This window comes from Macrotis lagotis, chromosome 1 (genome assembly GCF_037893015.1).
Source record: "Macrotis lagotis isolate mMagLag1 chromosome 1, bilby.v1.9.chrom.fasta, whole genome shotgun sequence".
Lineage (NCBI taxonomy): Eukaryota > Metazoa > Chordata > Mammalia > Peramelemorphia > Peramelidae > Macrotis > Macrotis lagotis.
In genome coordinates, this window is record NC_133658.1 from 392,476,198 (window position 1) to 392,548,286 (window position 72,089).

At 36.2% G+C, this 72,089-nt stretch overlaps 2 protein-coding genes across 2 annotated transcripts in view; both read left to right on the forward strand.

The window, feature by feature from the left end:
- Positions 1 to 8,615: 8,615 nt before the first annotated feature.
- On the forward strand, positions 8,616 to 46,830 carry LOC141518298 (hepatitis A virus cellular receptor 2 homolog). Its single transcript, XM_074230186.1, has 7 exons — positions 8,616 to 8,788; positions 9,516 to 9,857; positions 21,461 to 21,528; positions 25,991 to 26,041; positions 29,766 to 29,892; positions 38,124 to 38,160; positions 44,999 to 46,830. The coding sequence occupies exons 1-7, from the start codon at positions 8,746 to 8,748 to the stop codon at positions 45,090 to 45,092; spliced, it is 762 nt and encodes a 253-aa protein (XP_074086287.1). The 5' UTR covers positions 8,616 to 8,745; the 3' UTR covers positions 45,093 to 46,830.
- An 11,883-nt stretch (positions 46,831 to 58,713) lies between these two features.
- LOC141502350 (uncharacterized) overlaps positions 58,714 to 72,089 on the forward strand; it is a 22,238-nt gene continuing 8,862 nt past the window's right edge. Inside the window, exons 1-3 of the mRNA XM_074207068.1 lie at positions 58,714 to 58,800; positions 63,335 to 63,676; positions 71,291 to 71,480. Coding sequence (XP_074063169.1) covers positions 58,752 to 58,800; positions 63,335 to 63,676; positions 71,291 to 71,480 — 581 coding nt within the window. The 5' untranslated portion in view covers positions 58,714 to 58,751. The remainder of the gene's footprint in view (positions 58,801 to 63,334; positions 63,677 to 71,290; positions 71,481 to 72,089) is intronic.

Here is a 72,089-nt window from a genome sequence, read left to right on the forward strand (position 1 = left end):
TTTCTAGCTAGTTTAAGAGAAATTTTAACAAATGAGTATGTTAATTTAATTCTGTTTTGTTCCTCCTTCAGACCAAGCCTCTAGAGGACAAACTCTGGAGGTTAATACCATGTTTGAATTAATTATTTTTTAGGGCCAAATTCACAGGGGTCATCAATATGAATAGGTATTTACAAGACATGCACATATTAGACAAAAGATGATATTGAATGGGAAGACAGTATCAGTTGAGGAAACCCGGAAAGGTCTCCTAAGGAAGGTGGTACCTGAACTAATTCTTTTTTTTTTTTTAGACTTTTTGCAAGGCAAATGGGGTTAAGTGGCTTGCCCAAGGCCATACATCTAGGTAATTATTAAGTGTCTGAGACTGGATTTGAACCCAGGTACTCCTGACTCCAAGGCCGGTGCTTTATCCACTACGCCACCTAGCTGCCCCTTAGAATTCATTTTTACAAGATTTTGAGTTCCACATTTTTTTCCGCCTTTCCCTTCCCTTTCCTCTTCTAAAAATGGTAGACAGTTTGATATAGTTTATACATGTACTATCATGTAAAACATTTCCATGTTACTCTCAGTTATGGAAGAAGAAACAGATAAAAAAATAATCATGAGGAAGAATAAAATAGTTAAAAAAATATGCTTTGGTCTGCATTCTGAATCCATCAGTTCTTTATCTGGAGATAGACAGCATTTTCCTCCATCAGTCCTTTGTACTTATCTTGGACTGTTTTGTTGCTGAGAAGAGCCCAGGCATTCACAGTAGATCATTACAAATGTCTCTGATACTCTGTACATTATTTTCCTGATTCTGCTCATTTCACTTTGCATTAGTTTGTACAAGTCTTTCCAGTCTTTTCTGAAATCTGCCTGTCATTATTCCATTACATTTGTATTCCACAGCTTGTTTAGCCTAATTGATGGATATCTCCTCATTTTCAATATTTTGCCAAGAGTATCTATAAATATGTTTTGCACAATAGCTCCTTTTCCCTTATTTTAATGATCTTGTTGGGATGCAGACCTATTAGTGGTCGTATGCCCTTTGAGCATAGTTCCCAATTGCTTTTCAGAATGGCTAGATCAGTTCATAATTCCACCTGTAACTATGCAATAGGGCCCCAATTTTCCAACACCCTGTCCAACATTTACAGTTTTCCTTTTTTTTTGTCATATTAGCCAATCTGATAGATGTGAGCTGGTACCTCAGAGTTGTTTTAATTTGCATTTCTCTAATCAAAAGTAATTTGGAGCACTTCTTCATATGCTTATGGATAATTTTGACTTCTTCATCTGAAAACTTCCTGTTCATATCCTTTGACCACTTATTATTTGGGGGGGGGATTGCTAGTGTTGTTATAATTTTGACTTTGTACTCTTTATACTTGAGAAATGAGACCTTTTACAGAGATAAAGTTTGTTCCTCAGTTTTCTACTTTCTTAGTTGCATTGGTTTTATATATGCAAAAGCATTTTAATATAATCAACTTTATCTATTTTATAGTTCTTAAATTGTATAATTTCATATTATCTCTTGTTTGGTCATGAATCTTTCCACTCATCATGGAGATAGACTATTCCTTGCTCTTCTAATTTGCTTATGATGTTACCCTTACACATTCACCCATTTGACTTGGTACTTGGTGTGAGATATTAATCTATACCTATTATAAGTCCTACTGTTTCCCAGTTTCCTCAGAAGTTTTTGACAAATAATAAGTTCTTTTCCCAAAAACTGGGGTCTTTGGATTTATCAAACACTAAGTTACAGTGGTCATTTACTACAGTGTCTTGTGTACCTAATCCAGGGACTTGTGGTGAGGGGGCAGTAGGTGAGGCAGAATTGAATCTCACCTCTGATTGTGAAAGGTTGAACACATAACACCTGCCACCCCCTCGCCCCACATTCCTGAGATCTGTTCCACCCCTCTCTTTCTTATCCAGTACCAGATAGTTTTGGAGATTACTGCTTCCTAATATAGGTTGAGATCAGGTATTGCTAGGTCACTTTCCTTTGTAATTTTTTTCTTTAATTCCCTTGATATTATTATTTTTATTTAATTTATTAATTTATTTTGAATTTTACAATTTTCCCCTAATTTCACTTTCCTCACTCCACCCTCCACAGAAGGTAATCTGTTAGTCTTTACATTATTTCCATGATATACACTGATCTAAGTTGAATATGATGAGAGAGAAAGCATATACTTAAGAAAAAAAATAAAGTATAAGAGATAGCAAAATTACATAATAAAATAGTGGTTTTTTTCTTTGGTCTTTGTGCAAACTCCACAATTATTTCTCTGGATACAGATGGTATTCCCCATTGCAGATACCCCAAAATAATCTGGGCACATCGCTTAACCCCATTGTTTTGCAAAAAGCCAAAAAAAAATTAGCAGACTTGGGGCGGCTAGGTGGTGTAGTGGATAAAGCACCAGCCCTGGAGTCAGGAGTACCTGGGTTCAAATCTGGTCTCAGACACTTAATGATTACATAGCTGTATGTCCTTGGGCAAGCCACTTAACCCCATTTGCCTTGCAAAAAAAATCTAAAAAAAAATGAGCAGACTTTTCAGAAAAACTTTAATGAGTTACATGAACTAATGCTGAGTGAAATTAGTAGAACTAGGAAACACTTTAAAAGTATCAACTATGATAAGACTTTAACTCTTCTCAGCAACACAGCTATCAAAGAGAATTCTAAAAGACCTGCAATGAAAAATGTCATCCATATTTAGAGAAAGAATTACAAAATCTGAATGCAGATCAAAGTATACTATTTTCACTTTAAAAAATTTTTTTTCCCCTCTTGTTGGTTTTTGCCTTTTGTTTTAATTCTTCTTTCACAGTGTGACTAATATGGAAATATGTATAATATAACTATCCATGTATAGCTTAGATCAGATTACTTAATATCCTAGGGTGAGGGGAGGGAAGGTGAAAGGGAGAAAATGATAAAAATGAATGTTGAAAATTATCTTTACACATAATTGGAAAAAATAAATGTTTTTTTAAAAAGAAAAATGAGATTGTATAACCTGGACAAGAGAAGACTGGGGTGGGAGAGAGGAGGAAGGGTGATTGCTATCTTCTATCAATTGATAGACTGTTTTGTGGAAGAGGAAGTTAGATATGTGTTGTTTGGCTCTAGAGCTCAGAATTAGGAATAGGTAGAAGTTATATAGAGGTAATTTTAGTCAAGACATCAGAAACAAACAAAGAAATGCTTAACAGTTAGAACTTGGGAAATGTGGGTAAGGTTAAAATACATACATACATACATACACACACAAATATATACACACATGCTCTTTGAAAACTTTGCTATCTCAGATATTTAATAGCTATGAGGCTTTGTGACTTTGGGCAAGTCACTTAACCTTATTTTCTTCATTTGTAAAATGCGCATGTTGAACTAGATGCCCTCTGATCTGAGGTCTCTTTCAGCTCTACATCTAAGTACTTATGTTCCTATAAACAAATGAAATGGATTCTCTCAGAAGACAGTTCCTTCTCCTCACTTTCTTCCACCATTGAGCCCTTCAAAGCAGAACTTGGATGACCACTTGTAGGAAGTGTTAAAGTGAGAATTCCTCTTCTGATACAAACTTTCTGTGAGCCAGACAATATATGAAATGTTGGGGATAAAAAGACAAGGGAAAAAACCCCAATCAAAATACTACTTTAAGGAACTCACATTTCAGGAACTCACATTTCAATAGGATAATTTATGGGGGAGACATTATACAAGCATCTATGTATCTAAGATATTTACAGTGTAATTGGGAGATAAGCTTAAAGAAAAGGTATGTGGAGTGAGAAAATGGTGAATGGCTTCTTGCAGGAGATGGTAGGGAAGGAAACCAAGAAAGTCAGAAAGCCACGAAGAGGACAGAGAATTTTCCAAGCAACAAATGGAGAGTTAGTGAAAAGACAGGCAGGGAGACTGAGTTTGATGTTCCAGGAACGGGAAGGTCAGTGTTGCTGAATACCATCATGATCCAGTAGGTGGAAAGAAACAAAGTGTAAGAAGATTGGAATGACAGGAAAGGCCCAGGCTGTGGGGGGACTTTAAAAGTCAGAGAATTGGTTAGAATAGAGGTTTTTTTTCATCCCTGAAATGTTGATTCCATGATATATTCTGCAAATGTGTTAAGGGAAGATGAATGCATGTCAGAGGAAAAGCTGAACATGTAGTAAGAAATGGAGAGGAAGACCACATGTGAAAATTGAGTCTTGGTGGTGGAGTACAAATAATGATTTTTATTTCAGCATCATTTCCTCTGTTTTAAAACCAAAACTGACTTTGCAAGTGGGCAGTGAGCTAGACAGAGTTGCAAATAACAAAGTACCCTCAGATGACATTGGTCTAATGGAGAGCAGGTTGAGATGTGAGGATATGGTTCATTTTAGCTGAATCAGTGAGGTCTACCCTCAAAGAAGGTTTACCATATTATTTCCTTTCTAAGTTGTTCCCAGTTGCCTGGGCAAGTCTACCTTTCTCTCTTTCTCTTTTCATCTAGGTACATATACATATGTACTTATAGATACATAAAATATATTTATATCTACTAAGACTGTAAATTTATTATACTTGTACCACATGCAAATACATGTGCATATTACATGTATATATGATCATATATGTGCCAAGATGATTCATAATACAATATATCATCTACATATTATGTTGCTATGAACATATGAATATATACACATTTTATATATGTACATCTATATATTTATATGGTATTATCAGTTTATTATCAATTATATACAATAAATTTGAAATTTCATGTGCAATTATTTTTTATTATATTATTATAGGAATGCTTATTTTATTCCATAAATAAAAAACAAATAAATAAATAAATAAATGAAAAAACACAAAAAGATTCCAGTGGGTTCCCTATCATTTCTTAGATCAAATATAAAATTTTGTGATATTCAAAATCATTTCACAATCTGAAAACGGTTGTACCACAAGTTATGCTGTCAAGAGTGCCATTCCAAGTCAATATATATATATGTATATACATTTTATATATATATATATATATATATATATATATATATATATATATATATATATATAAACCAGAGAATTTATAGACTCCTTTTTCCTTATCTTTGATATTCAGTCAGAAATTAAGTCTTATCAATTCTTTTTCTACAACTGATATCTTCTTTCTACTTGTACAGTCAGTTCTCTATCACAGAATTCTGGAGTTGGCAGAGTCTTCAGTAGACACTGATTCCAACCCAAACTAAAAAATAATCTCCACTGTAGTATACCTGAGAGGTGATCATCTGTCATCTGCCTGAAGACCTTGCAGGAAGAAAACCCACTTTCTCCCAAGGCAATTCATTATACTTTTGGAGAATTCAAATTCTTAGGAAGTTTTTCCTTGATATCAGGTCTAAATCTGCCTCTTTATATCTCCTACCCATTTAAACACAATACTTGGGATGTGGTATAACTTAAAGTATTTAGTCCCCTCTCTTTGTGGGTTTTTTTTTTTTTGGCAAAGATACTGGAGTATTTTGCCATTTCCTTTGCCAGCTCATTTTAGAGACAAGGAACTGAGGCAAATAGGGTTAAATGACTTACCCAGGGTCAAATAGTTCATAGTATCCATGGCAAGATTTGAACTCAGGAAGATAGATCTTCCTCATTCCAAGTCCAGTGCTCTATTCACTGTGTTACCTAGCTACCCTAACTAAAGCGTAAGAGGACAGTTATTTCCCTATTCCTAAAAATTCTATTTCTCTGATTACAATCTAAGATTACATGTACTTTTGGGACTTTATTTCATACTACTGACTAACTCTGAGTTTACTATAAAACTCTCAGAATTCTTCATTCAAACTATTAACTGATAATACCTCTTTTGTTCTGTATTTGTGAAAATGATAGGGTTTTTTTGGTACCAACTATAAGATTTTATATTTATCTCTATTCAGTTTCATCTTTTATATATTCAACCCAATGTTTTTGCCTATCAAGACTTTCATGTACTCTTTTTATTCATCATATTAGCTTTCCCTCCCAACTTTATGTCATTACCATATTTGATCAAGATGCCATCTCTGCCTTTATTTAATCATTGATAAAAAGTTAAAATGGCATAGAACTGAGTATAGATTACCAGAGTATTCCTCTGGAGATTTTCTGCTAAGTTGACTTGAACTATGAATCTTTGAATTTAGTCATTCATCTAATTCCTTACCATCTAATTATATTATTTTCCACCCAAGAAAGTGTGGAATACTTTATTAAATACTTTACTAAATTCTAGTAAACTCTTTCTATAGCATTCCCCCTGAACTACTAGTCAAAAGATTGACAGATTGCAGCTCATGGACCAAATCCAACGTGTTGCCTATTTTTTCCAAGGCTAAGAATGTTTTGTCTTGTTTTTACATTTTCAAAATCAATAAATTTATTTTAAAATGTAATAACCATTTTTACCTCAAGTATCACAGATCTGTACTCATCCAGTGAACCTGTCCAAAAAAGGAATAAGATTTTTCCAATACAACCAGTTGTTTTTAAAAATTTTGACCATTGGTAATCTTTGCTTCATTTTCAAGATTTCCATTATCATTCTCTTTAGTGATCTGTTCTAGAATTCTCCTAGGAACTGAGCAAAGTCAAGTTCACTGGTTTATAGTTTGCACACCATGTTCTTTTTTCCATTTTTGAATTTGAAGAGGAAAAAATGAAATTATTTGAAGAGACAGATGCAGATGCACAGGGGATACTAGAGAGTTAATCAAGCCTCTTTCCTTCCCCTCATCTTTCACATTCAGTCAGATGCTAAGTCCTGATATCTTCTTTCTATTTGTACAATCAGTTCCCTGTCACAAAAATCACAGAATTCTGGAATTGTAAGAGTCTTCAGTCTTCTTGATTCCAACCCAAACTCAAAAAGAATTTCCACTGTAATATACCTGAGAAGTGATCATGGCATCCTATTTATCCTACCTCTGGACCTTTGAAAATCTGCTTTCCCAAAGTCTATCAGAAGAACATCATTGTTATTTTATTCTTTTAACCTGGAGTAAAAAGAGACATTCTTTGTCACTTTATCATCTAGGAGGTGATCAGTCTTCCCTTAAAAATAGATAGCAGTCACAAGGTTGAACTATAAATATTTTGATGTCTAAGCAAATCCCTGAAACATATCTCTGGTTCTCCCTGGTGATTAAAGATATTGAACCTTGTTTTTTTTTTTTTAATTGTTTGTTGGTGTTGATGTCATTGATCTTTCTAATTTTTTAAAACATCCATTGCTAACCCGATGGCCATTCCCAACTTCCATTCCTTTGTCTCAATAGCAAGTTCTTTAAATTCCTGCTTTCAAAGAGCTTATTATATAATAGAAGTGATATATAAATACAACAGTAATGCAGCTAATGAGTCTGAGAGAAATGTTCTATGAGTTTGTGATGCTAATAAATGCTAATAAACACTTGTGGAATGAATACAGGAAAGATGGAATAGATTTAAGGGGGAAACCAGGAAAGACTTAATAAAAGAAGGAATATTTACTTTCTACCTTGCTTCAACAGGAGGAGATAAAGAAAGACAGCATTCCAAAACCAAGAAATAGAGGAATCAAAGGCAAAGGCATAGTGGTGGGGGAGGCACAGGGCATTTGAGGGAATTTTCAGTAATCTAGTTTGTATGGAATAAATAGGAAAGTTAGGTGGAAAAGCTGAGGTCAAGTTGTGAAAAGCTTGTAGGTCAAACTAAGAAGTTTGGACTTTTAAATATAGGCAGTGAGAAACCACAGTAGTATTTTTTTTCTTTCTCTTTCTTTTCTTTTCTCTTCTTTCCTTCCTTTTTCTCTCTCTCTTTTTCTTTCTCCCTTTCACACTTTCTTTTGCCTTCCTTCCTCTCTCTCTGTCTGTCTTCTTTCTCTCTCTCTCTCTCTCTCTCTCTCTCTCTCTCTCTCTCTCCTTCCTTCCTTCCTTCCTTCCTCCCTCCTTCCCTGTTTTTCTCTCTTTTCTTCCTTCCTTTCAGTCTGTAGAGTTATGTGATTAGACTTGTGCATTAGGCATATTGATGTTGTTCAGAAGAGTCTGAGGTAAGGAGATCTGGAAGCTGACTATTGGAATAATACAAGTGAATAATAATGAGGACCTGAATTAGTAGGAATGGAAAAGAGAGATCTGAGACAGAACCAGTTAAGACTGGGGAAATGATGGGGAATTAGAATGGTGGGCAAAAAGTGGGAAAGAAATAAGAAAAAGAAGTCAATAATGTTTTTGTTTTAGGTTTTTTTTTTTTGCATGGCAAATGAGGTTAAGTGGCTTGCCCAAGGCCACACAGCTAGGTAATTATTAAGTGTCTAAGGTCGGATTATAACTCAGGTACTCCTGACTCCAGGTCCTGTACTCTATCCACTGTGCCATCTAGCTGCCCCCAAAAGAAGTCAATAATGACCAAAATCAGAAGTTCAATTTTTCTCTTTGCTGTTCCTGTGTGAAACTGTTGCCTTTATAAGTGTGTATAGCATGAGATGCAATGGAGAACATGAGTAACAATTTCTGAGGTTTCCTTTTCATCATCAGCTCTCATTTCAGGCTTCTAACTCAGAGGTGATGCCATGTCAAGCTAACAGGCTCCTGAGGAGGGAATTAAGTGTCTTTCATATGATTCTCTGGGAATGGACAACAGATGAGGAAGTGAAAGTGAAACACTAAATCTACTTATCCATTAGTAATTTCAATTGGTGCCATGTTCCATAACTTCATTTTTGTCCTTCTGTTATGGCCAACAGGTAAGTAAATGATTAAAATTATTCTTCATGAGGAGGGCACTATCTCTAAGGGCATGGCAGAAGCAGACGGGATGTTCTGGAATTGTGAATGCTATTTTTAAAAAGCATTCTGAATTAGCTTGCAGAGGGATGCTTTATTATACCTAATCCATTAAGATCTTTTTGTGGAGATCTCCAGTAGTCTAGCTACAATTAAGAGAGATCACTTAGTCATTTTTCTAGGTGTTGAGTATTCTATTTTCTAGTTTTTGTTTTCATGGTCCCTTTTCTTTGGAGATATTATAAGGTTTTACCACGGCAGATTGTTGTTGTTATTTAGTGGTTTAGTAGTGACCAATTCATTGTGATTTTATGTCCATTGTGTTCTCTTGACAATGATACCAGAGTGATTTTCCATTTCATTCTTCAGGGTGGCCCCTTGCTTTCAAATGAGGAACTGAGTCAAATAGAGTTTAAATGATTTGCCCAAGTCACACAGTTAGTAAGTGTCCAAGGTTATATTTGGATTCAGATCTTCCTGACTTCAGGTCTGGTGCTTTATTCCCTATATCACCTAACTGCTCTTACCATTGCAGCTAGCCGACCTTAAAACAGATGAGCAATATTCTCACTTCAGCCAACCACTTGAAGAATTATTTTTTTTACATTCTTTGCTTTAATAAAACTTGCTCACCTCTTCTTCTCTTGCCTTAAACTCTTTCTCTTCCCCTCCCCCCATTTCTACCAGCAGCATCCTCAGGAGATATCTACATAGCAATGGTGGGTCAAACTGTCCTTTTACCATGTTTTTATGTAATGGAACCAAGAAATAAACCTGTGCCCATATGCTGGGGCAAAGGGAGCTGTCCTCTGTATGATTGCAATGAAAAATTTCTCAGCACTAATGGAAGGAAAGTGACACAGCAGAAGATAAAGAGATACCAGTTAAAGGGTGATCTTGTCCAGGGGAATGTGGCCCTCACAATTGAGAATGTGAAAGAAGCAGACAGTGGAATTTATTGCTGTAGGATACAATTTCCAGGTCTGTTTAATGATAAAAAAACAACCCTACAGTTAGTGGTCAAACCAGGTAAGTGAGTTTTTTTCTCCTTTATAAAATTCTTATGGGAAAATCCAAGGGTATAATAAGAGACTTTCAAAACTTCACAGCCTCAAGAAGCATTAGAAATGGAAGGACTTTTAGAGGTTCTAATTCAATTAATATCCATATGAAAAACCATACAACTCATATTTGATAAGTCACCCAGTTGTTCCTTGAAATCCTCCAGGAGTAGTGGTGTGGTGTGGTGGTAGTGGTGGTGGTGGTGGTGTTGGTGGTGGTAGTGGTGGTGGGGCAGCAACCCTTCCTAAAGCAGCTCATTCTACTTACCAATAGTGCTTTAATAGTAAGGAAGATTTTCTTTTTCCTTTTCATTGACCTTAAATTTACTTCTTTGCAACTAAAGAGCAGTTCAATAGCAATGAGCATTTATTGAGTTCCTACTGCTTAGTTAGGCTAAATATTAGGGACTTAAAGAAAGCTCCCTGCCCTCCAGGAGCTTACAATTAATGAGAGGAGATAACATGCCTACAACCATGTATATATAAGATATATATAATGAATGGGAGAAACAACACTAGTGCTATATATGGGGTGAAGAGGGAAGGATGACTAGGAAGGAGACCAGAAAAGCTATTTGTTAAATGTTTGGATACCTCAGAAACCAGTAAGCCTTATCAATCAAGAATTAATTTGTTGTTTTGTTGTGACATAGAAAATGCTAATGTAGATTAAATTTAAATGAGTATTGCTCATACATTTTCACCCCCACCCACTGAGGCCATTGTTAGACACTTTTCATGGAAAGCTCTCCAGTATGCAGAAAGTGATATTTATGCTGAGCCACCAGTCAAAAACTTTTCCCTAAACTCTGTACTTTCCCTGAACTGTGAGTTTTCATGATCATCAACTTTAAAGGATCTAAGGTAGAATTTTTTTAGTTTTTTTTTTTTATTTGCAATGTAATGGAGTTATGGCTTGCCCAAGACTGCACAGCTAGGTAATTGTTAGGTGTCTGAGGGCGGATTTGAACTCAGGTACTCTAGGACTGGTGCTCTATCCATTGTACCACCTAGCTGCCCCGATAGAATGTTTTTGATAGATATTAGAACAGGTTAGATCCTGACTAGTTTGAGATAAAGATGACCATCAGAATTACCCCCATGAGTGGTCTTATTTTAGTTATATTAAAAAAGAGTAGTCTGAGCAAATTGTGGTATATGAATGTGATGAATTATAGAAAAATATCGCAAAACTGAATGATGAAGAATGAAATAAACAGAACCAAGAGAGCACTGCTTATTGTAGCAGTATTAGTGGGTTTTTTTTTTTTTTTTTAGGTTTTTGCAAGGCAAATGGGGTTAAGTGGCTTGCCCAAGGCCACACAGCTAGGTAATTATTAAGTGTCTGAGACCGAATTTGAACCCAGGGACTCCTGACTCCAGGGCTGGTGCTTTATCCACTACTTCACCTAGCCGCCACCTAGCTACCCCCTAGTATTAGTGTTTTAAGAAAGACTTTGGGAACAGCTAAGTAGCACAGTGGATAGAACACTAGCAATGGAGTCAGGAAGACCTGAGTTCAAATTCGACCTCAGACATTTAATACTTACTAGCTGTGTGACCTTGGGCAAGTCACTTAGCCCCATTGCCTTGCAACCCCTCCCCATGACTTTGAGTGAATAAGTCATTTTGACTTTCATAAATACTCAAATTAACTCTAAAGGACATATTGAAGAAAGACCCTCTTTGCAACCAAAAACTGATAAATAGATATCTAGAATAATTTTACAAATAGATCTGTGTGTGTGTGTGTGTGTGTGTGTGTGTGTGTAGCCATATCTGGGATGGGGAGAGAGGGAAGGGGAAAAAAAAGAAATTTAAATGATAAATCTATTCTAAATTTAAAAGGATAGCAAGTTGTAAATAATATATTTACAGTTTCACGTGTCATCTTTTTTTGTTATGCTCTATTATGGAAGCTTGTTTTATTCCATAAATAACAATTTTAAAAGAGGCAGTAGGATAATAAAGAAACCAATCGGTAAGTAGTCAATGATAAGGACTAGCAATTAAATTCTACTTACTGAAATCTCTAATTGAGTAAATTGTGGAGTTTATATCATAAGTAAGATTCCAGAAAATTTTGGATAGAATTAGAAGCACCTCTTTTTTACCTAATTCTCTCTAACATGACTCTCTCTCTCTCTCTCATTTCCTAGGCCTATATCTTTGCACCTTTGCTGTCAATCACCCTCTTCTTAATACTTCATTCTCTCTAGGTTTTCTTCACACTGCTCTCTCTTAGTTTATCTGTTTTTCTAACTTCTCTTTCTCTATGTTCTTTGCTCCATTATTATTCAGATCTTACTTGAGAATGAGAGGGATCTTTCAAAGCTCTGTCCTGGGCACTTCTCCAGCTATACTATTTTGTTTAATGATCTCATTAGTCTATTCTTTGCTTTAATAAAAAGAGCTGCTGAAAATATTTTTACATATGGGTCCTTTTCTTTTTTCTTTGATGTCTTTTGGTATAGGTCTACTACTGGTATCTCTAGGTCTAATAGAACTATAATCTAGTAAATTTGGGGATATGTTTCTAAATTGCTTTTCAGAATGACTGTGCCAATTCAAAACTCCATTAATAGCACATTAATATTTTCTTTTCTTAAAATTTTCTTTATTAAAGACAATGGGGTTAAGTGATTTGCCCAAGGTCACAAAGCTAGGTCATTATTAAGTGTCTGGTGCTGGATTTAAACTCAGATCCTCCTGACTCCAGGGCCAGTGCTCTATCCACTGCACCACCTAGCTGCCCCCATTAATACTTTCTTTAACCCTTCCAATTTTTATTTACTTTTATTTACTGTCAATCTGAGGGGTAAGGATTTTAACTCCAGGACTACTTTAATCAATATTTCCCTGTGTATTCAGGATTTAGAGCAGTTTTCATATGAATATGGATAACTTCAATTTCCTTCTAAAACTTTGATGATTTTTATCCGTGGGGATGCCTCTTAGTTTTATAAATTTAAATCAGTTCTTTTTGCAACCTGGAAATGAGGTGCATAGTTTAGGGAAAGTATAGAGTTTGGAAGGAAATTTTTGGCTGATATCTGAGCTGAGAGTGCTTTTGATGGAAAAAAGAGAGAGGATGTTGGAGAAGACAAAGGAATTGTATCTTCCTGTTGGATGTGAGATGAGAACTGAGGCAGCATTTGATGGGAGAAGGGATTAACCCAGTGACAAAAATAAATCCAAGTCAGTTTCCTCAAGTTACCAGTTAGAGGAGGAATGCTTCTGATGTTTCAGGTGACAACAGTTCCTTATTAATAAAGCAAGAAATTTTCCATTCTGTTTTAAAGTAGTGGTGGAATGGAGTGGTGGGAAATGGGAAATATTGAGGAAGAATTTAAGTCCTGGATGGTATTTTCACTAGAATCTGCTATGTCCTGAGCACTCAGCTGAATCAGAGACCAAATTCCATAGGATCTTGGGTTTTAGAGTGAGAAAGGGTCTTAGAGAGATCAACTAATCTAACACTTCATTTTACATTAGAAACTGGAAATTCAGAGAAGATAAATTACTTACCTGAGATCATAGAACAACGATTTAGAATTGGAAGTGACCTTAGAGACTGAGCCTAACATTCTCATTTTTTTAAAGGTTTTTTTCCAAGGCAATGGGGTTAAGTAGCTTGCCCCAGGCCACACAGTTAGGTAATTATTAAGTGTCTGAGGTCGAATTTGAACTCAGGTACTCCTGACTCCAGGGCCAGCTCTATCCACTGCACCACCTAGCTGCCCCTCATTTTTTTAAGTTAAGGAAATAGAGGTCCATTAAAGTTTAAGTGACCTTGCTCAGGGTCACACACCTAGTAAATATGTGAAGTAGAATTTTAACTCAGCTCTTCCTGGTTCCAAGTGCAGTGCCCTTACCATTATACAACTGTTTCTTACATAAGCATTATGTGGCAGAGGGGTGAACTAGGTAGTTCAGCAGATAGAAATAGTCTTGGACACTTAACTAGTTGTGTGCCTTAGGTCTTCATCCATAAAATGAACTAGAGAAGAAAATGGCAAACCATTCTAGTATCTTTGCCAAGAAAAGTCAAAAAGAATTGTACACTCCTGAAGTGAATCAACAACAAGAAGTGGCAGAAAATAACTTGATTGTCCACTCCATCTCTGCTTTTTAATTATTTATTTTTTTCTATGGTTGGTTCCCACTATTCCTTAAGGAAATATCATTTATGTGTGTGCCCACATATATATACACACACAGGCACACACATATATTTGACACTTTAGAATTTTTAAAATACTTTTAAAGCCACTATATCATGTGATCCTCTCTAGAATTCTGTAAAGTAAAAAAAATTATATTCTTTTATTTTTTTCAACTTTATGGATAAGCAACTGAAAAACCTCTAACTTATATAAGGTCATCTGATTACAAAGTGACAAAGCAAAACCTGGAATCAGTTAGAAGTGATCTAGGAATCATAAATTTTAGAGGCATCTAGTCTAAGCCCCACATTTCATTGTTGAGGAAAAAATCACACCAAGAGAGATTATTTAACTTACTCATGGTTACATGGTTAGCAATCAGAACTGTGCTAGAGCTAACTTGAACCAGAGCTGATTGTTAAATGTTCAAGCGTGAGCATTTATACCTCAGAAATTGGCAAAGACATGATTTATCACTTTGATGACTGTCTAAATTTAAGAAAGAGATGGAGAAAATTTTGATAAAAAATTAAATTTTATATTCCCTGAAGAGATGATGAAAAAGGGTAAAAACATCACTTGTACAAAAATATTCATAGCAGTCCTGTCTGTGGTGGAAAAGAATTGGAAATCAAGTAAATGTCATTCAATTGGGGAATGGCTTAGGAAAATTGTAATACTTGTATGTCATGGAACACTATTGTTCTATTCCCATGCCAGGAGGAATGGGAATTCAGGGAAGCCTGGAGGAATTTGCATGAACTGATGCTGAGTGAGATGAGCAGAACCAGAAAAACATTGTACACCCTAACAGCAACATGGGGGTGATGATCAACCTTGATGAACTCGCTCATTCCATCAGTTCAACAATCAGGGACAACTTGGGGCTGTCTGCAATGGAGAATATCATCTGTATCCAGAGAAAGAACCAAGGAGTTTGAACAAAGACCAAGGACTATTACCTTTAATTTAGGAAAAAAAAACTAGGGGTGGCTAGGTGGTACAGTGGATAGAGTACCAGCCCTGGAATCAGGAGTACCTGAGTTTAAATCTAGCCTCAGACACTTAATAATTACCTATCTGTTTGGCCTTGGGCAAGCCACTTAACCCCATTTGTCTTGAAAAAAAAAAACCCAAAACCTGATATCTTATTGTCTGCTCTTGCTATCTCATACTTTATGTTTCTTCCTTTAAGGATATGATTTTTCTTTCATCACATTCAATTTGAATCAATATATATCATGGAAACAATGTAAAGACTGGCAAATTGCCTTCTGTGGGGGATGGGGGAAGGGAAGTAAGACTAGGGTAAAAATTGTAAAATTCAAAATGAATAAAATCTTTATAATTCAAAAAAATTAAATTTTAAAGTATATCAAGTATACATTTTTTAAAACTAGAGAACCATTTGTTAAATATTTATATTTAACACTGGTAGTAAGTGGTAGGGGCTGCAAGCCAAGAAGAACTGAGTTCAGATACTGACTCAGACACTTACTAGACCTTAGGCAAGTCATTTAACCCTGTTTGCCTCAGTTTCCTTATCTGTAAATGAGTCAAAGAAGGAAATAGCAAACTACTCCAGTATCTTTGCCAAGAAAAGGACAGTTTTGATATATTATAGCCCATGAGGCCACAAACAATTTGATGTGGCTGAACAACAATAGAAATAAATAGTAGAACCAGTATTTGAACCTATTTGACTTTATGTCCTATAGCCTGCTGCACCATACTGCCTCCCTTAGAGATCATCTAGTGGAATCTCATCCTTTACATGAGACAACTGGAGAACAAACACACTGGTTTACATGTACAGGATGATTAACATTTATACAATATTGCCCCTTTATAAAGTATTATCTAACAGTCACATAGAACATCTGGTATACACCCTTTCCTTGTTTTCATCTTCAGAGAATGTCAGAGATAGGGGAGACATTACACACCATCTAATCTACCACTTCCTTTCACAGATGATGAAGCTAAAACCCAAGGATGGTTTATATGACTTGTGCTAGTTAATAGCTGAGTTAGGACTAAGAGTTTAGGCTTACAGAATTTTAGATTTGGCAGACACCTTAAAGGTTATTGAATCTGTCCAGTAATTTTAAAATTGGGGAAAATAAGTTCAGTCCCAGGAAAATTAAACTATTTGTCTTAAGTCACACAGATCACTATTCTTTCCATTATATTATACTGATCTCATGTAGCTCTTGAGTTGTAAGATATTCTAAGTGTATAGGAAGAGAACCATATACAGTTATCTTTTCCACGTCAGGAGAGTAGGAGTCCAGTACTCAATTGATTTAGAAAAATCTGCATACACTTCATACCAGAGAGGTCTGAATGTTTTCTTTTTCTTTTACTTTACAATAAAATTTGGGTTGATATTATACAATACTAGACATATTTTATGCATTTCTGACTTTCTAAACTTTGTCTGTATTGTTTTCTGGCCTTTATGTACTCTCTATGGGCTTTTACAAAACTTACCCCAAATTCCCATTTAATTTCTTATGCCAATAGGCAATAAGAAAACCACAATGGGGAAAGATGAAATGTGGAAGGGATAATGACATCATGCATGTTATGAGGTGAAATCTAATATTTCTTGTGGCAGCTATGTAGTGTAAATGCTAGAACATTGCTCTTGGAATCAGGAGGAATCATTTTACTGAGCTCATTTCTGACCTCTGACACTGGCTGTGTGACTTTGGTCAAGTCACTTACCCCTGCTGCCTCACCCTCTAGTATCTCTGACAAGAATAGGCAGACCCCAAATAGGGTAATGAACATTTGGACATGCCTGAACAACATTAAAAAAAATATTCCTTCAATCCTTGAATTCCATTTTCCTACCATACTAAATGAATCACTCATATCATTTCAGGTCTCTGCCATTCATAATTGTTTGAGCTTGAATCTTAGCTCTTTCTTTACTATCTCAAAATGGTGGGAAAGCTGTATAATCCTCAGATCTCAGTTTCTTCATTCAATGAAGGGTTTAGACAGGATGATCTCTATGGTTGATTTCAACTCAAAGTTATTGAACCATTTTGGGAACAGAACATGATTTGATCTGCTGTGGGTAATAGCAGGTAAATTCTGACAGAAATGTTATACTATTTCCTTTCATGACAAAATGATTTAATGAAAGAAAAATAAATAATCACAGAACAGTAAAAAATTGGTTATAAAGTAAATGTCAATTTTAGTGTTGGCTTCTTCCCTCCAGAGTGAAAAATTCTCTGTTTAAGATTCCTGTTGACTTAACAATACTATCATGTGTTTTTCTTACTTCAAATTCCCTTTACAATGACAAGATAACTGAAGTTTGTTTAGATGTGAGATAAGCCTAAGTAAGATAACCTCCTCCTTGCTGTTGGGGAAATAATGTCCCATTCTGTGAAGAATTTTAGGCTCTCAGAGGATTAAAGGCATACTTTACTAAATCTGCATTTAAAGAGAGAACTCAAACCACTTTATAAACATGAAAGACCTTTGAACTTTGCAGGAAGAGACCTAAAGAGGGTCTGAGTCTCAGACTCTAGGCCAGAAAAATTGGGACAAGCCTTTACTTCCTCATTGTTGATTACTTTTTTTTTTAAAACTTCCACCATGGTTTGTTCTGTTGTCTTGAGGTTCCAGTAATTCATGAAGAGAGATTTCCTGAAGAAATGGGTTTTGAATTCAGTTTTTAAATGAAGTAATATTTAATTAGAAGATAAAACACATCAATTCAATTAAACAAGCATTTATCAGATGCCAAGTGCTTGTCAAGGACTGTGGTAGGTGGTGGGAATAACAAGAGAAATCAGAAGTCCTGTCTTCAAGAAACCCTCATTTTATTGGGCAGTGAGGAGGGAAGAGAGGGATGTGTATATAAGTAATTACCAAATATGCAGAGTGATTTCGAATGAAGATATAAGTCTAATATGGAGTACATTAAATAGAGGTTTCACAGGGCACAATGGAAGAGTAAGAAAAAATGATGGGGATATAGGGAGGATAGGTTTAACATGAATGGCTATTAGAAAGCAGATGATTAAGTTACGCAGGAGAAAAAGCACTGGACATGGAATCAGGAAGACTCAACTTTTTAATATTAAATCCAGCCTTAGTCACTTATTAGCTGAATGACCTTGGACAAATTGAGTAACCATGTTGCCTCAGTTTCTTCATCTGTATAATGAATTGGAGAAGGAAATGGCAAATCACTGCAATATCTTTAAGAAAACCTCAAATGTGTCCTTAATAGTTGAAACAATAATATTGATTTGATTATCAGTCCCAGGAAAAGATGGAAAGAAGGTAGAGTGGAGAGAGAGAGAGAAAGAGAGAGAGAGAGAGAGAGAGAGAGAGAGAGAGAGAGAGAATTAGTTCAGAGGTCCATTCTCTAGTCTTGTCTTTTTTAGTTTAGAGATAGAGGGGGTTTCTGAGGGTGTCTCTACTCCCAACACCCTCTTTTCACAAATGAGAAAACAGAAATTCAGAATAGTGACATGACAAAGACAAAGTTAGAATTCAAATCCAGGTCCTCTGTCTCTAAATCTGGCCCCTTTGAACTATATCTTTAATTCCTGGTTGTGGAGGGTGAGACTTGTTCAAGGTTCGCACTTTGAGTCAGGTCAACTCTGTTCCATGATGGGCCATTTTTGAACAAGAAATCATGACTTGTCCTGCTTTCTTCATATTAAGAAAATGGCTGGCATTAAGTGCTCAAAGGAAGTTAATTTTGGTGACTTTCCAGATTTAATAGCTGTATGAGAAAGGGCAATTTGGAACTATATTTTTCTTCCCTCAGTTTCCTTCTCCATAAAGTTGGACAATGGTTAGTTTATCTCTAAGTTCTCTCCTAGTTTTGACATTAAATAGATGTAGGAGTTTAATTGGGATGTTTGTACTTTTATTGTATTTTTGCAGTGCTGCTAAATTCTTTCTAGATAGAAACCTGATGATATCAAAATTGACTCTGAAGGAGTAGCTCTGTATTTGACACATTCAGTCTTTTCAGTCATATTTGACTCTTTGTGATCACATTTGGGGTTTTCTTTGCAAATATGCTAGAGTGGTTTACTATTTCCTTCTCCAATTCATTCCTATAGTTAAGGAAACTGAGGCAAACAAGGTTAAGTGACTTGCCTAGGGTCACACATCTAGTAAGTGTCTGAGATCAGATTTGAATTGAATATTCCTGACTTCAGGTTTAGTACTCTATCCATTGTGCCATCTAGCTTCCTATATTTGGCATGACCACTGAGAAAATGTATTTTTCATGGACTACATGATAGATTTTTTTTTCAGGTGAAAAACAGGGGTCACCTAAAGGTTCAATTTGTAAAGATGAAACAAATTGAATTTGCTTTCAGGAGATCAGACTTAATAGACAAGTAGAATGTTCCTGTCTGACTGGCTTAATTTTATTGAATCCATGTCAGTTGGTCAATAAACATTTATTAAGTACCTACTACATACCAGATACTATGGGCTAAGTACTGGAGATACAAGGGCAAAAGACAGACCTTTCTGTCAAGGAGCTTACAGTCTATTGGGAGGAGACTATGTAACAAGAGATTTTATATATATGTGTGTGTGTGTGTGTGTGTGTGTGTGTGTGTGTGTGTGTTTGTATGTATATGTGTATATATATTGCACAGAATTTCAGAAATAAGACAGTAGAATTAAGGAGGATGAGAAAAGATTGGGATCTGAAGGAATCCAGAGAAACCAGGAAGTGAAGATGAGGAAGGAAAAGTATTCCATGCCTAGTAGACAGTCAGTGAAAATTCTTGGAGTGAAGAGAAATGCAGAATTTTGATTGAGGAACCCCAAAGGAGACCAGTATCCCCTAATCCAAGAGTTCATTGCAGATGTAAGATATAAGAAGATTGGAAAGATAGAAGTAGGAGGAGCAGAAGGACTTTGAACACCAAACTGATGATTTCATATTGGATCCTGGAGGTAATAAGAAACCTTGAAGTGAATGGGATCCCAATTCAAATCCCACCTTCTATGGGAAGCCTTCCCAACTCCTCTGAATTCTAGTGCCTTCCTTCTGTTAATTATTACCTATTTATCCCATAGGTAGCTTGTTTTGTATACATTGATTTGCATTTTCTCTCTCCCCATTAGATTGGAAGCTCCTTGGAGGGCTGGAACTGTCTTTTGTTTTTTTTGGGGTTTTTTTTTAGGTTTTTGCAAGGCAAATGGGGTTAAGTGGCTTGCCCAAGGCCACACAGCTAGGTAATTATTAAGTGTTTGAGACTGGATTTGAACCCAGGTACTCCTCACTCCAGGGCCAGTGCTTTATCCACTGGGCCACCTAGCTGCCCCTTTGAACTGTCTTTTGCCTTTTTTTTTGCATTCCCAGAGCTTAGCACAGAGATATATTAGGCACTTAATAACCACTGATTGATTGATTGATTGATTGATTGGACTAGGGCAATGATATGGTCAGATCTGCACTTTAGAAAGATCTTTTTTGGGTACTGAATGGAGGATGGATTGGAGTAGGGAGAGATGAGGTAGGCCAACCCACCAGCTGACAACTGCAATAATCCATCTATGAAGTGATGAGGGCCTTAACTAGAGTGGTGACTGTCAGAGCAGAGAAGGGGGATGTATTTGAGTGATATATAAAGATAAAATTGACAGATCTTGGCAACACATTGGATATTAGAAAATGAGAGTGAAGAGTCAAAGATGACATTTATCATGTTGTGATCAGCATCAGAGGGGAACCTCTTTGTATATGCTAAATACATATGGTAAAAAACCAAATACACTTAGCAAATAGAGAAAGAGGCAGCTAGATGACTTAGTGGATAGAGCACTGGACCTGGAGTCAGGAAGCCCTGAGTACAAATCTGGTCTCAGACATTTACTATCTGTGTGACCCTGGGCAAGTCACTTAACCTCTGTGTGCCTTAATCCACTGGAGAAGGAAATGGCAAACCACTCCAGTATCTTTGCCAAGAAAGACCCATGAACAGTATTGGTATGCTCTCCTCCAAAGGCTCACAAAGTGTTGGAAATAACTGAACAACAATAAAAGCACAAAGAATTTTGATTTTGCGACCAGAGTTTTGAGTTCAAATCTCAGGTCTATTGCTTAATTATAGATGACTTTTCATTTACCTATTTAGGCCTTACTTTCTTTTCTAAAATGGTGATAGGATAGGTGGGAGACCCAGGAAAATCCAGCAATTAAGAGAATTAGGAAATCAAAAGTTAACTAGGATTCCAAGCAAATGTCTTAACATTTGTGTGCCTCAGACAGCTCCCTAGGATGTGCCTCCTAAGTCATAGATTGGTAGAGGAATTTTCCCTGCTGTTCAATAAAGTCACAGATTATTCTTGTATTTTTAGTTATTTTAACTTATTCTTTCTTCTTCTTTCTTTTCAGCCGAGACAACTACCTTCAGATTTCAACCACAACAGACTTCAAGAAGTACCCCATCTAATAACCTAACAGTAAGAGTTGTTTTCACTTGTGAGCTAATGTTTTGACTGAATGAACTGATCTAGACATCAAAAGTAAAATGAGTTGCTCCAGGAAGTAGTGAGTTCCTTTTCCTTAGAAGTCTTCAAGCAAAGACTGGATGGCTATTTATTGGGTATTTTGTTAGAGGAGATTCCTGTTCAGGTAGGGAGGTTGGTCTCTGATGCCCCTTCTCTCTCTTAGTGTTTGTGGGAAACACTGGGAAAATTTAGGCTCTCTCAGAAGGTTGGATGTGAGCTTCCTAGTCCCAGACTACTTTGGTGGGAACTAGGGACAATGGTTGTCCTTTGACCTGCTCCTTAATCTTTCCCTTCTGAAAACTGTCATCTGAATAACTATGGAGAAAGATAGCATTTTGGTGGCACATCAGGTATATCTTAAATAAATTGCTAATTCAAGACACAGAGATAGATATTGTCATTCTCTAAATATTAATATTTGGAAAATCTGTTAACTATTTTTACCAACTATAGTGAGCACTTAATAAATGTTGTTTCTTTTCCCTTCTTGTCTTCCTCCAACCTCCTCATTTTACAGATTAGAAAACAGATTGATATCTAGAGAGGTGAAATAATTTGTACAAGGGAAGGGCAAGTAAGCAGGAAGTCATTTCCAGCACAGGAGTTTAGGGGATCCATAACAGAGGAAGAAGGCATTTCAACTAGTCCTTCAAGAAGAAATATGCTAATAGATAGAAATAAGGGACAACATGGATGAGAGAAGGAGTGTATGTAAAAATGCATAGAAACAAGAAAGGTCAGGATACACTTATGAAATAAGTGTGATCTTTTAAGATGGAATATAACTATTCACTAGTGATATCAAAGATGAAACTAGAAAAGTAGTTTGGAGCCATATTATGAATGCAATGTCAGATTGATTAATTTGTGTTTTAACTGTTAGGCAATGAGAAACTACTGAATATTTTTGAGTAGGGAGGTGTTATAGTCATTAGGAAATGTTCATTAAGTTATTCTGGTTATTAGGAAGTGATATGGTTATTAGACATTAAGAAAATTATTTTGACATTGGTACAAAGACTAGACTGCAGAGAACAAAGACTAGTGATCATCTAAGGTTATTGCTATGGTACTAGAAGAAAAAATGAGGATCTAAATTAGCGAGGTAGCAATGGAAATGAAAAGGAAGGGTCAATATGAAAGAGATTTTGGAGGTAGATGCAATAGGACTTTAAAATGGATTAAAAGATAAAGAAGAGAGAAGATTCAAACAGTACTGAGGTTATAAGATAGTTGTGAAGCTCAAATGAGATAGTATTTGTAAAGGGCTTTTCATACCCTAGGTAAATGGGACATTATTGGTTCCATCAGCAAAATATTCTTTGGGGGGAAAGGCAAATTTCGGAGGAAATACGATGAGTTCAAATATGAACATGTAGAGTTTAAGGTGTTAATGAAACAATCAGTTGTACATGTTCAACAGGCAGTTAGAAATACAGACTAGAGTTTATGGGAGAGGTTGAGGCTATTCAGATTATAGAGTAAATTGCATAGAGATGACCATGGGAGCTACAGCAGTGGCTAAGAATGCCAATGGAGAGAGTGTGGAGTCAGAAAGGAAAGGAGTCAAGGACCAGGAACAAGACCTGGTAGACAACTGGAGGAGATCTCACTATTAGGGAGTAAGAATAGGAAATGAGATTGGAAAAGGAGATAGTCTAGGAGTGCACAAAGTCCTTAGAAAAGAGCTGGGAAACTTTCCAAGAAAGTTAAGGGACAAGTGAACATCTTAGAGGAGGACTTGGTCAACTATGTCATGTTGATGTAGAAATTCAATGAGGAAAAACCTTTTGATTTAGAAATTAGGGGGTATTTAATCACCTTAAAAAGTTTTCATTGATTTTTGGGGAGCTAGAAAGTAGGAAATTGAATAGTAAACAGCTGGTGAGATAACAAAGTTATTGAAAATAAACAACTCTTTACAAATTTATCAGTGAAGAGGAGAAAAAGCTCGATGGATAACTTGATAGGTTAGCGGCAAGAAGAGAAAAAATTTTTTTAAGATAGAAAAGATGAGTTTGTTGGTAGAGGAGAAAGGGCAAGTAGAGAAAGAAAAAAATAAAGCTAAGAAAAGAGGGATAACCACTATAACTAAGATCAAAAGAAATGAGGTAAATTGGGAAACAATTTTTACAACTAGTATTTCTGACAAAGGACTCATTTCTAAAATATATAGAAAACGAAGTCAAATTTATAAAAAAAAGCCATTCTCCAACTGACAAATGGTCAAAGGATATACAGAGGCAATTTGCAGATGAGGAAATTAAAGCAATCCATAGTCATATAAAAAATTGCTCTAAATCATTACTGATTAGAGAAATGCAAATTAAAGCATCTCTGAGGTACTACTCCACACCTCTCAGATTGGCCAATATGACCAGAAAGGTCAATTATCACTTTTGGTAGAGATGTGGGAAATCTGAGACACTAATACATTGTTGGTGGAGATGTGAATTCATCCAACCTTTCTGGAGAACAATTTGGAATTACACCCAAAGAGCAATAAAAATGTACATACCCTTTGATCCAGCAATACCACTACTGGGTCTATATCCTGAAGAGATCATGAAAAAGGGTAAAAGTATCATTTGTACAAAAATATTCATAGCAGCCCTGTTTGTGGTGACAAAGAATTGGAAATTGAGTAAATGTCCTTCAATTGGGGAATGGCTGAACAAATTGTTGTATATGTACATTATGGAACACTATTGTTTTATTAGAAACCAGGAAGGATGGGAATTCAGAAAAGCCTGGAAAGATGTGCATTAACTGATTCTGAGTGAAACAAACAGAACCAGAAAAATATTGTATACCCTAAGAGCAACATGGGGTTGATGATCAACCCTAATAGAATTGCACATTTCATCAGTGCAATAATCAGGGACAATTTCAGGGTGTCTGTGATGGAGAATACCATCTGTATCCAGAGGAAGAACTGTGGAGTTTAAACAAAGACTAAAACCTTTTTTTCTTTTTAGCTTTAATTTAAATAAAAGTTATCTCATATATTATGCAATTTTGTTATCGCTTATATCTCATGTTTTCCTTAAGGATATTATTTTTCACTCAACACATTCAATTTTGATCAATGTATAGCATGGAAACAATGTAAAGACTATCAGACTGCCTTCTGTGGGGGTGGGGGAGGGAAGTGAGTTTGGGGGAAAAATTATAAAATTCAAAGTAATAAAAAAGACAAAAAGGGGGCAGCTAGGTGGCCTAGTGGATAGAGCACTGGCCCTGGAGTCAGGAGTACCTGAGTTCAAATCTGGCCTCAGACACTTAATAATTACCTAGCTATGTGACCTTGGGCAAGCCACTTAATCCCATTGCCTTGCAAAAAAAAACCCCTAAAAAAATCATTTCCAGCTGTTCATATAAATAAAAGAGTAGCAATTCAAAAAAAAATTCTTTTATAGTTGAGGAAATGGGAGCAAATAATGGTTATGTGACTTGCTCAGAATCACACAGAAAGTTTTAGACAGGCAATTTATGATATTTAAAAAGAAAGGACCTTCTATGACTCTAATATGTTGGTTTTTTAAAAAGCATAAATGAGTGTTGAACTTTGTCAAAGGGCTTTTTCTTTTTTTTTTCCTGTTACTATTAGATAATCATGTGATTTTGATATTTTGGTATTTTACAGATTTATTGAAACCCTGTTATAAATACTATTTAGCCATAATGAATGTTTTCTGCTAAAAATTACAGAAGTCTGATTTATGAGATTTTGTTTGAAAATTCTGAGTCAATATTCATTAAAAGTATTGATCTATAGATTTCCTTCTGTGTTTTATCAATCTCTGGTTTAGATATTAGGAGTATATTTAACTCACAAAAGCATTCTAGTGGGTGCTTTATTTTTGAGAAGAATTTGTGAAGTATGGTTACTAATTCTTCTTTAAAAGATTGACAGAATTCTACTGTGAATTCATCAGGATGAAGAGTTTGTGTATTATATATATATATATTTATATACTTCTTTTATGTAGTTAACACAATTTCCTTTTCTGAGATTGACTTTTTTAGGATTTCTATTTGGTTTGGGTATTTAAAGTTTTGAAAATATTTCTCTCATTTTTCAATTTTATAAAAAAGTTTAATGTTCTAATTATGTTTTATTTCTTCTGTTTTTATTGTGATTTCATTTTGTTTATTAGTTATTTTATTGATTAGATTTTCTGATCACTTCTTTTTCATCAGATTAGCTAAAGAATATCAATTTTATTATGTTTTCAAAAGAATCAGTTTTTAGTTTAATTTGAAATTTCTATGTTTTTTCTAATATATTTATTTCTTCACTAATTTTAATACTCATCTTTTGATATTATATTAGATTTATTTGTTGACTTTCTAATTTAAAAATGCATATTCAGTTAATTAATCCTCTTTTCAATTTTTGTTATGTTTTTAGAGTTATGATTTTACAACTGAGAATGACTTTAGCAGCATCACAAACATTTTGGTATGTTGTTTCATCTTTATAATTTTCTTTCACATAATTATCAATTGTTTTTATGATTTGAATTCTTTGAGTCATTCCTTATTTAGAATTTCATGAATCTTAATTTGTGTCTTTATCTTTTGTTTGTGGTATCTGAAGCAATGAATATGTATTTACTATACCGATCTTTTTTACATTTTTGAAGTATCTCTCCATCCTAACATTACCAATTTTTTAAAAGTTCCACTTGGTGCTAAGGCATACACATATTCTTTTGTAGTTTCCATTTAGAAGATTCCATAAGTCTTTACATTCTAGTTTCTCTAGCAATTTGTTCAGGTTTATATTTTCTCTTTTGCTTTTCCTCTTTCAGTGAAGTAGATTCTTACCTCCCTTTCAATTCAATTATTTCTCCAGAGAGAGAATTTCTCTTTCTTCTTTGCCTTCCCCTGCCATTATCCTTCCTGTCTTTCTAATGACTCTAGATCTTACATTCTGGTTCATGCTCTCTAGATTTAACCAGCCCCTCTCTATTCTCTACTTTTCTCATCAGATCAAAACTTCTGAGATGTTTGCTCTGGGTTCTCTCCTCTAAGTAGTTTCTGCCAGAGCCTCTCCATTGTGTCTCACTCCCAGAAAAATGTCATTTCCTGCAGGTGATAGAGAGGACTCTATCCTATGACAAGATCCCAATCCTTACATCCTCTGATTATGATCTATTCCCCTCTACTGATCATCTTCCATGTCCATATGCCTCAAAAATCTCCTCCTTCGATCTATACCCTCCCATTCCCTCATGCTCTATTTGCCCCCCCCCCCCCCAGGAATTCTAATTCTTTACTTCCCAACAAAATCCTTGTGGATAACATCCAGGACAAGGTCCCCATCTCCCCTCACTGAACATCTTCCCTCACCTTTAGTAGCATTAATCAATGGAACCCCCTCTCAGTGCTAAAATAAAACCTCTTTCCTCTTCTTCCAAATTCCTTTTTCTTTTCTCTGACATCAGGCTCTTTTTGAGAAACTGTAGGATTCACCTTCCTCTCATTGCTAGCCTTCAACTTGACCAGGGTACATCATATTCTCCCTTCTATTCATAATACCCTGCCTTCCTAGCCACTATTACCTTTGACTTCCACCTTCATCCTTCTTCATGTTTAATGGTCTCTCTGCTGTTCTTTATTGTTGCTTGTAATTGTTGTATTTATTCTTCTCTCCTACATTTCTGTTATCTGGGGTGTTTGGGAAACAAATAATCTCTTCAAGTTTGTTAAAAATATTTCAAATATTTCTATATTATTGAATCCCTATCTTTTTCATTTATAGTTAAGATCAGATTTGCAAGGTAGGTAACTTGAACTTTCTTACTCTTCAGAACACTTTATTTCAATCCTTCACTTGTCTGGTAGGTGCAAAATATTCTTATATCATTTTAATTTCTTTTTCTTTATATTAAGGTTTTTCTTTTGATCACTTACAGAATTTGTTGTTCCTGAAATTATTAAGTTTATCTACTATGTGTTGTGAAGTTAAAAGCCTTAGGTTTTTTTTTCTTGATACATATTTACTCAGTTTTAAAATGTTATGTTTTGTTGCTGTTGTTGCTGTTGTTCAGTCATTCAGTCATGTCTAATTCTTTGTGATCCCATGGACCATGGCACACCAAGTCCTCTATCCTCTATTATCTCTCAATGTCTGTTGAATTTCATGTTCATTGTTTCCATTATATTATCTATCCATCTCACCTTCTGCAGTTCCCTTTTCCTTTAATGTTATCTATGTTTTATTATATTTTTATTTATTTGGTTCAATATTTCCCAATCACATTTTAATCTGGTTCTGTTGTTCAGGAATTTTGTAGGTTGCATGTGGCCTAAGTCAAGTGTTTTACACCTTTGGACCTAAACCATGGGAATAGCTGAAGTTGCTTTAACCTTATGAGAAATGATCGAGTTCAGAGAAAATGTCTAATCCTCCATATTCTTGGGCACAAGACCAAATCCCATTAGGTTTGGACACAAAATGTATTTTATGAGTAGTTGGCGGTTAACCAGAAAATTGGATATAGGTAACTCTTTTCCCTGAATTAAGGTTTTACTACATTAGTCAGTGAAGTTCCTCAGAAGTTATCAAGTCTAACTCAAACCTCAACAACAGGTCTCTTTCTTATTACCCCTGAAATGCAGTCATCCAATATCTGTTTGAAGAGTTCTCAGAATTGACATTCATCTTCTGTAGGACCTTCAAGACCAAGAGTTATAGTTCTGGAGATCTGTGTGTGTAGCTATTCTTTTTCTAAGGTGCCAGATGATATATTCTAACAATTTCCTAAACCTGGAAAATCCAATCTATCAATCAATTAATCAATAGACATTTATTAAGCACTAACTAAATGCCAGGCACTATGTGTGGTAAGTGCTGGAAAGGCAATCCTTGCTCTCAAGAACCTTACAATTTAATGGAATCAGAAATCTTATTACCTCTATATCCAAAAAAGAAGATTGCAATCTTTTTTGGTTGGTTTAGAAATTGCCTAGTGTCAGAAGGGACAAACTAAGTGACTCTTTTTAGGGTCTTTTGATCCCCCCCCCCCCCAACCACAGTAACAACCTACATTTTTATAACTCTTCAAGGTTTGTAAAAAGCTGTTATATGTGATACCTCATTTGATCCTCACAACAACTTCATGGAGATAAATATTATTATTATTATTTTAGGTTTTTTTGCAAGGTGATGGGGTTAAGTGGCTTGCCCAAGGTCACACAGCTAGGTAATTATTAAGTATCTGAGATCAAATTGGAACTCAGGTTCTCCTGACTCCAGGACCAGTGCTCTATTCACTGAGCCATTAGCTGCCCTGGGAGTAAATATTATTGTCCCCATTTTGATGACCACCTGAGGCTTAGGTTTGTGTTATGAGACTGTGAAAGAAGTAGGAAAAATATCTTTTCCCAGTCTCCCAGGTGAACCCCAAAGATTTACTTCAGCAAGTTTCCTAGGGTTGACAGGTTCAAATGAGTCTCCTAACCTCCCTTGTACCACAAACTTTACTGACATGTTTGAGTAGCACATAGATCCTCATTTTCTTTAGGAACAGCCCTACTTCAAGGCACTCTAATTCCATCTTGTTCTGAATTCACTAATGTTTTTGTAAATGGTACCTAGGACAGTTTCAGCAACTAGTGCCCTTCAGTGTCTTATTCTTTCCTCTTTTAGGTATCAAAAGATATAGCTGCTAAAAGTGTTTTTCAGAGTTGTGAGAAAGTTCTCTTCCTTATATGGCCCAAAGGGCAGATTTCTTCAATTTCTTCAATTTATAGACAATCTATACACAGAGGATAACTTCCTTCTTTATCTCCTAAAACTAAGAAATACATTTTCTCCATGTATACTATTCTTTTTATATAACTTCCAATATTTTACGAATTAGCCATTTTTTTCTTTGTTTCACACAATGTTACTTTGAATAATGCTTACATTGTATAGAAGGAAACATGTCAGGCTTGTAACAGGTGCTATTATCATACTACCTACCCAGATGATCAGAACAAACAGCTACTTGTTTTGCTGCTAACTGACTCTGATCTCAGAACCTAGACTGGTGAGTGATGATCCTCCTGGGTCACCTCACCCCAATTCTACTACAAGGTGTAATTACTGAATTGTCATGAATTGAGGTAAGAATAATAATGCCTTGTTATTATTATAGCTCTCTCAACTTAAAATTCTGTTTGTGTTTCCCTAGGAAATAACTTCACCAGCTAATGAGCTCCAAAAGTTTGGAGATACTACAAGAACTTGGATATTCATTGGTGTTAGCATCTTTATGGTACTAGTCTTAGCTCTTGCCCTTAGTACCTTAATTCTCAAATGTAAGTCATTTTAAGAAATTCTCATTTTTGTAAGGCTCTTTTAACAACTTTTAATTCAATTTTATTAATTTTCTTCTTAAATTAAATTTTATCTTATTTGCAAGTTCCTATTGTTTCATTCTATCTCCCACTCTTTCTATTGAGAAAACAAAGAAAAAAGTTATTACACATATGTAGTTAAGCAAAACAAATGGACCCATTATCAAATAGATAATATTTGTAAAATATATAGCAATCATTATTGAGATATGTGTGAATATATTATATATGTGTATACATTTACATGAACACATACACACACACACACACACCATTTATATGTCTCATTCTGCTGTATTCATCATCTTTCTATCTGGTAGCAATGCTTCACTCAGGGCCTCTGGAATTATAGTCAGTCATGAATTGATCAGAGTTCCTAAATCTTTTAAAGCTTTGTTACAATGTCATTGTTACTGTACACATTGTTTCCTGGTTCTGCTCACTTCACTTTACATCAGTTTGTACAGGTCTTCCCAGATTTCCTTGAAACTATCTCCTTCATCTTTTTAAAAAACAGATTAATAGTATTCCATTCCATTCATATTCCATATGTTCAGCATTTTCCTTCTTGATAGGTACTCCTTCATTTCCAAATCTTTACCACAAAAAGAGATACTATAATTATTTTTATATGTATGGTTCCTTTTCCTTTTTCTTAGATCTTTTGAGTGTAAAAGGAATATAGCTGGATCAAAGGTTATACCCAGTTCAGTAGTTTTTTGGGCATAGTTCCAAAATGCTTGCAGAATAACTGGAATGATTTCTACAAATTTCTACATTTCTACAAAGAGTACATTAATGTACTTGTTTTCTTATAGTCCCTCCTACATTTCTGATTTTCCCTTTTTGTCAACTTTGTCAATCTAATGAGATTGAGGTGGTACTTTAGAATTGTTTTAATTTGTATTACCTTAATTATTAGTGGTTTAGAACTTTTCCAGATATTTATTGATAGCTTGAATGTCTTCTTCTGAAAGTTGCCTATTTATATCCTTTAACCATTTATCAATCAGAAAATGGTCCTTAGAAAATTTTGCCATAGTATTACTATTGGCATTTGTTTTATGTCAGTTCCTGGCTCAATAATCTAAACTAGCTCTCTATTGCTTGCTGCATGTGTCAGGAATAAACTCTGTTTTTTAATTTAATATTTATGTACTCTCATTTTGTACAAATAATGTTTTTTTATACATTAATAAAATATTCTTGTTTAAGAGTAAATAAAATACCCCCTCTCCCAAAAAAAATATAGACTTGCTTGAGTGATAATGTAAAGGGGAGAGGAAAAAAATTAAAATTAAAATAAAAAAATAATAGTAATAATTGTAGGTATGCCCAGGTGGCACAGTGGATGGAGCAACCAGCCCTGGAGCCATGAGCACCCAAGCCCATATCTGGCCTTGTACGCCCAGCAATCACCCAGCTGTGTGACATGCAAGCCACCCCAACCCCACTGCCCTGCAAAAACCAAAAAAAAAAAAAAGAAAAAAACACCCAAAATAAAATAAAATAGTAATAATAGTAGGGGTGGTTGGGTGGCAGACAGAGCACTGGCCCTTGATCCTGGAGCACCTGGGTCCATATCTGGCCTTAGACACCCAATGGTCAACCTGCTATGCGGCCCCAGGCAGGCCACCCAGCCCCATTTGCCCTGCACCCCCCCCCCAAAATAATAATAAAAAATGTGCTTCAGTCTGTGTTCCAACAACACCAACTCTGTTGTGGGTGGATCACATTCTTTATAAGTCCATCACAAAAGTTTCTTCCATATTTTTCCACCCTTGTCATTGCTGATCCCGACTCCCTCCTTTGGTATTTCTCCACTACCATGTACTATATTTTCTCTCTCCTTTCACTCTGACTCTGCTGTAGGGTAGCTGAGTGGCGCAGCAGACAGATTCCTGGCCCTGGGGCCAAGAGGCCCCAAGCCCCCATGGCACCCCTTAGGCCCAGCATGTGCCTGGCCCTATGGTCCTGCACAGGCCATCCAATCCCAGCCCCTTGCAAGAAGTAAAAAAAGAAAATGTGTTATATCTGCCCACTCTCCCACCATGGTCCATCCTCTCTTCCATCACTCACCCCCCCCCTTCCCCCTGTCCCACTTCTCCCCTTCTTACTCCACATGTCTATACCCCATTGAGTATATATGCTGTTTCCTCTCCTAGCCACCTCTGATGAGAGTGAAGATTCCCTCATTCCCCCTTGACTTCCCCCCTTCCATGTTATTTCAATAGCTCATTGTAATAAAGAAAAATCTTATTATATGAAATATCTTAGCCTATTCCTCCTCTCCTTTTTCTTTCTCCCATTACATTTCCCTTTTATCTATTGACTCCATTTTTACACCACAATATATCTTCAAATTCAGTTTTCTCCTGTGCTTCATCTATAAAAACTCTTTCTACCTGCTCTGTTAATTGAGAAGGTTCATATGAGTATCATCAGTGTCATTTTTCCTATACAGGAATACATGCAGTTCATCATCATTAAGTCCCTCATATTTTCCCCTTCTCCTCCAATCTCTATGCTTCACCTGAGTCTTGTATCTGAAGATCAAACCTTCTTTTCAGCTCTGGCCATTCCAACAGGAACATTTGAAATTTCCCTGGTTCATTGAAAGTCCATCTTTTTCCCTGGAAGAGGACATTCAGTTTTGCTGGGTAGTTGATTCTTGGTTGCATTCTAGGCTCTTTTGCCTTCTGGTATATTATATTCTAAGCCCTAAGAGCTTTTAATGTAGTTGCTGCTAAGTCCTGTGAGATCCTGATTGCAGCTCCATGGTATTTGAATTGTGTCCTTCTGGCTGCTTGTAATATTTTCTCTTTGACTTGGGAGTTCTGGAACTTAGCTATCATATTCCTGGGGGTCGGTTTTTTGGGATCTCTTTCTTGGGGGGATTGGTGGATTCTCTCCATTTCTATTTTTCCCTCTGCTTCTAGGATATCAGGGCAATTTTCCTGTAGTAATTCTTTGAAAATGATGTCACGGCTCTTTTCCTGATCATGACTTTCAGGTACTCCAATAATTTTTAGATTATCCTTCCTAAATCTGTTTTCCATATCAGTTGTTATTTCAATGAGATGTTTCACATTTTCTTCTAATTTTTCATTCTTTTGGTTTTGAAGTATTGAGTTCTGATTTCTGGTAAATTCATCTATCTCCCTGAGTTCTATTCTTTGTCTGAAGGATCTATTTTCCTCAGAGATCTTTCTTATCTCTTTTTCCATCTGGTCAATTCTGCTTTTTAAAGCATTCTCCTCAATAACTTTTTGAACTGTTTTATCCATTTGACCAAAGCTGGTTTTTAGCATGCTATTTTCTTCAGCATTTTTTTTTTGGATTTCCTTTACTAAGCTGCTGACTTATTTTCATGTTTTTCCTGCATCTCTCTCATTTCCAGTTTTTCTTCTATCTCCCTCATTTGATTTTCAAAGTCTTTTTTGAGCTCTGTCATAGCCTGAGACCAATTTCTGTTTTTCTTGGAGTCTTTAGATGTAGGAGCTTGTGCTTCCTCATCTTCAGACTAAGTGTTTTGATCCTTCTTGGGCTCACAGGCAAAATATTTCTCAATGGTGTTCCTCTTGTTTCTCTGCTTGCTCATTTTCCCAGCCTAAGCCTGTTTTTGGGGTGCTTCCTGAGCTTTTTGGACACCCCCACAAGGGTCTCAGTGTGTGAGGCTCTGTCCTCCCTTCTGGTCTGTGAATGACCATATGTGCTCCCTCTGCCATAGGGCTGATGTGGGGGTGGCCCTGCTGTTCTATGCGGGGGCCTAGACTGGGATCAGGATCTGAATATGTTCAGAGCCCCAGAGTCCTGTTCTAGGGGCAGAGGACAGAGCTCTGCAGTCTCTCTTCACTCCCCTCCCTCAGCTCAATGGGCTCATGCCCTGGGGGCTCCTGCTTACTGGCTCTGCCTGCTTCTGTTTCCTGGATTTGGGATGCAGAAAGACCAAGCTGCTGGCTGTGTGCCCTGAGGGCTGGGCTCCACGAGCTCGCTCTGGCAGAGGTTCCCCCACTGTTCCCCCAATTTGTGCCTGGTGCTCCCGGGGCTTAGCTCAGGAAACTCCCCCTGTGCTGTGAGCTGCAGCTCCCAGTGCCCTGGGGCTGCCTCTGGGAGGCTGAAGTTCTTTTGCTCTGGTGGGCCACTCCTCTGGCAGACCACCCCTCCAACCCCGGGGAGCAGAGCCTTTCTGCTCTTTTCCAGGTTACCTTGAGTAGGAGAACTGCCTCACTGGGTCTCTATGTGGGTTCTGTCTCTCGAAAATTTAGTTAGGGTCCTTAGTTTATAAGTTTTATGAGAGAGCACCTAAGAGAGGATCCTCTCTTATTGTCATCTTGGCTCCACCCCAGGAACAAATTCTTTTGCTTGGTTTCTAAATCTTTCTGTACCCAACGGATCTCTCCCAATTTGTTTCCCATTGCTTGCATATTGTATATGTGTTTGTGTGTGTGTGTGTGTGTGTGTGTGTGTTAGCCCAAGAATATGTATATGAATGTGTGTTCTTCTCCCTTTATTCATATTGATCTTCATAATGATCTTAACCCACATCGTGTGCTGCTCCATTTGCCTCTAATTTTGCTCAGATTTCTCCCTTTGCCTCCTAACATTGAAATCCTTCTCAATCTTCAATGAATAGGAAGGAAAGCAGGGTTGACTGTGTGTACTTTATTATTGAGTTCATCATGTCTAGAGGCACTGTAATATAGTGGAGAGAGGGTTGGCTTTGGAATCAGGAAGATTTGGGTTAAAGTCTTGCCCCTGATACATCTTAGGAGTGTGACCATGGTCCAATCACTTAAATGCTCCAGGCCTCAGTTTTTTTATTTGTAAAATGAGGGGGTTGGGCTAGATGGTTTCTAAGGACCCTTTCAGCTCTGAATCTATGATTCCAAATATAAATTTCTCCTTTCAATTTCCTCTTCTTATTGCTTCTATATATGCAGACACATGGATTGAACTGATAGTTGTAATGTCAAAATATCCACATGGGCCAGTGGGCTGGTAGATAAGTAGGCCATGGGTTGGGAAACAGAATCACTTGTTGGACAAGTGCTGGCCATCTCCTTATGTTGGGAAATAGAGGAGTGATGAAGGGTAGAGGGGCAACACAACAGCTGAATATTTTTCATATCATTAAGTCAGGAAGGAAGGGTGGAGGTCCTCTAGTTAACTTCTTATGATTAAACAAGTAAACTTCAAAACAAGTCTATAACATAACTTGTAGTTTTATTGTAGTATATAAGAAAGAATCTAAAACCTAATTTGGAAACTGTTTACTAATATTGTTATTAATTGATTATACTGACTGAATGGATTATTACTAGAAAAGAATAATATAAATAATCACTACCCCTGAGAAATCACACTAAACTGGATAATACTGATTGGAATAGAAATACAATAAATCATTCCTCCAAGATGGCCTATCAGACTGTACCTATGATTTCTTCTCCATAATAAATGACCCCAATTTCTTTGAACAATTATTAAATTGCATGATTTCAAAGTTCTTCATGTTCTTAGTACTCTCAGTTTGGTTCCTGTTTAGTTCAGGTTTATTTGCTTAGTTTGGATTTAAACTGCTTCACTTGAAAGATCTTAGGGAGTCATGTCTTTGGTGGCATTTTTCACCTTTTAGGTAAAACTGTTTCAGCTTATGGTTTAATTTATTAAAAACCAACATAGAAAATGACTAGTTTTTTTTTCCCCTTGGTTCTGTTTATATATTCTGTTTGGTCTAAGCCCTTAAGGACTGTGTTTTATGTCCTAGACTCTGTGCCTAAGTCTCTCTTTGGCAATCATTTTGAACTTAACAACCATTTTATTCTAAATAAAATGGTCATTTACATATATATGTATACATATATATATATAGTAGAACAGGAAAAAAGAATCGTACATGAAAATGGATATCTTCATTATTTATATATAAATATTATATATATACATATATATGTATATATATATAATATTTATATATATATATATATATATATATATATATATATATATATATATATATATATCTGTCCTTCTCTGTGATTCTTTCTCTTCTTTTTACCCATTCACTATGTTCCAATGACCCCTTTTTCGTTTTTCTTTTTTTCTTGGCCTACCCTCTATTTGTTTCCTGCACCTCATCCTTAAATTAGTGAACAAAACAAAAATTTTTTAAAAAACCATACAAATATACCTAGTCAAGTAAACAAAATAACAATGAAACAAAAATTTTCCATATTAACCATATTTGAAAAATGTCTCACTCATCCTGTATCTTGCCCACATCTCTAATAAGAGGTGGGCAACTTAGTGATCATTGTTCCTAAGAAGGACATTCATTCTTGCAGTCTTGGAGGGGAATGTTGTACTAAGTGGCTTACTTAAAATTTTTCTTTTTATAGCCATGTAATTTAGCTCAATGTTTTTCAGAGAAATTTTCAGAGAAATTCACAGAATCCAGGAGTATTCATAGTATGTATATAGCCCCTAATCCATTTGTCTACTATCACAGTTCAATTCGAATGACATTTATTAATCTATATTCTTTTCCAGGCACTATACTAGATTTTGTCTGAGGACATTTAGGTGATGGAGGAGATAAAATAATGGATCACAGAGATATGTGAGGGGTAGCTAGGTAGTACAGTGCATAGAGTACCAGCTCTGTAGTCAGCAAGACCTGAGTTCAAACCCAGCCTCAGATGCTTTGTGACCCTGGGCAAGTCACTTAACCTCACTGCTTTGCAAAAGAAAAGGAAGAATATTCTCAACATTCCAAGAAAACTTATGCAAAGGTGATGAGAAAGGAGATAGAATCTTGTATTTTATCTCCTCAGGTAGGAGAACACCATTTCTATTCATCTTCTAGAATTCAGTTCAGTTTAGTAATCACTGGCTGGAGTCATCTTATCCATAGAAAAGAAGTGTTGCAGGAAGTTTCTTTGTCTCTCATGTTGACTATATATCTAGTTGGTGCTGATTTAATTGCCTTTGTTCTAGAATATCTTGTCATAGGGACATAGAGAAAATCTGGGTCCATAATAATAAATTATTATCCCATTTTGATCTTTTAAATATTGTTCAGATAGTAGTAGTAGTTTGAAGATAAGTTGATGCCCCACTATTATCTTCCATATTAATCTTTTGTACATTATTATAGAAATGTATAAAACAATTAACTTTTATTATTGAAGAAAGAGTATAGGTATATAAATTCATATATTGTAGATTCACTGAAGGTATCTCACAGACAACTCCAGTAGCAGACAAAACAATAGAGATGACATGTTCTTGTCCTGTTTCCCATTAGTTTCAATTTCTTCTGCCAATTTTCTGTATTTTGAACAATTTAATTTTCAGGTATTTTGGAAATTCTGAATATTGAGCATTGTTTTAGACCTCTATCTACTATGCCAACTAGCTGTCCATACTGAGTCTGAATATATCTATTAAGAATATTATTTCAAAATTCCTATGGATCTTTATTATATCTGAATGGTTAAGAACAATAATTCTCACTGTAATGATACTCCAGTCCAATAGTTTATTTTTTTAAATTTTTTTAGGTTTTTTTTTTTTGAAAGGCAATGGGGTTAAGCAGCTTGCCCAAGACCACACAGCTAGGTAATTATTAAGTGTCTGAGACTGGATTTGAACCCAGGTACTCCTGACTCCAGGGCTGGTGCTTTATCCACTACATCCCAGTCCAATAGTTTATTTACTGGAATTCTTAAAGATGATAGTAGTGATGATTCTGATAATGATGATGACAATATATTAGTTGGAAAATGATGATAGAATGCTAGATGGCATAATGAATGCAGTGCTGATCTGGTGTCAGGAGGAGCTGAGTTCAAATTTAGCCTCAGACACTAACTAGCTATGTGAGCCAGGTCAAGTCAGTTAAACCTGTTTGCCTAGTTTCCTCATATAGAAAATGAACTAAAGAAGGAAATAGCAAACCAATCTAGTATCTTTGCCAAGGAAACCCCAAATAAGGAAATGAAGAGTTGGACATGACTGATTAACAAAACAAAAAAGAATGGTTATAAATACACATATGATAATTTCAATTTGAAGACAGATCCAGCTCATGGACAACAAATTTAAAGCCTATATATATTATATCTCATTCTATGTTTTTTTTACAGACATATTCACTTGACTTTTTCCCCCCAAAAAATGTTTTTCAGGGCATTCAAATAGCAAAAAGAAGTTGCAGAATATAAGGTAAATATAATCTTATTGTGTTCTTTGACCTCTGCTTATTTTCAGTGCTTTCTTGTTTCCATGCCTTTGCTTGGAATATATTTCCTATCCTTCTACTCCCAATTCTATCTTTTGAAATCTTACCTTATTTCCTATTTCAACTCTCTTCTCCCATATCAGGGCTAGAAATATTCTTTCTTTCTTTTCATGTATAGTACCATGTCCTGTTCTCATACATTCTATGATAAAGAATGATTAATACAGATTTGTGTAAATGCCATATTCCCTTTACTAGACCCTAGGTTCTAAAAAGTCAGGTATCATGTTTTTATTACTTTTATATCTCCTCACCAAGCACAATACTTTGTATATAATAGCAACTTAATAAGTGGTTGGTGAATGAATGAATAAAAATGTTGAATAAATCCAAGTTCATTCTTATGCACTTAAAAATCTTGTATTGATCCTACATATCACTCTATCCCCAAGTTTACATCTGTAGTTATGCCCTCTCTCAATTTTGCTCCAGTTCTATGTTTCCAGCAGTGTACAGTGATAGGAAGGGGGGAGGGGGAAAGGAAGGGGAAAGTCATGTGATGGCAGAATAGGGAGTGTTGGGGAACAAGCATATATGAAGCACCTACATAGTATTTCCTTCTCTTCTTCTATGTGATAACCACTTTAAAAATATCTTATTTTATTCTTATTATAAATTGGGGTACTATTATTATCCCCATTTTACAACTGAGGAAACTGCAGCAGACAGAGTTTGTGACTTGTCCAGATTCACAGTTAGTGGCTATCTGAGACCTGATTAAGAATTTCTTATTCCAGGCTATCCACTGCACTGATGGCTAGCTGCCTCAGAAATTCTTCTCTTTTTGGTACCCTTACCTCAAACTCAATATATCCAAAATATATCTCATCCTCTTCCATTTCATGTTCTCCAACTCCAAATCATGCTTTCTTCCCAGATGCCCCTGTAGAATCACCATTTTTCCAGTTCCCCAGACAAGAAACTTGGAATCATTTTTAATTCTTTCATATTTTAATTCTTCATCTCTTTTTGCCAATAAATCATAGTTTCCCCTTTAAAATGTTTAAATTGTCTCTTCTCTAATTCCTTTTTTTAGCACTCTAGTTCTCAATATCTCATATCACAACTGTATTATTAAACTTCATTGTCAGATAAATCTTAAAACTATACTTTTATGTCACTCCTTTGTTCAGTAGCCTAAATTGTCTCTCTATGGCCTACAGTATGCCTGAAGTGCAATTCCTGGTCCTGGTTTCCAAATCTATCTGTGATGCATTCTACATCTCTTAATTTGTCTCCCATTTATTTATGGAATCTTTACTCTAGTCAAGTCTGTCTTCTTAATGTCCCTAACACAACTGCTTGTCTCACTATTTTTGTTCAGACTGCTTCCTCTGCTTCCCTTATCCAAATACTAGTCTACTTTCAATGGCCATGAAGGTCAGACTGTGTGTACTTTTTAATTATGCTCCATCTTATCTAGTGGCATAGTGGATAGAGGTTAACTTTGGAGTCAGAAAGACTTGGATTCAGGTATTGCCTCTGTAGGTGAGCAACCATGGTCCAATCACTTAAACTCTTTGGATCTGTTTCCTCATTTGAAAATGAAGCAATTGAACAAGATAACCTCTGAATTTCCTTCAAGTTCTAGCTTTGTGATGCTCTAATCTTCCCCTTGCCAACTCTCCAATGTTCCTTTGGAATTCTTCATGCTGGCTTTTCAGCAGAACTGTTATCTACTCAGAAGCCTTATCTCAACTTCCTTTTGAAGAAACCACTATTTGCTTCTTGTTGAGATAGTGGTAGAATCACTATCATGTATATCAGAAGTGTCAAACAATCTGCTCCAATCTCATGTAAACCACAATACCCCCATTTGGCCTAATCTGATTAAAATAGGATTTAAAAACATCAAGAAAATGAGTAAAAGTACAATAAAATATGGATAATATCACATTTTAAAACTAAGTCAACATGTGGCCCATAGGAATTCCTATGTATGGATTAGTAGCCCCTAGTTTTTTTTTTTTTTTGAGTTTGACATCACCATAGAATATGAATGTAACAAAGGTTTTGACTTAGTTGACTAAATTTTTCCTGATCTAGCTTACTGGTTCCTCAAGACTAACAGACATTATAGCCAAGGAAGGTAGCATAGTAATCACTTAAAAATGATTGTTGAAAGATTAAAGTGTGAATGAATGAATATATCAATCAGTGATTCACATAGGGAGCAAATCTTGAATTTTAGCCTCCTTAGTACAAATAAATTCAGATCCTAGATTGACCAGACTGGGATGGAAGGAAACTGAAAGAGGCAATTTCCATTTCAGTGGATTTAAAAGAATCTATACCTCTATAATTATCCTTCTTCACTCACTTAGTTAAAGTCTTGGTTAATGCTTCATTCATTTAGTTTAACACTTTCTCTATAAGTTGTCAAGTCAAGTCAACAAGTATTTATAAGGTGATGACTATGTATCAAGCACTGAACTAAGATCTGGAGATACAAATTCAAGGAAAAAGACAGTTTCTACCCTCAAAGAGCTTACATTCTACTAGACAAAGATAACATATAAAGGGGAGGTAAAAAAAAATGGGGGCTAGAGGGAAGGGTAGGGATACAGTAACAAAATCCAGAAAGTCATATTCAGAGATAGGAGAGGAATAAAAACATAACTAGCCTGGAGCTCTCCTCAGGATGGAGACTCTAGGAAGCACTCATCAATGAAAGAAGGGACATGAATGGTAGGATGGAAGTTGGTTGGGGGAGGTGGGCATTTTGAAGCATGGTTCTGAAGTCTGGAGAGCCAGAAGTGAAAATTCAAAAACTCTAAATAGAATATCTTTTAGCTGCTACCATTCATTTATACCTTAAGAACAAGTTTTGATGGAAGCTTGGTGGGACATATATTATGAGGGGAGGTAAATTAGCACTGAAGGTCCAAGTTACCACTGGGGTAGAAGTGGGGAGAGAGACCTAGATGTGGGGACTAACTAGAGGCACTAACCACAGTTTTTCATGGAGCATTAATTAATCTCTGATTTTTTTTTGCTTTTTTCTTTGCTTTTACATCTTCCTTAGGCAGGTCACAGACTCTCAGAGCTAAAAGTGACCTCAAGAACTATGCAATACAATTTTTATCTGAGCAGACATTCTTTCTACAATGTACTAGCCTTCATCTGAAGACCTTAGTTTTGAAGGAACCCACTACCACCCCAAACAACCTATTTTACTTTGAAGCAGCTTGACTCCTCAAGGAAAGATCTTAATCAGAATGAAAATGGCTTCTTCAGCTCTGTGTGGCTCCTAGCTCTTCTTTCTAAGGTCATGCAAAACAAACCAAATTTATCTTCCACATGATACCCTTTTAAATATTTAAAGATGGCTATCATGCCCCTTCTGTGAATCATTCATTGATTCAAATCTAACAGTGGCATGACAGGCGTCTGTGCTGGTGTGAGCAAGGTTGCCCCACCCTCTCACTTGTCCCTTCTCTTCTATAGGTAGAAAGCTCCTTTTCTTAATCCAGTTCCTCCTCTGGGGGAGGATTTTTCCTATCAAAATCAATTGAGGAAAACAATGGGAAGGGAAAAAAAAGTGATGGTGTTGTCTTTTAATGGCAGGCAGCAAATGACAGATTTCTCCACCCAACCTATTGATTCATTCATTGTCTAGAGTAGTGCTTCTCAATTCTTTTGATCACAGGATTCCTTTATGTGTTTAAAAATTATTGAGGATGCTCTCACTCTGTCCCCAAGAGGTTTTGCTTATTTGGTTTAGATTTTCAGGTTCATATTAGAAATCAAAACATTATTAAGAAACTAGTTTTGACTTTATGGTCTTCCTTGAAAGGGTCTCAGAGACTCCAAAGGTCATTGGATCACATTTTGGAACTGCTCTAGAAGACTCTGGATAAATGTTCCTACTTTGAAATGGTATAAAAAATGAATTAAGGCAGTTAGGTTTTGATAGAGTGCCAGAGGTCTAGTCAGGAAGACTCATTTTCTAAGTTTAAATTTGGCCTTAGACATTAATAGCTATGTGACCCTAGGCAAGTCACTTCACCCTGTTTACCTCAGTTTTTCCATTTGTAAAATGAACTGGAGAAGAAAAGGGAAATCTACTTCAATACCTTTACCAAGAAAATCCCAAATGGGGTCATGAAAAGTCAGACACAATTGAAATGACTGAACAACCACAAAAATATATGAATCATAGTATTGCTGTTGTTGCTCTAAGCCTCTGCTAGGAAATCAAACAATGGCAAAACATACTATAATTGTAAGATCTACTTCTTCCAGATATAGAAGCTCCCTTCTCTCTAGCATATTTATCACATCTATGGACTAGCAATGCAATGGTTAATTATATTTGTCATAATAGTTGAATAACTATAATAATTGACAAATAAATAAAAAGGCCAATTGGCTTTTCAGAAGCAGAGTTAAATTTTGAGAAAAAGGCAAATAGCCTCTAAGGAGACAAATGATAGGAAGGCAAAGACAGGAATGAAAGGTCCATGTCAAAAATACTAGTGTGGGGCAGCTAGGTGGCACAGTGGATAGAGCACTAGCCCTGGAGTCAGAAGGAACTGAGTTCAAATTTGGCCTTAGACACTTAATAATTACCTAGCTGTGTGACTTTGGGCAATCACTTAACCCCACTGCCTTGCACCCCCCCCCCCCAAAATACTAGTGTATAGAGTACTAGTGGGTTTCAGCAATGCAATGCCTGCTCCATCTCTTGTTCATTGCTCAATCATACATCCTTTAGCACCGAATCTTGTCAACCATTCCTCAAGGCAGCAACCTTTTTCTTTCATCTTCTCTAGCTCTGTTTTACCTTTTGGCCAGTGCTACCCCACTTCTTCCTTGGGGTGCAGGCTCTCCAAATCCATTAATATGACAAAGGCTAATTTGTTGGTCAAAGCTAGACACAAAATCAACACAATTCTCTGCAAATTCTGCATGAGCCTTGGTACTGAGGACCCTCACCTGGTCACCACCTCAAGATGTACTCCTTGTCAGTACCCTCCCAGAACTTAAGGTCTTGCTTCAGGTCTCTTCTGTGAGACCAGGGAAGAACATGATAGGATTACTAGATTATCAGATTTAGAACCATAAATGACCTTAGTGATCAAGCAAATTCAAAAAGAATTTCTTAATTGTCTGCCAATGTGCTAGGAATACAAAGACTGGGGAAGATATAATAGTTACACTTATACAGCTAAGTCTATAGAATGAAATTTTAGGAGGAAGAGATCTCTAATGATTAAGATCATTGAAATTTGGATTTGAGCGTAAAGGGAGCTTGGAAGTCACTTAGTTCTCCCTATTCATTTTACAGATGACAAAATTGAGTGCTTGCAAGTTGAAAGGATTTGTCCAGGGGAACATTGCTAGTGTAAAGAAGTGGATCCATTGAATCTAGAACTCCCTAACTCTGGGATCCATGGTGCCCTACTTTTTTCTTTCTTTATTGGTTTACAAAGTACTTTGAATTAATTTATAATAGAAATATATATGTTGGAGGTTATTTGGTTCAGCTCATTTATTTTTATAGGTGAGGAAATCATGGCTCACAGGGGAGAAGTTATTGGCCGAGATTACAGATAGCACCTAGAAGAAACAGGAATCCAAGCTAGGTCCAAAGACTCTTAATTCCATCTTCTTTCTACAGAGTACTGTAGTCTATTGCTTTCCAGGCAGATCATGAGTCTTTCCAAAATAGTGGTATCTGAACTGGATCATGAAAGAAGCTAGGGATTCTCTGAAGTTGAAGCTAGAGAGAATGCATTCTAGATTTAAGAGACAGCCAATATCAAAGCACTAAGTTTAGAGATCTTCAAGGAGCTTAGAGAGAGACATAAACATTTTAGAGCATAGACAAATTAAACAAGAAAATTTTGGAAAGTTGTACGAAAGGGTTCTGAAAAAAAGGGCAATGCAGAGTTCAACTAAGATTAGATTACATATATGTATAAGCTACCCAGTCACCATAATTGTATGATTTCTTTCAGGAGTATTCAGCATCACATAAAAGTAAGAATATAGAAGCTGAATGATAATGATAACCCTGGTTTGCATTTGGCCAAGAATGAATGAATGGTACCAAGACAAGGAAATGTTTGAATTCTAGCTTATGCTCATATTTCATAATGTAAGATTGGGCAGCTAAGTGGGAGGTAGTGGATAGAATACTGGGTCTGGATTCAGGAAGATTCATTTTCCTGAGTTCAAATCGAGACTCAGATATTTCTTAGTTGGATGACCCTGAGTAAGTCACTTGACCCTGATTGCCTCAATTTCCTCATCTGAAAAATAAGCTGGAAAAGGAAATGACAAACCACACCCATGTCTTTGCCAAGAAGACCTGAAATGAGTTCATAAAGAGTCAGATCCAACTAAAAAACAATTGAGAAGTCTAAGCTTTCAAAAGTTCATATTCTCTTGATTCATATTCATCTTTTGCATTAATATCTTCCTGGACCCTTCTTTCTTCTTCTATAAAATGAATGGACCAGATTATCTCTAATATCATTTTCAGTCCTAAAAGCTATAATTCTAGACTTTAAGAAATCATGAAAATGACAATTGTAATGATGAAATTTGAACAAATGCTTGGGGATGGGAAGGCTTCAGACTCAAATTTATAATATTAGACTGTTTAGAATCTTTGTCTTTTAACTGACAGACAGACCAAACTTAATAGCTTGTGTATTCCATTCTTTAAATTCAATATTAGATATATTGATTGATCTTCTTGATCACTCTGCTAATGATATTTGATGATATTTGTTTAACTTTTTATTTCTACAGTGTAATCTCCATGTTAAACCCACCCCCCAAAAACATAAGAGCAATAACAGAAGAAAGATTGCAAGTTAAGGAAAATATCTACACCATAGAATGATGAACTTCGGGATGAATGTGAATATTCAAGAGCATCATCACTTTAGAAACCAGAAATAATTCTAATGATGTCTTTGCTTCTCTTATTTCAAGCCCACTGATCAACCTTGGAACCATTTCATTGTACTCCTCAAACATCTTTAATTGGATCCAATTTTATATAAGTTAAAATATGAATCCTTAAGTCTGGAATTAAAATTCTCCACAATCAGGCTCAAACCTACCCTTCCAAAAAGATTTCATATTATTCCTTATCATGTACTCTCCATTTCAGCCAGAATGGTCTACTAGCTATTCCATGAACTTGACATTCTAGCTCCCATCTCTGTATCTGTTCATCAGCTAATTCTTCTTCTGTGCCTGGAAGGAAAAGAGGGCTTCATTTCCTCCATAGCTGCACTCAGAAATCAGGAATCTCTTCTTCTCTCAAGGATTTTCTGATCCCTCTCAATAATAACATTTTCCTTATTCTTATTCTCCAGTCATCCCCCCCACCCCAGTCTTATCAGATGATCTTGTTTTAACTTACCTGTCTTTGCATCATATTAGCAGAATGGAAGCCTCTTAAGGGTAGGATCTGTTTGTGTTTGCTTTTATCTTTGTGGTTCTAGATATACACTTTGCCTTGCATATAGTACATATTTAGTGCATTTTATAAAAATTGAGTTGAATTGGTTGGATAGTATATAACATTAGAGCATCATGCAAAGAAGAAAATTCATTCAGGAGAAATCTGTATATACTAAAACATACTGTCTGGTAGAAGGTAGGATTATAGGATGAAATCTATTTTGCAAAAAATTAGCTTTATATGAATGAGGTTTAATATTTTCAGTACTTAATACTGAACAGTACTGGCACAGTGTTTAGAGTGCTAGGTCTATAGATAGAAAGACTCATCTTCCAGAGCTCAAATCCAAATTCAGATGCTTCTTAGCTATATGATCCTAGATAAGACATTGATATATAAAATAAATTGGAGAAGAAGATGACCAATTACTCCAGTATCTTTACCAAGAAAACCTCAAAAGGAGCATGAAGAATCAGACACAAATGACTCAACAATAAAAAAATGCAATGAAACAATCAAAATTTAAATTCTAAATCCAAACCCTTTTTGATATTTGCATTACTTTCTCTTCTAAAATAAATTTTCTACCCAGACCATAATTCTTGCCTTGATGCTGAAAACCAATTCCTTTGTTTATTACTATGACACACTCATGGCATCACAGTTTGTGGAATTAGAATGACCTAAAAGAAAATCACATCCTAGATGTCTTTCTCAATATAATTGTAATTCTATGTATTTTGCTATATGCATTTTATGTATTTAATGACATTATTCTGAGAAGTCCATAGGCTTCATGAGACTGCCAAAGAGGTCCAATATACAAAAAAGTTAAGAATCCTTTCTCTATAAAATCCTTCCACCTCAAATGATCATGCAGTTGAAGCATTAAGACCTCAAGTACTGAGGAGCTTACTACATCTCTGAGCTGCCCATTTCAGTTGGGTATAGGTCTAACCCTGAGGAACATTTTCTTCATATCAAGTTTCAATCTGACACTTCAATCCCTTGGTTTTAGTTATGTCTTCAAAGATCAAGCAGGATGAATCTAATCCTTTTCTTTTATAAGTCAGTAAGCTGTACAAGGATTGTTCAAATATTTGAAAACGCCTCTTTGGTCTTCAGTCTTGTATGAAGCCCAACTAGTAATAGGAAGATTGTTGGTACTAACTTGTAAATAAAATGCTTTGCCAATTGTAAATATAAGAATGTGTTCTGTCATTATGAGGTATCACAGTATATTGGAAAGATTTCTGAGAATAAAAGACATGGTTAAATCCTGATTATCACACACATAAACTGGGCATTAGGGGCAAGTGACAGCCCCTGTCCTCCAATTTTTCTGACTTGAGAAATGAGTACTATATAATACTTACTCTACCTACTTTCCAAGGTCATTCTGAGGAAATTTCTTGTAAAGTTTATAAGGAGCACTATATGGCATCTATGGCACTATAGGATGAGAGGATGAAAGATCTGGAGTTGGAAAGGACCTTCTGAGGCCATCTTCTTAATTTTACTGTGAAGGAAACTGAGGACCAGAGAAAGTCAGGATTTGATCTTTAGTTTTTTGATTCCAAAAGCCAGTTTCATTCTAAGATATCATGTTGCCTCCAAGTATGCTGTGTTATTATCACTGCCTTCCTTCCTTCCAATGAAACGTGTAATATGTGACTTGGTATCAATGTTGGCCAAATTCAAGATGGCTAACCTGAGAGAGATCAGGATAGCTCCCAGAGAAATAAGAAGTATATTTTCCTCCATCTTATGAATTAATTACCTGAGTTTTCTCCTCTGAAAATATTCCCTTTTCCTATACTATCTCTCTTTTAGAAAAGACTAGGATAAAGACATTTCATTGAGAGAGAAATTCCATTTCCTCTTGGAAAGAGGACATCGACAGAGTCATTTGAGAGCATTCCCTTCACAACTGCTTCCTTGAAAGCTCTGTGAATAGGAAAAAAACCCAAATGACAACAACAGCAATCTACTGGAAGATTTTAGTATTGAACAGTTCAGAGTTTGAATTGTGACTTTTTATCCCAGACTACCAAAAACCAATCCAAAACTCAAATAATTTGGCTAATCAAACCAAATAACCTTCATTTTTGAACTTCCTTTTTCCAGTCCTTCTATTCTACAGCATTCATGTTTTTTCTCCTTTTTATTCTCCCTCAAATTCTCCTCACCAGGTAAAGCATGAATACACTTGAGGCTGTTAGTATCAGTGACATGTGTTTTGCTTATCACCTCATGGATAAGTTGCTATTTCACCAGGAGAGAAAAGGGCATGCATCACCAAGAATAAAGCTGGATCACACATTTGTTTTCAGAAGTCAATGTCATATATACAAGCATAAAATACCTTGCTTATTAACTTATAGCCACTTTCAGAAAGCAAAGAAAGAACTAACAAAAAATGATGCTTTACAAAACTGGGAAGAACTGGTGTCAACTTCAGAGCTGAATTTGAGGTCAGAGGATTGAAGTTGAAATTGTGGCTCTATTGCTTGCTACTCATTATTTGGGCAAGCCTGAAATGCATTTTCCTCATTTTTAAAATGAGGAGGCTGTTAGATGACCTCTCTGGTCCCTCCTGCCCCTCCTTAGGAGGATATCTTAAAAATCATCTATTCCAAGTCCTTCATTTAATTAGACACTTTAAATTGCCTGCCCAAGGACACAGAGTTAATAAGAAGCAGAGTCTAGGATTTGATTTGATTTCTACCACTATATACTGTCACAGTTCTGGGGGAAGAAGAAGCTTCAGACTGAAAGTCGATCTAGTGGAGGTGAAATAAGGAGAAAGGGTTTAGTAGTGAATGATTCAGAAGAAAAGGAATGAGGAAAATTAGAAGAAGTAGTCAATAGGCATTGACTTTGAGGAGGTAGTTTAGTGGTTTTTAGTTGTATTTGACTCTTCATGAACCCATGGAGTTTTCTTGTCAGATAATGGCATGACTTGCCATTTCATTCTTTAGCTCATTTTATAACTGAGGAAGCTGATGCAAACAGGGCTAAATGACATGTCCAGAGTCACACAGCTAGTACGGATCTGAAGCCAGAATTGAACTCAGATCTTCCTGACTCCAGGTCCAGAGCTCTATCTAGTGTTGTGCTTCTTTGTTACCCTTTGAGAAGGTAGACAATGCACTAATTCCTCTTTGAAGTATGATCTAAGGATTCTAGGTTTACAGCTGAGATTCCAAGAAGGTTCCTGGGGGCATTTGAAGGGACTGACATAGCCCCCCACCCCTACCTTCCTGACCTGACCTCTTGAAGGGCTAAAGGCTAATAACTCATTGAACCATACTTACTTCTTTTCTGTCAGCTACTAGAGCAGTTATTTCTGATCATGATTTATTTCAAGATACTAGCAACCAGGCTTATAGAGCATCGGGATTTAAAAGGACTTAAAATATTATAGAAACTAGAACTCAGACTTGAACTCATGTCAGAGAACAGCTGAGCTGGGAAAAACCTTTGAGATTTCTAGTTAAACTCTCTTTTATAGATGAAGAAAACCCAAATTGACTTTACGGTCAAAGCAAATCGGTTAAATCTCTTCTCTGCCATTATTATCTATGTGATATTGGGCAAATCCTTGGCTTTAGTTTTCTCATAATATAAAATGAAGGGGTTCTACTAGATCCTTATGAGACTACTTCCATCACTAGACCTGTAATCCTATGAAACTGAGACTCAGACTTGGCTCCTTGGCCAGGCTTACATATGTTTCCAAAAGTTAAATCTGTCCTCAAAGGCCTTGTTCTAGTCAGGGATATTCAAAAATCTCTGAAGACAAATCCCCAAAGACAAGTTACAGAAATGTTTTGGAAAATTGTGGTATCATTAGTTAGCATAAAATATCTAACTTTTATAAAGAATCTTCCTAAACCATAGCCTTGACTGGGTCTTCTGCTGTAAACCTCCAGATGAGATCATGAAAAGTTTGACATGACTGAAAAAACAATTGAACATCAAGGAACTCCTTTGAAGTGGGCATCATTCATTTGGACATACAAGTTCTACTCTTTGGGTTAAAAAATGCCAATTAGTTTTGTTGTTATTGTTCAGTTGTATCTGAATATGTGAGCATAGATTGCTTTTTATCTCTTCTGGCTTATTCTACAGATGAAGAAACTTAGTGTCTTGTCCAGGGGTCACAGAACTAGGAAGTACCTGAGGCTGGATTTGAACTTAGTTCTTTTAAACTCCAGATAAGCACCACCTAGCCACTCCTTTATTGATGCAAGAGCTCAGCTCTTCCCTGAGACTTTGGGTTTTTTGGTCTATTTTTCATTCTGTCTTCTTGAAATGAAATGAAATGAAGATTCCCCAGGGGAGAAACAATTTGTCTTGATTGCTGTGTTCAGTACCTCCAATAGTAAAAATTGAAATTAAAAAAAAGTGAATATAGACAACCCATCTAAGACTGAATAATTCTGAAACATATAGGGCAATTTTTGCTTATGAGTTATTCTACCTTTTGGGCTTATAGCAAGCTCAATTCTTCTATCTTCTGTGCAGTCTCCTAGCAGGAATCAAAACACACCTGGTTTCAGGTTCTTTGTTGAAGGTGGTAAAGTAGTTCCTTCCAGAAGAGAGCAGATTGTTTATCCCAGAACTAGTTTGCCTCCTAATCCTTTTACCAAGGAATACCAGACTATTGTTTGTGTTAATGATTGGTTTAAATAAACTAGACAAAAATTACTGGGGGAGATGGGTGGGATAGAGAAGTTTGACTTTCAAAGGTACTTCAAAGTGTAGTTATGCAAAGCTCAGTCCAAGAGATAGGGAATGGGATTCTGGGAGAAAGTTTCATTTAGGAAGAGAGAGAAGTAGATAAGAAAAGTACAGAGGAAACCAGAAGCTAATGGCATCACAAGGCATTTCTTCTGACTGAGTTTCACTTCATTAAAGGTGAGTGGATTTATAAGAAAATTTAAATGCCAAATGCATTTGGGTAAAAATTTTCCTTAGTACTTTGGATATTAGAACTAAAGGAGCAATTGATAAATGATGAGAAAAATCTCATTTAGATGTCCTGAGATGCCCTGACTGATTTTCCCTCACTCCTTGTTCATTGACAAGTTTCCTTTCATTTTAAACCAAAGCCTGTTGGGAAATTGTCTTTGTGAACTTCTCAGGGACCCAGGGAGAGTATATCCTATTTCCTTTACAATGTGTTCCTTGGGTGGGCTGGCACCAGATTGTTGATTAATTCAAAGGTGTATGAGAAATGGGAGGATTTAGTTCAGGAGTTTAGGTGGGCTTATAAAGTATAACCTGTGTATTTTAAAGGTGATTGGGTGGAGAAATGAACTATATTAAAATTGGCTAGTCAAAACATGCCATTCATGAACATAGATCTGTTGGGGGAAGCCAAGAGTTATCTGTCTTCTTGATAGAGTGGCTATGGTTCCTGGGTTTAGTTCATCTAATCTTATTCCCATTTAATCCCATGATAATTGAAATCATATAGCTAAAATATTTCTAAGTCATGTTGCATAATGGCAAGAGGACTGAACATGCAATTGGAAAATCTGAAGTAGTATGTAAAACTGAGAAAAGAACTATTTTGTATCCTTTTTTAAAGGAGGTTGAACTGAGAGAATTGCAAGTATTATTAATCTAATTTTATGAAGGTGAAAACAGGTTCAAAGTGATAAAATTGATTTCTAGGCTACATAGCTAGTAAATTTGGGACCTGGATATTGAACCCAGGTCTAATAATTTCCTATCTAATTCTATTCTCACTCCAAGGACTGATCTGCCTTGGTCAAACACACTGTACCTTGACCTCAACATGGTGACATCATTGATACTCTTTGAGTAAAGACAGACAACAAGAATCCTTGCTAACTTACCAACTGACCTGCTTAACCTTTCTAAGTTTGCCTCTTCATCTGTTAATGTTGATAATTCACTAGCCTCCTCTTGCAGTTGTTTGTTGAATAATGACTGAGATATATACTTTGGTCATTAAAAGCCAGCTGTAAAAGTAAGTAGGATCATCATTATGTGAAATGATATTTGCTGCCAAAATTCCAATACAATTCAAGGAATTTTAAATAGTCTCAGAGTTTGGATTTGACCTTGAAGTAATTTGCACAATATAGATAAAGAGCATTTTAATTTTGCTCTATCTGAGAGAAATATTCACTGCTTTCATTTGGAAATTGCTGATGCTTAGCATTTTATCTGCTCTGCTTCCCTGTGTTGCTCTAGGAAAACAATACTGCATCCAGGGGAATTTTTTCCATTTTGTAGCCTTAGGCTGAATGCTTTTCCCCTTCCTATACAAGTAGATATGTTGGTAAGGGACTGACTCTTTGTTTCTGCCTTTTGTGATTTGGGGTTTAGAATCTTTGGGTTAAAGGATGATGAAAAGTAGTTATGGCCTACTTAAGCAACTCAGTCAGATATTTAGCATTTCTAGTTTTGCTAGAATTTAGCATCATTAAAATTTTTCTTTTAAATTTCTTTGTGGGGTGAAAAAAGAATTTTAGAAGTGCTTTGACATTTGCTTCTTTCTCAATATGGCTGAGATTAATTGTTAAGTTCATCTTATATTAGAAGAGCATTCCACTGCATTTGGGCTTCAGTCTGAAGTAGGTCCACTACTCTGTCTCTTTCTGTAAAATGGGAATAATAACATTATCATGGATTTAGTCTTGGAAGGTACCTTAGAAGTCATTGAGTCAATATCCCCTTCATTTACAGATGAGCACTTAGACCCAGAGAATTTAAATAGCTTGCTGAACCACAGGTTGTGCAGGGGTGGGGGGGAGAAAAAAATCTGGATTCAAATTCAGGTACACTGTTAACTGCAGCACTCCTTGCATTGTCCCAAGATGAAGCCACAGGGGTTACTTTGAAGAACTTTTGAAACTCCTGAGAAATGTGAATTATTGCAATTTTATTGTTGAAGAAACTGAATAGAATACAGGCACATGTGAATAATAAGGTATAGAGAGAATGATAGCATGAGAGAGAACATACATCACAAAATCACAGGATCTTAGAGCAACTAGTGAATAGAGCACTGAACCTGAAGCCAGGGAGAGTTGAGTTATATTTGTGGCCTCAATCACTTGCTAGTTAAATGACACCTGCAAATTACTTAACATTCTGTCTCAATTTTCTCAACTGTAAAATGGGTATTATAACAATAGCATTTATCTTATTATTGTGAAACTCAGACATATTTATAAAAAAATTAACTGGCACATAGTATTTAATAAATACCTGTTCCTTTTCCCTGAAGGAGAGGTTATCCAGTCCAGTTCTCTTTATGTATATTACACACACTGAGATCCAGAAAGGTAAAGTCATTTGTTTAATTTGCTTCAGGACTGAACTAGAACTCTTTCATCCCAATACATTGCTCTTTGTGTTCTGGTAACTCAGCTAATTATTTAGAGTTAGACCAGGCTAGAGGCTGTGTTTTTTGTCTGTTATTGCATTTTTCTTATCTTTTCATCATTTCATCTTGAGTTTCTGTTCTCTTGCAGAACAGTTTTCATGAAGGGAAGGAAATGTATTATAGACCAAAGAACTGGATCTCTAGGCTCTAAATTACCTTTGTAGGGTCAATAACTACCTACTGTGGCTAATTCTAGTTAACCCATGGACAATTTCTCACTTGGGGACAGAACTTAAATCATCCCTAATTGATTCACTTGATGATCTCATTGAAAGTGCCAATTTTGGGCGGCTAGGTGGCGCAGTGGATAAAGCACCAGCCTTTGAGTCAGGAGTACCTGGGTTCAAATCCCCATCTCAGATACTTAATAATTACCTAGCTGTGTGGCCTTGGGCAAGCCACTTAACCCCATTTGTCTTCCAAAAACCTAAAAAAAAAAGTGCCAATTTCTGTATCCATTTGGAAAGATGGCTAAGGGAGGTAAGGGATAGTTTCTCTCCTGGCTGATGAATGGAGCCTATAGAAGGGTCAGTGCATTTTTCTGGTGTTTGGTTGAGTTTAGAGAATCATTTTTCATTTCAAATATACTCCCTTTATCTCTCTCTCTCTCTTTTTTTTTTTTTTTGGTAAGGCCATGGGGTTAAGTGATTTGCCCTAGGTCATACAGTTAGGTATTTATTCTGAGGCTGGATTTGAACTCATGTCCTCCTGACTCCCCCTATGTTCCTTTTATTTCAAGACTATGTTTGTTTGTAAACATTTTGTTGTTAGAAGGTCACTGACGTGGGAAGACAGTTGTTAAGAGTTTTTCTATTTTATTTCCTGCTGCCCACTCTAGGGATTCTACTATGAAATTCCAAATGACCTTCCCACCCCCCTCTCTCATCTAGTTTCTCAGTTTATTAGTTCTCTTCCTCCTTCCCCTTTCTGTTTTTCAGCTGGAAAATAAGCTTAAACTAAAAATCCCTTTAGAAGGGGTAGACAGGAAGCAGCTAGCCACTTAATGCTGTGCCTTGAAAAAAAACAAAAAAAAAGTATAAGTAGACAGAATTATCAAATGAGATTTGATGAGACAGTGGTAGAAAGAAAAGGAGGTCAACGACTATTTTAGTGATTTTATATCTTTGGACCTCATGTCCTTTGTCTGGAAAGGGAGAAGCAAAGAAAGAATTTTCAATAGGCATATAGATAAAAAGAGAATGAGAATACAGAATCTAGGAATCCCACTTTAAGAAATATTTTCTTTATTTTGAGTTTTACAATTTTTTTCCCCCATTCTTGCCCCCCCCCCCCCACAGAAGGCATTCTGTAAGTCTTTACATTGTTCCCATGGTATACATTGATCTCAGTTGAATGTGATGACAGAGAAATCATAGCCTTAAGGAAGAAAAATTAAGTATGAGATAGTAAAATTACATAATAAGATAATTTTTTTCTAATTTGAAGGTATTATCTTTGATCTTTGTTCAAAGTTCATAATTCTTTCTCTGGATACAGATGGTATTCTCCATTGCAGATAGCCCAAAATTGTCCCTGGTTGTTGCACTGATGGAATGAGCATCATCAAATTGATAATCACCTCCATTTTGCTGTTAGGGTGTACAATGTTTTTCTGGTTCTGCTCATCTCACTCAGCATCAGTTCATGCAAATCCTTCTAGGCTTCCCTGAATTCCTATCCCTCCTGGTTTCTAATAGAACAATAGTGTTCCATCACATACATATACTACAATTTGTTAAGCCATTCCCCAAATTGAAGGACATTTACTTAATTTCCAATTCTTTGCTACCATAAACAAGGTTGCTAAAAATATTTTTGTATTAGTGATGTTTTTACCCATCTTCATTATCTCTTCTGGGTATAGACCCATTAGTGGTATTGCTGGATCAAAGGGTATGCACATTTTTTTGTTGCCCTTTGGGCATAATTCTAAATTGCTCTCCAGAAAGTTTGGATGAGTTCACAGGTCCACCAATAATGTATTAGTGCCCCAAATCTCCTGCATCCCTTCCAACATTGATCATTGTCCTTTCTGGTCATATTGACCAGTCTGAGAGATGTGAGGTGGTATCTCAGATATACTTTAATTTGCATTTCTTTGGTAAGTAATGATTTGGAGCAATTTTTCATATGACTATGGATTGCTTTGGGAGTCCCACTTTTTAAAGAATAACTACTTTTTTTTCATTTAACAAGTTTTTATTTTTTTCACTCCCACCTCTAGTTTTGGGGAAACTCCCCAAACTTTGTAACAAACTTGAATATTCAAGAAAAAACACTCCCTCAATAGCTATGACCCCAAACGTGTTGTCTGATATCTTTCTGTCAGGAGGTGGGTTCCATGTTTTCATCATCTTTCCTCCCTCTAGAACCATGGTTGGTCACTACATTGATCGGAGCACTTAATTTTTTTTAGGGGTTTTGCAAGGCAAATGGGGTTAAGTGACTTACCCAAAGCCACACAGTTAGGTAATTATTAAATGTCTGAGGCCGGCTTTGGACTCAGGTACTCCTGACTCCAGGGCCAGTGTTCTGTCCACTGCGCCACTTAGCCGCCCCAAAGTTTGTCTTTACTATGTTGTCATTGTATAACTCCCTTTGCTCTGCCTCAGTTCATGTATGTCTTTCCAAGTTCCCTGAAACCATCCCTTTCATCATGCCTTGTGGCATAATAATATTCCATTATGTTCAGAGTCAATTAATGGGACCCCCTTTAATGCCATTAAAAAAATAGCATCTGGGGCAGCTAGGTGGTGCAGTGGATAGAGCACCGGCCCTGGAGTCAGGAGTACCTGAGTTCAAATCTGGTCTGACACTTAATAATTACCTAGCTGTAAGGCCTTGGGCAAGCCTCTTAACCCCATTGCCTTGCAAAAAAAAAATCCTTAAAAAAATAGCATCTAGAAACTTTTTTTTTATGTATGATCAGGAGCCTCCTTCTAAAATGTCTTAGCTCAGACACCAGCTAAAAGGCAGATACAGAATTAGTATTTCTGAGCTATCTGACCTCAGTTTCCTAATCCCCAAAATGGAATTATTGAACTAAACATGATCTCTCCCTAATCTAAAATTTGATGACTAAGATCCTCTACTACTCTAAAAGTCATATAACACAGGAAAGTTTGTCAATCATAGTAAACCATTTAGGCCTGCAATTTTCTGAGTCTGAAGATATGGTAGAGGCAAGCAATAATAATTAAGTTATATCTTGAGAGTTTTCAACAAAACTCCAAATCTCTAGAATGAATGCTTTTGGGTCCACAGGTGATTCCAGGAAAACCTATTTATTTATGCATTCATTCATTGGAGGGAGAAGGACTGAATTGTACATACAGTAAAATAGCTTAGGATCAGTATTTAGAGCAGGAAATGTACTTAAAATCCATTTTATACCACTCACTCATTTAACAAATAAGGAAAATTTCTAAGTATTAGGTTCAAAGGAAGTTGGTAAGGTGGATAGAGACCCTAATCTGAAGTCAGGAAGACCTGAATTCAGCTGTCTCCAAAACTTGCTCCCCTCTCTAACCCCGTGCAAGTCACTTATTCTTTGTCTGCTTCAATTTCTTTTTCTGTAAAATGGGGATAATAATAATAGCTACCTTGAAGAATGGTTGTGAGAGTAAGTATTTGTAAAGCACTTTGGAAACCTTAGAGAACTATAGAAATGCTTTGATGTATGTTTGTTTTCAGCCATGTATGATTTTTTTCATTACCCCTTTTGAGGTTTTCTTTTTTTTTTTTTTAGGTTTTTTTTTTCCTGTACTTTGGTGTAGGCCTTCTTCACTTCATATCTGGACCATTGCAATAGACATTGGTGGGTTAGCCTCCTGCAAACCTCCCCACCCTGTCCATTGTCCACTAAGCTGTTAAAGTGACCCTTCTACAGCCTACTTCTGACCATGGCACCTTCTTATCTCATAAATTTCAGTGGTTCTCTATCACTTCCATCATGAACTATAAAATTATCTGCTATTCAAATCCCTTCCTAACATCCCCTGCCCCTCCTTCCAAGCTCTTTCTAGGCTTCTTACATAATCTCCCCCCCCCCCCCCCCCCCCCCCCCCCCCCGGTCTCCTTCAATCTAGTGACCCACCTCCCTGGTATCCCCATCTAGTCTTTCTGACTCCTCATTATCTCTAATGCTTGCCATCCCTGGCTTCCTTCAAGTCTGTTAAAATCCCACCTTCAACAAGATGGCTTTCCCAATCACTTTTAATTCTAGTGCTTTTTTTTTCTTTGTTGATTTTTTTTTTATTCAATTGATCCTGTATATAACTTGTTTGTATGTAGCTATTTACAAGTCGTCTCCTCTATTAGATTGTAAGATCCTTGAGGGTAAGGACTGTTTTTCCACCTGTCTTTTTATCTCCAGACCTTATTGAAGAGTCTATACATTGTAGGTGGTAAATAAATATTGATTGACTTGATCACATAACTGTTAGATGGGATTTGGATTTAAGTTTTCCTGACTCCAAGCTCAATGATCTTAGCCACTGAACACTCTTGTAATTAAGGATAAAAAAGAAAGAACAAAAAGAAAGATAATAGCAGAGACAACTAATCTATTGAGTTCAACAAAAAATGTAATATGCAAGACCTTCAATGAGTGGACAGCTAGGTAAAATTGGTAAAATTGGATGGAGAGCCAGGCTTGTAGTCAGAAAGATCCTCTGGACAAATCACTTGCTTGCCTCAGTTTCCTTATCTGTAAAATGAGTTGTAGAAAGAATTGAGCAAATCACTCCAGTATCTTTGCAAGGAAAACTCCCAAATGGCGTAATGATGTATCAGACACAATTAAAAGTGACTGAACAATAATGAGGGGAAGTGAATATCCTCAACTCTTCTCTGAGGCCATGCTTGCTTACATGATATTTGATTAAGAAAAGTACTTTTTTTCCTTATTTCTACTTATGTGGGGTTTGAAATATGTCCCTGATGCCAAATCTAGTCCTTTTTCTGTTGCAGTAAATGCTACTTTCTATTGATTCTGTAACATTTCATAAATCTTGTTTTGTGCCTGTATTCTTCAGATTCTTGATTTGTTTAATCATTCCCCAATTTATGGACATCTATTTTGTTTTGAGTTTTTTGATTCCACAAATAGTGCTACTAATGAATGTTCTTTTACAAAAATTTCAATTAAACATTTCAAAATCCTTTGGCTAGACTCATGGATATATTTTGTGTATAATGAACAAAATTAACTCTGGAGCACTGGGAGGTAAGTAGGGGTTACTGAAATGTCAACCTATGGTCCTCAGAGGCACTGTTCTGAAACTTCCTTAATTTAGTTGTACAACAAAGTCCTCTTCCCTATCTCTCATCTTTGGTTGGAAATAGAAGTTTAGGCTGGGTTTTATGTGGTGGAAACTAGAGTATTCTAGGTTAATTGTCATGAATTTATGAAATTTTCTTTTCCAATGATGCCAAGAGCAATAGATTCCATTGTCTATAGGTGAGGTAGCAACTATACAGTTAAATAGTAAGGGCTTTGCTGGTGTCTTGGGGAGCTGGTTCCAAGTTTTACATCTCATATGACTTGTCAAGCCAGGGGAAAGAGGAAGCTAAAATTGTCAACTCAGACCTTTCTAAAAACCCTCTTTCCCCCGGGAAACTTACCCAGTCTTGTCTGATTTTTTTTTCCAGCTAGTACCATGGGTCTTCCTGGCTTGTTCAGCTACATCCTGATGGTGTCTTTTGCAGGTATGTGATGGGGGAGTGGCATGATCTACATAGAGGAGAGCTTTGGGGCTTTATTTAGTCCCCATGTGTCTTGGATTTCAGTAAATCTCCTACTTTCCATTCACTATTAAAGGGAAAAGAAAAGTTAGTTTGCCAGACATATGTATATGAGACATAAGTTATTTATTTATTTTTTTTTTTTAAGGTTTTTGCAAGGCAAACAGGGTTAAGTGGCTTGCCCAAGGCCACACAGCTAGGTAATTATTAAGTGTCTGAGACCGGATTTGAACCCAGGTACTCCTGACTCCAGGGCTGGTGCTTTATCCACTACACCACCTAGCCACCCCGACATAAGTTATTATAAAAGGAAATAGCTTTTTTTTGGAATGTTTTAATATGACAATATAATTATTTAAAAACTATTCCTCTCTGTTCCCTTGATAAGCTTCATATAAAGGGCAGGTTTGGGTGGGGAATCTCTGATCTACAAAGAGGATGCTTGCAGATGGTGGAATAAGGCCAGAAAAGGAGGGTTTGATTTAACAAACCCAAAGCTACTTCACATCAGAGGACATGGGAAATAGGGTGGAGAGGTGTGATCAGTTAATGAGTTAGCTGAGGTCAAATGCCATCTGTGAATGGAGAAGGCAAATTGTTCTTTATTTAAGATTAAACAATCATAGATTTAGAGTCAGAAGGGACCTCAGAGGTTATCTAGTGTAGCTTCCCTCATTTTCCAGATGGGGAAACTGGGAATGAGGCTAGTTAAGTGACTTAACTCAAGATCACAAGAGAGGTAAGCCTCAGGGATTTGAACTGAGATCTTCTGCCTTCAAATCTAATGCTATTTGTCAGGGTTTTGTCAAAGGGACATTATACTGAATATTACTGGTGAGTTACCCACATCCTGCCTTTAAACTGCTTGAACTGGTTTGGACTAACAAGGTGTAATGAGAAGAGGATATATACAGATGCACATATCTATATCTATGTCCGTATATTTATCCTCTGTCTGTCTGCCTGTCTGTCTTGTTTATCTCTTGGATGCCTAGCTTATAACCTAGAGGGATCTGCAAGGTTTGACATTTAATGGTTATGTTTGTTGGGGCAAGTCACTTAACTGAATTTCATTTTCATATCTGGAAAATGAGAGTACTGTCAACCCTATTTCACTGGAAATAAGTTTGTTTTTTTTTTGGTAAACTTGAACATGCCATAAAAATGTGATCTCTTGCCTGTAATACAATAAACAAACAAGCAAATATTTACACTAAGGGTTTCTTTTCCTCCCACTATACAATTTAGCACTTTGTTATGAAGTATTGTTTCCTTATTTATGTATTTGTTTTGTCTTCTTAGTTGAAAGTATGTTTCTTGTTACTGGAGATGAAAGTTTAGTCATAGATAGAAGTTGATTGAATTGAATATTATCTGATGCTTTGCACTAGATTGGTATATAGTATATGCAATCCTTTTTATTGATGAGTTATTCCCATATATTATTGATTTATTGATTTCATTTTTTTGAATATTTTATTTTTTCCCATTTACATGTAAAAATAATTTTCAACATTTTGTTTTCCAAAATTTTGATTTTCAGAGTCTTTTGTTCCCTTCCTTCCTTCCTTTCTTTTTTCCTTTTCCCTCTCCCCAAGATGGCAAGCAGGTTGAGACAGGTTAAACATGAGCAACCATGCAAAACATTTTTCCAGATTAGTCATGTTGTGGAAGAAAACAGACCAAAAAACCAAAAATACATGAAAAACAAAGTAAAAAAAAGTATGCTTTGATCTACAAACTCCATCAGTTCTTTCTCTGAAGGTGGATAGCATTTCCATCAAGAGTCTTTTGAAATTGTCTTGAATCATTGTATTGCTGCCACATTTGATCATTGTATAGTATTGTTATCACTGAATAAGGTGTTCTTTTGGTTCTGCATCTATTCACATAAGTCTTTCCACTGTTCAACTGTTTACCAATTGATGGCTATCCCTAAATTCTAATTTTTTTGCCATCACAAAAATAACTGGTGTAAATATTTTTGTACAAATAAATCCTTTCCCCTCAAAAAAAAACTCTTTGAGATAAAGATCAATAGCACAGTTTCAAATTACTCTCAAAAATGATTGGATCACTTCACAATTCTACCAATAATTCCTTAGGATCCCAATATTCCCAAATTATCACCTGCCATTTCTCATTTTTCTTTCATATTAATGATCTGAAAGATATTAGATGGTACTCAGCTGTTTTAATTTGCATTTCTTTAATTTTTTTATATATAGATAGCTTTAAGTTCTTCATCTGAAAACTGACTATTCATATCCTTTGATGAGTAATCAATTGGGAAATGACTTATATGCTTCATAAACTTGACTCAGTTCTTTATATATCTGAGAAAAAAAAGACCTTTGTAGGAGATACTTAATGTAAATCCCCCCCCTCAGCTTTCTGCTTTCATTCTAATTTTGGTTACATTAGTTTTGTTTGTATAGAAAACTTTTAAATTTAATTATTGATTGATTTCTGAAGTTTCAGGAGACATTTCTGTCTTCACTCCAATAATCTTTACAACTTGAAAATAGTGGATCCTTGAGTTTCTTGTGAAAATATTTTTTTTCTTATATGTGATTTTTAAAGTACATTTTTAAAAAAGCATAATGTAGGAATGGTGGGGTTAGAGTCAGACACCTTGGATTTGGAGAACTTCTAAAACATTTAACTAGGTGTGTGACCCTCTGGAAAGTAATTTAATTTCTTTGAGCTTCAGATTCTTTCTGTAAAATGAAGATAAATAATACTCTCAGTCTCTAGTTCAGAGGTTATTCACAGCAGTTCAATTCAATAATTGAAATCTATGCACCATTATTATATGTTGCTGGAGATAGAAAGAAGATGAAAACATCTCTGTCCTCAAAGATTTTACATTTACTGGAAAACCCTTTGGAAATTGTCAAGCTAATGCCAGACAGCAGAAACATGAGTTCTACTTATTATTAGGGCTGCAGGGTAGCTCCATAGTGTACAGAGCATTAGCCTACAGTATGGAAGGCCCATCTTCCTAAATTTAAATCTGGTTCACATTAACTGTGTGACCCTGGGCAAGTCATTTAGCCCTATTTACCTCAGTTTCCTCATCTATCAAGTGAGCTGCAGAAGGAAATAGCAAACAACTCCAGTAGCTATGCCAAAAAAATCCTAATGGGGTCATGAAGAGTCAGACATTATTAAAAATGACTAAACGTTAATTTATTGTTATTATTATTATTATCATCATCACCATCATCACCACCAGCATCATCAACTTTGTGTTATTATTATTATTTCTTATTCTTGTGAAAGACAATTTGGTATAGTGCATAGAGAGCCAGCCTTAGTAACTCCAAGGCAAAATCTATTCCTGCCTCTGACATGAACTAGTTGTATGATCTGGGCAAGTCATGCTACTCACTTACTTTACTATCAAATTCAAACAGAAAATGTACTAGGGGTAGCCAGGTGGTACAATCAGACTCTAGAGTCAGCATGACCTGAGTTCAAATCCAGCCTTAGATACTAGCTGTGTGACCCTGGGCAAGTAATCTTATCCTGATTGCCTCCAAAAAAAGAAAGAAAATGGTCTAGACTTTACATAAGGATACCTGTAGGCTAAATATTGAATTTGAAAAACACATTACTATTATAATTTTACTTATTTGGTTAAATATTTCCCAATTATGTTTTAATCTGAATTTGTTAAGCTCCAGAGTATGTTGGAGTGGCAATGCAGATGAGTTAGGCCTTGTGTCAGATACCTCTGCTGAATGGCACAATGGAGAGAGCAATGACCTTGGAATCAAGAAGAAAGAAGTTTGAATGCAATTTTGACACTTACTAGTTGTGTGAACTTGGGCAAGCCATTTAACCCTGAATGTCTCACATTCAGGACCATTTCCAATCATCCTGATCTATATCTGACCACTGGATCCAGAAAACTCCAGAGGAGAAAGTGAAGTTGTTGACTTAGTCCAGTCCTCCTCACTCAAATCCAATTCATGTGTTTGTCATGGCATCACCTCCCTGATGTCATGGTTTTCTTTGAGAATGAAGGACAAACAATTATCATCATCATCAGGCAACACTAAAACCAGGAGGTGCTAACTTCCTATGTATAGCTGTTTCCTCATTGGACTTGCTTATGTGATTGAAATCACATTAGTATCCCTTTCTTCACATTCTACAAAGTCCCTTATTCTTCTTTATTTACCATCATGTTAATACCTTGCTACTTAAAAAACCCCAAATAATTGCTAGCATTTTTGTAGCTCTTTAGGGTTTGCAAAATGCAAATGAGTTGCCTCAAATGATTCTCAATCACCCTGTGAAATAGGAGCTGTTATTATCCCTATTTTATAAGATAAAGGAAACAGACTGAGATGCCTAAGAGACTTACCCAGGAACACATAGCCAGGGTGCAAGATGAGTTTGAACTCCTGTGGCTGACTACATGTCCTGGGCTCCAGCCCCTACAGCCCAATTGTTTGTCTTCTAACCTCTGTTCCTTTCTCTTTACCAGCAGGTCCTGCTCTGTCTGAACAGACTGTGAGAGGAGTAGTGGGCCAATCTGTCACTTTGCCCTGTACATATTCAGTGCATGATGGTGTCACATCCATGTGCTGGGGTCGGGGATGGTGTCCTCTGACTAAGTGCTCCAATGAAATCATCTGGACAGATGGACACAAGATGACCTTTCAACATTCCAACCGGTACAATTTAAACGAAAACCTTTCTGAAGGGATTGTGTCTCTGACGATAGAGAACCTGACAGAGGCAGATGCTGGGTTATATTGCTGCCGGGTGGAATTTTCTGGTTGGTTTAATGACCAGAAAGTCACAGTGAAACTGATGATTGACCAGGGTGAGTCTTTCTCTTTTCTTCAAAATGAGATATATTTGTAAAACATTTAACCCTAGTGCTTGCACAAAGTAAATACTAAAGGCTTAATCTCCCTCATTTCCTTCCCCTCCTTTTAGATAATCTCCCTAAGGGAAAACTGAATCAAAGGAACTTCTTAGATTTGCTGATCTCACTTTCCTGTTTGGATTATCTAAGGTTCATTCTGGATTCTATCTTCTGTTGTGAAGCTGGTATTCAGATATCCCTATCCAACTGTTTCTCCCACCCCCTCTTTAATAATGGTGCTAGCATGACTAGTTGTAGAGAAATGATATGTTCAGAAGGTCCACCTTTACTTTCTAAGCCTTTGGAAAAGAAATTTATTGCAGTTGATATACCTTAGTCACATCTTGCTATCTGTCCAGTAGAAAGGATAACAAATTTTGGAAAGTTATCCTGACTCTGAGACTTCTGGGACTCTGGGCCTAAGGTGGTAGATCTGGAATGATAATTGGAATTATCTTAGGGCCCAAGTTTCCTCATCTACAAAGTGAAGATGTTAGACTATACCAAGAATTCTATGACCTCATTTCACTCTTGCTAAACGGATCACATAGTTCATTCTCATACTGAGATAATGTTGTTATCCTGGATGGAGTTGAAGAGATTCAATACAATTCAGCAGCTTAACAAACATCGACCAAGTCCCTTAAGTATAAGAAACAGAAGAGGGAAAATAAATGTTGACCTTGCCTTCAAAGAACTTAGCTGTCACTGGATGGTTCTTCAAATTTCCTTGGTGTCTGATGTCATCTTCTCCATGAGACAGTTTCATTTATAGAAAGTCTGAGTCACAGTCAGAAATGCTTCATTAGTCACATAAGAGTTAGACCTCAAACTCTGAACCTTAACCCTTTGCCTATTCTCAATTTTTTTTAAGGAGAAAAGGGATTTGGGATGTGAGCTTTTAAGATAAGATCCAATGCAGTAGTACCCTAATGACAGACTTGCCATGTGTGAGAATGGGAGAGGACCCCTCCCAAACTGATTTAAGGTCAACATAAAGTCCTTGAGGGTATGCCTCCTCTCCTTCCGTCTTGGAGGGTCCTGTGCTTAGCATAGTACCTAGATCAGTGTAAGAACTTAATACATAACTGATGGATTGAATGATTCCTCGCCTTCTTAGAGTAATGAAGCTTTCTATTCTGATTTAATTTTTGTCTTCTTCCTCTCCCACTTCTGTGGAACATGATAGATGGCATTAAATTAGTTATTGAAATCCTTTTGGGAGGAGAGAAGCAGTAAGGATTAAGTGATTTACTCAGGGTCATTCATCTAGTAAGTGTATGAGGTCAGATTTGAACTCAGGTCCTCTTGACTCCAGAGCCCATACTCTATCCATTATGCCACCTTAGATTCCCTGATGCATTATATATCATCTATTATAATTCAATTGAATAAGCATTACTGCTTTGAAAAATTGAAGACCATTACATAATACCCCTTAAATAACTAGACAACCTCTAGGATAATGTCACAAAATTAATGACATTAAACGATATAGCTCTTCAGATCCCCTCAGAAAAATCACTTGGGCCCCATGGCATTCTATGTGGGCCCAAGGTCCAATCCAATATTTGAGGTTTCTTAGAATTTTGAGCCAGAAGGATCCTCAAATCATCTTATAGATATCACAGACCTGAGATTAGAATCCAGATTCTTTGACTACAAAATTGATATTCTTTGGCCCTAGAGTCCTGCTTAGCCCATTAGCTAAACTGATTTTGCTGGCCCTCCAAACATGTATTTCCTTCCTCACATTCTTTTGCCTATTAGACTTATTCTTACTTTCCCTGTCCTTAGGGAAATCCCCTCAGCTGTCTCCTCTTGTTCTCATGGCCTGTCCCAGGTCTCAGGTCACTTCTCCTAGTTGGACCAGAAACTTAAGTTTTTCAGTTATTTCAAATTTTATTTCTTTTGTTATCATTGTTTTTATCCTGTTCCTTTGGAGCTAAATTCGAGATGAAGATAGGTGGGCAATATCTTTCATCTGCTCTCCAAGAAAAATTTGGTGTCTCATAGACAAAGATTTCAAGTCCATTATCCACCATCCAAGTTGCCCAATTTATTTTTCTGAAGGTTAAGACTCAGGTTAAGCCCCAAGGCTTGCATCTAGAAATTGTTTATTGAAAAGAAATGGAATCTTCTGAGAAGAAAGAGTCTAGTAAGTCTAGCAAAAAGAGAACAAGGGACTGAGAGGCTTCCAGGTATGTTGGGAAATGTTTAGCACATGGTTCTTTACTGGGATACACTTTAAGTTTAATCTTCATTCCTAACACTTTCTCCATAATTTTTAAAAGTCTAGACCAGGGACAGGGAACCCCCTACCCTTAGGCAAGACTCAAAATTCAATAAATCTAGTGGCTTTTTAGGGGTGAATTAATTAAAAGTTTGACCAATATATGGATTGCAAATGGTGTTGTAAGTATCCAAATGGTGCTTTGCAGAAAAATGGTTCCCTATCTTTGGTCTAAACAATCAATTAAATAACAACTCAAGTCCTGATTGTAGCATTTTCTAATTTCCATTTAGTAGTAAATACTCACACTGAAAATTTCACAACCAGCTCTCTGGTTCAAGCTTTCTATACCACTCCTCTTGCCAGAGTCAGGGCTCTGGCTTTTTACTGTGGACAAAGAACTTTAATTTTTACTCACAGCTTTCCCACATGTTGACAAAGCATATTAGAGTCCTGAATCTAGAGATAGGAAGATCTCAATTCAAATCCAGCCTCAGACATTTGCTAGCTATGAGACCTTGGACAACTCAGTTTCCTCGCCTGAAAAAAAAATAATAGTAATATAGGCTTCAGATGTGTGAGGTGGTAGATTCTGGGGAACCTGGAATCAGGAACACCTGACTTCAAATCTGACTTCAGGCACATTTACTAGCTGTGTGAAATACATAGCACTGGATGTGGAGTCAGAAAGACCTGAACTCAAATTTGACCTCAAACCATTTAGTAGCTGTGTGATCCTGGACGAGTCAATAACCTTTGTTTCCTCATCTGTAAAATGGAGATAATAGATAAAGCCAAACAATCCCAGGATTACTATGAGAATTAAATGAGATATTTGTAAAGTGATTTGCAAACCTTAAAGTGGTATTTAAGTGCCAGTTATTATATCTGTGAAATAGGAATCATAATTTCTGACTTAGCTCTTGAATATAGAGTCACAGCGTTCTTTGGCAATAACTATACAAATAAAGGGTGACGGTTATTTCTTTTCCCTCATAAATAAGCCTGGAGGAGGCTGTTACTTGCTCATTAACTGTTCCTTGATGCTGACCCATGAAATAGATTTGTTTATATAAGATCCTACCCTGGGTTTTACCCTTACCAAAAGAGAGGTAATTTCTAGAATAATAAGGATTTTAGAATTTGAATTACAAATTTAATAAGTTAACAAGTTCAAGTCGGAAGGGTACGCAATGGCCATTTAGTTCAAACCATATCTGATTAGGAATCCCTTCACCAACCTCTCTGACATCATTATTCACTCTCTGCTTGAAGACATACCATGAGTGGGATCTCATTACTTTCTAAATTTTCATTCTACTCTGAGATAGCTCTCTCATTCTTAGGTTTTTGCAAGGCAAGTGGGTTTAAGTGGCTTGCCCAAGGCCAAACAGCTAGGTAATCAAGTGTCTGAGGTCACATTTGAACTCAGGTATTGCTGACTGCAGGGCTGGTGCTCTATCCACTGCACCACCTAGCTGCCTGCTAGCTCTCATTCTTAATAACTAGCATTTATTAGAACTTGGGGGTTTGCATTTGATTTAAGATATTAGGTAGATACTATTGTTATTCCATTTTATAGATGAAGAAACTGAGTTGGACAGAGTTAAATAACTTGACCAGGGTCACACAGATATGTGTTTGTGGGTGAATTTGAACCTGGGTCCTTCTTTCAGCATTCTATCTAATGGGCTGTCTAGTTGCCTCTAAGGAAGTTTTTTTTTCCTTCTAAGAAACCTTTTTCCTTTCTAAACCTGCCCTTTTGCAAATATCATAGATATGATGAATAAATTGTCCCAGAGAGAAGAAATGACTTATTCATCTCTATAAGTACAATTTGACTTGTATTCTGTCTTCAAGTTCAATGGTCTTTCCACTACGTACACTACCCTAGACTTCTGTTTGTTGGTCATTACTCACAAATTTCCCCAACTCCTTTTTGCTTTCTTGCATTTCTGTGGCTTCATCCTTGTCTTGAAAGTTTATTTCTAAGACTAGCTAGAATTGTTACTGCTCTAACCTCTACTTCCTCTTATTTGATGCTAGCAGCCATTAGATCAGGGGATTTTTCATGGAGGGAAGAAGAAAGAGCTTTAAATATAGGAGCAAACTGAGAAATGGAATAAAGAACTGATTTTTTTAAAAAAGTGATTTCTAAATAATAGACTTCCAAAGTATGTTAAGAATGACACTATTCTTCAGAAGGCCCTCTAATGTGGAGACAAGAGAACACATTGCCAGGACTACCTTCAGAGAAGACTATGTATTTTCAGTGCAATAAAAGAGATTTTAAGCACAGAGAAATAAATCTGGACAAATTTTTAGTAGTACTAACCAAGGCAGACCCCTCCAGGGCTTTCTTGGCCTCTACTTTATTTTTTCTTTTTTTTCTTTTTTTTTAATTAAAGATTTTGTTTGAGTTTTACAATTTTCCCCTCAATCCCCCCCCCCCCCCCCCCCCCCAGAAAGCAATCTGTCAATCTTTATTTTGTTTCCATGTTGTACTTTGATCCAAATTGAGTGTCTTTATCTTTTTCTTGCAATAGAACCTGATTCCTTGGTGCTGGAGTGATTGAATTCCAATACCCTTTATCCATTTTGGTGGCATCCTAAGTTGGCAAAGATAATTTCATTTGGTGAAAATTGCTTTGAAAGGAGGGGTCCTCCGTGGTGGAATATATTCATTGTCCCTGTTTTGGGGAGACTGAAACCTGGGATATCCCTTTGATTCAGAAGTTCTAGGATACAATGGGCTAAAGATACAATTGGGTGTCTGCTGTATAAATCTAACCTATATAGTGAGCCCCATCTTCTATGATTAAAGAAGGGTGCTGTTTCAGGTTGGGAAAGTGGAGGAGGTTAAAGCTTCAGTGATAATCAGTATTGGAACTGGGCCCACTTCCTCTGCACTTCCAGGATGGAGACCTACTCTTCCCCCTCAAAAAAAAAAAAGAAAAGACATGGGGGGGGATAAAATGAAGAAATGTAGCATTATCTTCTGTTTTTCTAAAGTAGAAATTCTTTTTTTTTTTTGCAAGGGAAATGGGGTTAAGTGGCTTGCCCAAGGCCACACAGCTAGGTAATTATTAAGTATCTGAGACCAGATTTGAACCCAGGTACTCCTGACTCCAAGGCCGGTGCTTTATCCACTACACCACCTAGCTGCCCCTAAAGTAGAAATTCTTAATGTGCTTAATAGTTCTGTTTAAATTTCAAATAAATTAAATTGCAATAAATTTGCAATTTCAGTCATGTAGCTCATATTCTGAATTCTCTTTTAGACATCCTGATCTCATTTCACTGTTGGGGTTATAGCTTGTCTCTATTTAAACATATTACAGGCTTAAAAATCTTGCTAAATCTGACTTTTAATATGGAACTCAAACCCCCCCAATAAACATTAAAGACCTTTGACTGTTTAGGAGTTGACCATAAAATTCTGGGAAGGTCAGAGGTGTTTCAAACTATCAGCAATTATAATCTAATGGAACATCTGTTTGCCCTAGGTAGCCTTCCTAAAGAATTGTGGTTTGTTTCATAAGGAAGCAAAGGCAAGAAGGATAGTTTTGAAATTGTGTATGGGATTTGTTATACATTTTTAAAAATGTAAGCAATATGAAATGGAGATCCATGGTTTCATATAAATAATACTTTTTTTGTGGTTTGCTGTGTAGATGTAAGTTCTTTCTCTTTGTGTTTAAGTTCCTTATAATTTTTTTTTGAGATTCATAAAGGGGAATTTAAGTAATGGTTTTTTTAATGCATTTTATTTTTTTTTTAAAGGCAATGGATTAAATGGCTTGCCCAAGGTCACACACCTAGGCAATTAATTATCTGAGGTCAGATTTGAACTCAAGTCCTCCTGACTCCAGGATGAGTGCTCTATCCACTGCACCACCTATTTGCCCCAACATTCATTTAAAAAAAATTTAGTTCCAAATTCTCTGTCCCTTCCACCTTTCCCCAACTCCTTGAGAAGAGAAGCAACCTGATATCAATTATACATGGGAAATACATTTCCATATTGCCATGTTGCAAAAGAAAACATACAGAAAACCAAGAAAAATAATGTAAAAACATGGTTAAGTCTTCACTCAGAGTTTATTAGATTCCTCTATGTCTGGGCTTCTTAATATTGACCTGTATCTGTAATTTCTTTGCATTGTTGAAGATTAGAGAAAGTATTCTTTTAGAGTCTACAGAACTCCAAGAAGTCTGTAAAGAGATTTCAGGATGTCTATGAACTTGAATGGTTAAAAGTCATATATTTATATATATATATATATGTATATATACATATATATATATATACATATATATATATATTTATTTATTTTTTAGGTTTTTGCAAGGCAAATGGGGTTAAGTGGCTTGCCCAAGGCCACACAGATAGGTAATTATTAAGTGTCTGAGATTGGATTTGAACCCAGGTACTCCTGACTCCAGGGCCGGTGCTATATATTTATTTCAATGTAGTTTCCTTTATTGGAATTTTGGACAGTAGTGGATACACTGAGGTCTAGAGTCAGGAAGACTTCATGAAATCACTTTGGTCTCAGACACTTGATTAGCAGTGTGACCCGGGACAAGTCACTTAAGCCTATATGCTTCAGTTCCTTATCTGTAAAATGAATGGAGAAGGAAATGGTATTTTTTTTTTCTAAAAAACATTAGCTTGGGGCGGCTAGGTGGCGCAGTTGGATAAAGCACCGGCCCTAGAGTCAGGACTGTAACTGGGTTCAAATCCGGTCTCAGACACTTAATAATTACCTAGCTGTGTGGCCTTGGGCAAGCCATTTAACCCCATTTGCTTTGCAAAAACCTAAAAAAACCCAAAAAAACAAAACAACATTAGCTTACTAATGCATCCATAGATTTCTCCAGATTGCAAAAGTGGTATTATGAAATCCATTACCCCAAAATTGTCAAGATCTCTTATAGAGTTGCCTGGGGCATTGATAGCCAAGATTAAATACATCCAGTATGTGTCAGAGACTGGACTTTAAGCCAGGTCTCCATTACTCCAAGGCTGACCTTCAATCCAATATGTCATGATTCCTCTCAATTTGGTTTATAGAATTATGAATTATTATTTTTTAAGGTGGCTATGAATCAGGGATTTCTAACAATGATGACAAGACTTGTTATTTACTTATTTATCAAGAGATCAAGAAATCTTTTGCAAAGTCATGAACGGGGTATTGAGATCAGAGACAAGGGACTCATGCTACATTTCCAGTTTTAATTGCTCTAGGAAAACACTTCCTTTCAATGAAAGACAACAAAAGGAAACTGGTTTAATTAATCCTTGTCTTCAATGTTTATTCTAACACCAGCCACCACTGTTACTGCTCTAACAACCCCTGCTTCTACTCACCCCACGCTGACAACCCTAACATCCTTTGCTTCTACTCATCCAATGTTGACAACCACCAAGGATCAAAGCTCAGGTAATATTCCCATAATGTTCTATGGTCAGAAGATTTTTGGTGAAAGACATTCTGTACAGAAGCAATGTACAGACCAGTACAACTGAGATTTGAAATGAAATAAAGTAGATGGGAACTGATTAAAAATGTGATTTCTCTATAATTTCTCTATAATGGGTTTCCAAAGTGTGGTAAGAATCTGGCAACCATCGTTCTAAGACCCTCTAGACGAAGCATCTCAAATTGAAATAAGTTGTCATGTAGTTAGGACTTCCTTCAGGGGAATAGCAGAGGGAAGAAAAACTTTAATGCTCTTCTGTCTGTTTTTCCAGAAATAAAAATATTAATATAATATTTAACCATTTCTAACTTAGTGAGAGATGTCCAAAATGGCAGAGTTCCCTCCATGTCCTCTGACATGTCATCCTCTTCCAAGATGATCTGAGGTAACACAGGAATCTTGAACAAGGAAAAGATCATAATATGTCGAAATAGTTTTTTAAAATCTTTGCCTCCTGGCTTCCTTCTAGTCCCAGCTAAAATCCTACTTATAAGAAACTTTTTCTTATCACCCAGATTGCTAGTGCCTTCCCTCTGTCAATTATCTCTAATGTACTTATATTTATTTATCTTGCTTTTTAATCCATATATATTTTGCTTCGATGTAAGTTGTATCTTCCTTTAGACTGAGTCCTTTTTTGATCAA

Coding starts and splice junctions, on each gene's coding strand:
- LOC141518298 (XM_074230186.1), top strand. CDS start 8,746: ATGTTCCATAACTTCATTTTTGTCCTTCTGTTATGGCCAACAG. Junction 8,789..9,515: donor CCTTCTGTTATGGCCAACAG/GTAAGTAAATGA, acceptor CATTTCTACCAG/CAGCATCCTCAGGAGATATC. Junction 26,042..29,765: donor GCAGCATCACAAACATTTTG/GTATGTTGTTTC, acceptor GTGTTTCCCTAG/GAAATAACTTCACCAGCTAA.